The following is a 69,696-nucleotide window of genomic DNA, read 5'->3' on the forward strand; positions in this document are numbered from 1 at the left end:
ATGTCTTGAACTGATTTTAGGACTTTGCATAATCCCTCCTCGCTGCTGGAGCTACAGCCAGACTTCTGAGTGCCAAAATAGAGACTGGAAGTGTTAAGCTTCATTTTGTTTCCTGTTTGAAGGTCATTAAGGGTTATTTTCACAATTACCCAGGTTCCTGTGTTGCTGCTAGAGCGACATCATGAAACAGGAGATGCTCATTCCCATCCTACGTCATCACTTTTAAAATCCTCTTTGGAACAGAAGAAAGTTCAGGTTGGGGTTTGGCAGCCAAAGCTCTTGGCAGAGCTAGAGCAGAGTTGATTCTGGTCAGGGCTGGGACTTCCCAGCTCAGGCTCTGCTCACTGAAGCACTTGATGAAGTGCAGGGCAGGGTGGCACAGCCAGGGGCTGCTTCTAGCAGGCAGAAGCTGATGGGAGAGGTCCTGCCAAGGGCTGCCTGCAGAAAGGCTCTGCCTGAGACTTGCTCCTCTGCACACCAAGGGCACTGCCACAGCTTCTGCCACAGCTTGGGGGCAGCAAGGCAGAGGTGGCAGCTGTGGGGAGCAGCAGCCAGGACAGGGGACCCTCAAGTGCCCAACAAGGGATTGCAGCCCAGGGAGGGCATCTTCAGGAGCAAGCTGAGGGATGCCCAGGGTCAAGTCTCTTCTTCCTTGGCCAGCGTCTGAGGAGGACTCTGTCCCTTCTGCCTTCATAGCATCACAGAATGGTTTGGATTGGAAGGAACCTTAAAGTTCATCTCGTTACAACTCCCTGCTATGGGCAGGAAGACCTCTTACTAAGCCAGCTTGCTCAAAGCTTCATTCAGCCTGCCCTTTAACACTTCCAGGCTTGGAACCTCCTCAGCTTCTCAGGGCAACCTGTCCCAGTGTCTCACCATCCTGGGGAAGAATTTCCTCCTGATGTCTAATCTAAATTGAGTTTCTTCTGTGTATGTTCCTCAATCCATGTTCCAGAATCCAGCTTCTAAATCCATTTCCCATCTGCTGCTGAGTCCAGGCTGGGACTTGCCCAGTGCCTGCCCCCAGCATCAGTCATGCCAGTGGTGCCATCATTGTCACCAGGGGTTGGGTTCCATGTTGGTTTGTGTCTCTTTGTCTCTCTTCCCTGTCATTGTTCTTCTTTCCATCCCAGCTGGTTGAGTTTCTTTCCCACCCCATCAGTCTCTCTCCTTTCTTCCCTTTCCCTTCCCTTTGGGAAGGGTGAGGGGTTCATGGAGACCCTCTGGCAGTGCTCTGGTGGCCCAGCCATGACCTTTGACAATCATGAATGAACCAAGGCTTGACCAGAACTAGCAGGTCACCATTCACAGAATGGTTTGGGTTGAAGTGGACCTTAAATGTCATCTAGTCCCAAACCTCTGCCATGGGCAGGGACACCCTCCAGATCTTCTTGCTTCTCCTGTCATCTCACCAGGCAGGTTGTTTTAATCTGTTAAGGACTCACCTATGACACTGATAAGTCCCTCAGAAGAGATAACAAAGGAGCCTGCCTTCAGAAGAGGGACCTTGCCAGGCTGGGCAGATGGGCAGAGTCCAAGGGCAGGAGACTTAACACATCTAAGTGCTGGGTGCTGAACTTTGGCCACAACAACCCCATGCAGTGCTACAGGCTGGGGTCAGAGTGGCTGGAGAGCAGCCAGGCAGAAAGGGATCTGGGAGTACTGGTTGATAGTAGGCTGAACATGAGCCAGCAGAGTGCCCAGGTGGCCAAGAAGGCAAATGGCATTCTGGCCTGCATCAGGAACAGTGTGGCCAGCAGGAGCAGGGAGGTCATTCTGCCCCTGTACACTGCACTGGTTAGGCCACACTTTGAGTCCTGTGTCCAGTTCTGGGCCCCTCAGTTTAGGAAAGATGTTGAGCTGCTGGAAGGTGTCCAGAGAAGGGCAACAAAGCTGGGGAGGGGTCTGGAGCACAGCCCTGTGAGGAGAGGCTGAGGGAGCTGGGGTTGCTTAGCCTGGAGAAGAGGAGGCTCAGGGGAGACCTTCTTGCTCTCTACAACTACCTGAAGGGAGGTTGTAGCCAGGTGGGGGTTGGTCTCTTCTGCCAGGCAAGCAGCACCAGAACAAGAGGACACAGTCTCAAGCTGTGCCAGGGGAGGTTTAGGTTGGATGTTAGGAAGAAATTCTTCCCAAAAAGAGATTGGCCATTGGGATGTGCTGCCCAGGGAGGTGGTGGAGTCCCCATCCCTGGAGGTGTTTAGGAAGAGCCTGGCTGAGGCACTTGGTGCCATGGTTTAGTTGATGAGATGGTGTTGGGTGATAGGTTGGACTTGATGATCTCAGAGGTCTTTTCCAACCTGGTTTATTCTATTCTATTCTATTCTATTCTATTCTATTCTATTCTATTCTATTCTATTCTATTCTACTCTATTGTATTCTATTCTATTCTATTCTACTCTACTCTATTCTATTCTATTCTATTCTACTCTACTCTACTCTACTCTACTCTACTCTACTCTATTCTGTTCTATTCTAGTTTTGAATGGTGGCACTACATGAGGCATGGATTACCTGCTGGCCTGTGAGAAGTACAGCTGTTTCTGCCTAGCTCCTTGTGGAGGTGAAGAGATTACTCTGAGTAGATTCTAGGGGAGGGGGAAATTCAGATGTGATGGTGAGAAGTGAATGAATCTCACCTGATGCTCATGAGGGAGCCCATGCTTCCGGCACGCAGGAAACAAGGCATTTCCTCATACACAACTCTCTGACCTTCCACCTTGATAATGTTCTATGAATGCAAGTCCCACTGAGCTCCAGAGAGCTGCAGGAGGGAGGAGGGGATGGGATGTGCGAGCTTCATGTTTTATGGACCTGGTTGAAGGCTTCCCACAGCTGCTGGGGTAGTTGGGAGCGAGATTCCGATCGCGGTTGTCAGTGTGGATAATCAAGTGGTGATTCTGAGACTGAAAACACTGCTGCTGGGCTCTGTGATTACAGAAAGTGTTCAGGCAGATAACTGCTGAGAGAGGGGGGAAGTGTCTTGTGATCAGGGAATGTCAGCACGGTGGGGTGGGGACTTGTTCTCCAGACCCTTCCCCAGCTTCGTTGCCCCTCTCTGGACATGCTCCAGCCCCTCGATGTCCTTCTTGGAGTGAGGGGCCCAAAACTGAACCCAGGATTCAAGGTGTAGCCTCATCAGTGCCCAGTACAGGGGCACAATCTCTGCCCTGCTCCTGCTGGCCACATCATTGCTGATCCAAGCCAGGCTGCTGGTGGCCTTCTTGGCTGCCTGGGTGCACCCTGGCTCATCTTCAGCCACTGTCAACCAGCACCCCCAGGTCCTTTTACATCAGGCAGTTTCCAGGCACTCTGCCCCAAGCCTGGAGCATTCATGAGCTTGTTGTGAGCCAAGTGTACTGCCCAGCACATGGCCTTGTTGGACCTCTTCCCATTGCCTTGGCCCATTGATTCAGCACATCCAGGCCCCTCTGTAGACCCTTCTTATCCCCCAGCAAATCAACACTGCTGCCCAGCTTGGTGTCATCTGCACATTGAGAGAGCCCCAATCCCCTCATCCAGATCACTGGTAATGACATGAAAGAAAACTATCTCCAGCACTGAGCCCTGGGGAACATCCCTGGTGACCAAGTACCAACTGGATCTAACTCCACTCCTCCCCTCTCCCTGGGCTTGGCAAATGGGGAATTTGAAGTAAGCAAAGCAAGAATCTCTGCCCTGTAAATCAAACCCCAGACTGCGTGTGAAAAATACCACTGGGAATGTTAACCCCCACGGTGTTACCCCCCCTCCTTATCAAGATGTGGGAAAAGGCACTCAGCTGAAGAGTATGACATGAATAATGGTTTTACAGGGATTAACAGATCTGGAAACAGCTTCCCCAAGGAATGAGAACAAGCAGGAGGGTGTTGGAAGCGAGGCAGGGGTGTCTTGTAGCTTAGCGATTGTCACGGGAGCCCAAAGCACTGCAGGGCACCCCGAAAGCCCCGAGGTTTATCTGGGTGATGCTGGCTGCAAGAGCCAACAAGAGGAGGTAAACGTGGTGTGACTGGGAAATGTGGTGGTGGAAGCTCTGTGGTCATGATGAGCAAGTGTTCTCTGTGTGTGTGTGTGTGTGTGTGTGTGTGTGTGTGTTCAAGTTTCCACATTCCTGACATAACTGGATGGAAGCTTATTTCCCATGTGAGCTCTGCTAGGGAGTCATCTCCCCCAGCCCCAGCTGCCCTGGAGGACCAATTCCCAGCCCCACTTACACCCAGGAGGGCCAATTCCCAGCCTCAGTTACACCCAGGAGGACCAATTCCCATCCCCACTTGCCCAGGAGGATCAATTCCTCCTCAGAGCACCCTCACTCCTGCCCAAGCCAAGCAACCACCAAGGATGCACTTTGGTGCATCTTGCCTCCATCTGTATGGAGGTGAAGGATGAGCTGATAGGGAGCAGATGTTCATAGCCAGCTCCCATTCAGGGTTAACAAAGAGCTCTTTCAGCCCCATCTTCTCCTCCTCTTCTATTAGACAGCTATGTCTCAGGTGGCACATTGGACTCACAAAGCTGAATCTCCAGAGCTTGATCCCATCTGCACCCACCCATGAGGCTGCCACATGGTTCAGTGTGGAGTGGGGATGAAGGAACAGGATTTCTGCACTCTGGAGAAGACACAAAGAGCATTTACACCACTGTTGGATTGGGTTGGGTTGGTTTTCCCCAGACTTATCTCCTCTTCAAATAGATATAAAACGAAAGAGAGAAACCAAATTTGTTGTGAGGTCTCCTAGCTGCTTCCTCTTCTGCCATGTCCAATGTGTTGAAGCCATTTTGGTGAAGAGCAGGGAGGGAGGGATGGGTGGATGGATGGATGGATGGATGGATGGATGGATGGGTGGATAGATGGATGGATGGGTGGGTGGATGGATGAGTGGATGAATGGATGGATGGATGGATGGATGGATGGATGGATGGATGGATGGATGGATGGGTGGATGGATGGATGGATGGATGGGTGGGTGGGTGGATGGATGGATGGATGGATGGGTGGGTGGGTGGATGGATGGATGGATGGATGGGTGGGTGGATGGATGGATGGATGGATGGGTGGGTGGATGGATGGATGGATGGATGGATGGGTGGATGGGTGGGTGGGTGGATGGATAGATGGGTGGGTGGGTGGATGGATGGATGGATGGATGGATAGATGAGTGGATGGATGGGTGGATATGTGGATGGATGGATGGATGGATGGATGGGTAGATGAGTGGATGGATGGGTGGATATGTGGATGGATAGATGGATGGGTGGATGGATAGATGGATGTATGGATGGATGGATATATGTGTGTATGTCTGTATGGATGGATACATAAAGATGGCAAGACACTGGAACAGGTTGCCCAGAGAGACTGGGGATGCTCTCTCTGGAGGTGTTCAAAGCCAGGTTGGATGAGGCCTTGAGCAACCTGGGCTAGTAGAAGGGGGATTGGAACTGGATGATCTTGAAAGTCCCTTCCAATGCAAATTACTCTGTGCATCTGTGAGAAGGAAATCACCTGAGATCAGCTTTTAGGTCACCAAAAAGAGAGATGGAAAGCTGGCTGCTCCAAGTGTTCCACAAAAGCTTACAAACAATGCACATGTGGGCTGCAGATTTGAGTGCTGTGCTCATGATTTCCCAGCAGAAATCAAGGTTTCAAACCCTTTGGAAAATTCATTAGAGCTGAGTAATCTGACCCACTAAAAAATGTTGACACTTCATGACAAAAGGAAGGCTTTTGCAATGTCATGTTTGGGATTCTCTTCTCTGTGTCACTGGAGTATCTCCCTGTGGCCAAACATGCTCAAGATAGAAGGGGTTTGTTGTTGCAGGATGTTTATCAATTGCTCACATTTCAGCCCAGAGCTGACACGGAGCTAGTTCATGACCTGCATGACTCACTTGAAGGGAGCCCAAGACCCCACCTGCACGAAGGCAGCCTCGTCTTTGGCTGCCCAAGGTGAAACTGGCAGTGAGGTCTGAGCAAGGCAGAGAGGGAATGGCTCAGCTCCAGCCCTCCTGCCTGCTGGCAGCCCCTTTTCTGAGGGTGTCTGTCTGCCTGCCATGCCAAGCCATCCGGGAGAGGAGAGGAGCACTTGAGGGAGCAAAGTGTTCACAAACCATCCCTTGTTCTGTCGCTGCAGGGCCGGTGCACCCTGCGCTTGCTGCAGAGTCCCTGTTTCCCTCAGGGCGGCGTTCAGCCCTCCGGTGATCATTTCCCACCTCTGCTTGGTGTGGTGTCCAGGAAGCTAAAAGAAACCAAAGGATCATGCTAGTGGTGGGGATGCTTTTCTGAGCTCCCAACATGCTGCTTGTGACGATGTTGTGAGGGGGAAAACCCCTCTGCACACCATTGTTACCACCGCCCAGCTGAGCCAGGCCTGCAGGACGCTCAAGGCTGAAGCTGAGCTGCCTGTCCCCAGCCTTGTTGGTGGCCCTGGAGGGGGACATCTCCTTGAGGGACATCCAACCGGTGTCCCTGGAGGGGGGGCACCTCCCTGAGGTATCTTCCTTGAGGGATGCCCAGCAGGTGGCCCTGGAGGGGGGCATCTGTCTGAGGGGATATTCCTTGAGGGATGTCCAACTGGTGGCCCTGGAAGGGGGCACCTCTCTGAGGGGATATTCCTTGAGGGATGTCCAACTGGTGGCCCTGGAAGGGGGCACCTCTCTGAGGTATCTTCCTTGAGGGGGCTGCCCTGGAGGGGGGCATCTCTCTGAGGGACACTCTCTGAGGGGTCTTTGTTGAGGAATCTTTGTTGAGGGATGCCCAGCTGGTGGCCCTGGAAGGGGGCACCTCCCTGAGGGGGTATTCCTTGAGGGATGCTCAACTGGTGGCCCTGGAGGGGGGCACCTCCCTGAGGGGGGATTCCTTGAGGGATGCTCAACTGGTGGCCCTGGAGGGGGGCACCTCCCTGAGGGGGGATTCCTTGAGGGATGCTCAACTGGTGGCCCTGGAGGGGGGCACCTCTCTGAGGTACCTTCCTTGGGGGATGCTCAATGGGTGACCCTGGAGGGGGGGCACCTCTCTGAAGTATCCTTGAGGGATGCTCAATGGGTGTCCCTGGCAGGAGAGCATCTCCCTGAAGGATCCTGCCTGAGGAATCCTGGCTGCCATCAGCCACATCCTTGCCCCTCTGGAGGTCACCAAGCCCCACAGGTTCCCTTTTGTAGCACTGAGATTTACAGAACAGGTACAAAAGTCCCCCAGACACGTTGATCCTGTGGGCGCTGGCCCCACACCGGGCCTCTCTCCCTCCCTGACAGGATGGCACCACTCCGTCACCGACCCCCGGAGCCATCACCGAGCGCCCCCCCCCCCCCCAAACCTCCCTTCCCCAAATCCCCGCCGCAGCCGCCTCAGCGCAGCGCTGCCGCGCGGCTCCCATAGGGGGCGCTCTGCTCCGGCGGGCGGGCGGGCGGGCGCAGCCAGCGCGAGGGAAAGGGGGCCGGGCCCCCGCAGCGGCGGCGGGCGGTGATTGGCGGATGCGAGGCTATAAAGGAAGGAGGGCGGCGGGGGGACAAAGCAGTCTGCGCGGGACGGGCGGAGCGGAGCGGAGCGGGGCCGGCGGCGAGTCGCGGGGCTCGGCCGCTTCCACCTTTGTGTGTTTTTGATTTTTTTTTTTTTTTAAATGCTTTTGGCCTTCTAATTTTCGTGGAAGAGAAATTTCTTTTTTTTTGGGGTGGTGTGTTTTTTTTTTCCTCCCCCCCCCCCCCTCCCCTCCCCTCTCCTTTCGTCGTGGCCGCCCGAAGGAACTAAAGCCGAGATCAAATGAAGGAAAGAAGAGCCAGCCAGAAGTTATCGAGCAAGGCGGTGATGGATCCCAACCAGAACGTCAAGTGCAAGATCGTGGTGGTGGGGGACAGCCAGTGCGGGAAAACCGCGCTGCTCCACGTTTTCGCCAAGGACTGCTTCCCCGAGGTGGGCTGCGATGGGGCTGGGAGAGGGCACCGGGGAAGGCTGGGAGCGGGGACCGGGGCTTGGGACACCGGGGCTGTAGACGCGGTGGCTGACCCCCTGCGCTGTCTCCCGGCAGAGCTACGTCCCCACCGTCTTCGAGAACTACACGGCCAGCTTCGAGATCGACACGCAGCGCATCGAGCTCAGCCTCTGGGACACCTCGGGTGAGCGATCCCCCCCCGGGCTGAGGAGCTCAGGGGGCGCGGGGGGTCGTGGGGGGGAGGAGGTTGGGGTGTAAATCGGTGAGGAGGTCTGGGGTAGGGGGAGGTTGCGGTGTAAATCGGTGAGAAGCAGCAGCCCACATCGGTTTGACGGAGCCGAGGGGAGCTGGGGACCCCCTCGCATACCCCGCTGCCCTCCGCAGCCCTTCGCCGTCGCGTCGCGGCGGCGGCGGCGGCAGGGAGGGGGATGCCGGTTTCGGGAGCCGAGCGGTTGCTTCTGGAGTGTTTTGTGGATTTTTGCTTTAATTAGAGGTATTTGGTAGATGTTCTTGATTTTTTTTGGGGGGGGAGGAGGAAGAAGGGTGTGGACAAGCCTCCGTAAAGCGATTTGTCAGCATTGCAGGGGAAGGCAAGCAGGGCATGGGGGGATGTGTTCTCACCTGCCTGGTTGCGAAGAGCTTATCTGGGAAGCTTCAGGGGGTACCTTTGCTCCTCTGCTGCTGGGAAACCTGGCTTTACCTAGCAGGAGATCTGGAGAGGTGTTTATATATGCTAATGGTGAATTACATCAGCTCGGCTTTGAGTTCCATGAAGCCTCTTCAATGCCTGTTTGGTGTTTTTCTACAAAATCCAGTACTTTTTTTCCCTTCCCCTATTAAAATCCAGGGACGATTGGAGAGGTAGATATGGGATGCAGGGGGAACCGTCTTTCCTTACCTACTAAGATCAGTGCTTAAGGTCCTCCTTGTTCTTCTAGTTGTCCCTTCAGTGGCCATGTCAGAAACGCGGGTTCCCATGCCTCAAAGGTTGAGCTTCTTGGTGTCTCAGATCTCCCGTATTAAGCTTAGGAACTCCTTCAGATCCTGCTGTCATTAATAATTAGGCTGAGCTTAACAGCCAGGGTGGTGAGGCTGCACCTCTGAACTTGCCACCTGGGTGCTGGAGAGGAATGTGGACGTCCAGTGAGCTTCTGCTGCTCGGGAGGGGGTGGTGGTCAGGGGTGAATGACACCATGAACCATTGACACTGATGTGGAGCAACATCATTCTGCGGAACTGATTGGAGAAACAAACAAAAAAAGCGCTGAGTGGGGGCTGGGGGGAGAAGCTTGACAGAATATTCCATCCCTTTCTTCTCCAGGCTATCTTAGATAGCTTGTTCCGTGTTGAATTTGGAGCCGGCAGTTCCTTCTAAATATGACAGCGGCCCTGCTTTTACCAGGAGCGAAAATGTTAATCCCTCGTTTAAAAAAAGGAGTTTAGGAGGCGACTTGGCTTTCCTCTTGCTGTTGAGGAAGTCATTCCAAATTCTTGCAACACGATTACTGGGAAAAGGCAGTGTCTGTGCCCACAACCGGTATCAGCCTAGCTCTGAACTGATTTTCTTGCTGTTGGGTTTTCCCCCCCCCCCCCTTTCTTCATCTCATGCCAAGTGAGACTCGCAGACTTCCAGAGTGTGTCTGGTTTGAGCTTTCATCCTGATTACTAAGCTGGCTGGAATAGACTGTGTGGAGCAAGGGTTTATTAAAAATTAATAGTTCTTTTTGGAGGAAAAAAAAAACCACCCAACATGTTTATCTTTGAGCCGAGGTTTGGGGAAGGTTTGGAATCTGCACGTCAAAAGACTGCAGGCACCCCGCGTTAATGAAGTTACTCTGCAGCACTTCAAAAGGCAATCAGAAACAAGCAGTGGAAGAAACAACCTGCCAGCCTTCACCGGGGTCAAGCTTCTCAGACCCGGCCTGGAACTAATAGAAGCTTTGACTTGAGTCGGAAGCTTAAGATCAAGTAGGTTACTTTGTCTGCAATCTGAAACCGAAGAGGAAGCGTTTGGGTGATTCAGGCTTAAAAGTGTTCCTGAGCAGCGCTTGTGTGGGACGCTGGAGGAAGAGCTGGCCCTCCCTGCGCAGCCCTTCTCACCGACGGCAGGGGAAAACGCAACCCAAAGGCGTTCACCCGATGCGAAATCGCCAGATAAGAGACAGCAGAAGATAAGATAAGGTTTTAGCATTATCTTAAATTCCTGGTAATTTATTTTTCACAAGGCTTTGTCCCTTGGGCCTCTGTGGACTTAGAGCAAATGTCTTAATGGCATCTTTGAAGCAGGAGGGGATGGAGTTAACTTCCTCCCGAGGAAGATAATGTCCATTGCAACGGGGCGGAGGTAATGAGTCCTTTGAGGTACCTCATTGTCTCTTGGAGGAGAGGAGAAGGACATTGTTCAGCTGAGTTTGATACTTTCAAGACGACTTTCATCAGTGTTTAGTATCCATCTTTAACCTTCTTTTAACTCCTTTTCTAACTGGGAGCATGCGGCAGGGCTGCCCTGGAAACCAATCCCTAGCTGGAGTTCAAAGCGTTTGGGTTTCACATGGAATTCTTTGGGAGGTGCTGCTGAGGGGAGGAGGAGGAGGAAAGCTGGAGGGCATGGGGCTCTAAAACAATCTTGTGTTAGGGTGAAAACGGGCCCTGCTGTCACGGTTCTGAGTTTCCAACCCTTTGTGTGACAACAATAACAACAACAATGTGCTTTTTACCCCAGGACAGAGGCACACAAGACAGAACATTTGCAAGCTAGCTGGGCACTTACTGAGGAGCTTTCTGTTGTATCTGCTCATAGAAAGATGGGGCAAAAACCCACCCTTGGCCTGGAAGAGTGGAAGGAGCAGATTCATTATTCAGCTATTTGCTGGTGCAGTCTAGTTCTGCAAGTCATTAGAAAAGATTTAAATGAGCCACAGCATTAAGGGAAAGCACTTGCCAGCTTGAATTTCAATGGGGTGTTTTTTTTTTTCCCTCTTTGGACTACCAACCCTTCTTTCCAAGCAGGAATGTCTGGTTGCAATCTAGCTACACCATAAATTATTCCACTCTGTGGTAACCTAGTAGTAACAGGGCAGCCTGGAGCAGTTGGGGAGCTGCTTGCTTGTTTTGCTGGGCTTCTGTAGTAGAAGCTGTTTGTTTCAGTTCTTTTTTTGTTCTTGTTCAGGTGAAAGCTTCAGGTTGCAGTTTCATGGAGACTGTGAAAGAGTAATTGGATGCTAGGGGCCTTTGTCTACCAAGGTTTTGGCTTCTTCCATGAAAAGTGGTTTGGATTTCTGTTTCATGTTAGGACAGGAGCAGCTGTGGCACAGAAATGCCATGCTGTTAGTTAGGGATGCATACCTGTGCCTCACTAAAACATCTTTTAGGGGCCTTTTGTTGGTTGGACTGTGAAAACTACACTGGGTACCCCAGGAAAATAATTCTCAAGAGGGCCAGAAATGCTTGCAGGCTGCTGGGGCTTAGCATGGAATGGAATGGAATCCAGAAGGGTCTTAGGGCTTTAAATCAAGGGAGCTTGATTGTGATTTGAATGTGTGCAGTGCCTGTAATAACGATATTAATTATGATATTAATTATGATGTCTTGTGCTGAAAGCACAGAATCACAGAGTGGCTTGGGTTGGAAGGGACCTGTCAAGGTCAGCCAGTCCAACCCCTGTGCACTCAGCAGGGACATCTGCAACTGGAGCAGGTTGCTCAGAGCCCAAACAACCTGACCTGCAATGCTTCCAGGGATGGGGACATCTCCCACCTCTTTGGGCAGCCTGGGACAGGTTCTCACCACCCTGTGTTAAACATTTCTTCCTTCTCTCCAGCCTGAATCTTCTTTCAGTTCAAACCATCAACCCTTGTCCTGTCACATTAGGGCCTGCTCAGAAGTCTGTCCCCAGCTTTCTGATCAGCCCTTGAAGCACTGCAAGGCCACCGGGAGGTCTCCCTGCAGCCTTCTCTTCTCCAGGCTGAACAAGCCCAACTCTCCCAGCCTGGCCTCACAGCAGAGGGCTTCCAGCCCTGCCAGCATTGCTGTGGCCTCCTCTGGCCTTGCTCCTTGTCCCTGTCTGTGCAGAGGACTCCAGAGCTGGCCCCAGCCCTGCAGGTGGGGTTTCAGCAGAGGGACAGAATCCCCTCCTTGCCCCTGCTGCCCACATTGCTGGGGATCAGCCCAGGCCACAGCTGGGGCTGTGCTGGCAGCACTGGGTGCCAGCTTCTGTCCAGCTTTGCACCCAGCAGCACCCCCCAGTCCTTTTCCACAGGGATTCCTACCAAAGGCAGATGAAATACACAGGAATTAAAGTTACTTTTTGCCCAAGTTCTCTGGCAGGAAGCATTGTGAAGGAAATGTCAAATTTTCCTCTTTGCCTTCAAATTCACTTCGAAGTTGGCTCCATTGAGCTATGTGATGTTTTTTAAGGCAGGCTAACAATGACCAGTCTTTATCATGGGGTTTTTCCTCCTCATTTAGAGGGGAAATAATAACAATTGATAACTGGGAAAGCCTGGTGACCTACCAAAGTCCTGCTTGAGCTGCAGAAAGGTAACCTCAATGCTCTGGCTCTCAGGATGTTTGTGTGCTTGGAGAGGATATTTCAATGGTAGTGTACAAAATCCCCTCCATTTGCACCAAAAAGTGGATTTGGAAGGAGGGGAGGAAGAAAGAAACCATCAAGGACTTGGAGCATGCCCTGCAGCATTTGATGTGATTGGTTTTTTTTTGGTGCAGCTGATAGTTAGTGAGCCCAAGGGTTTGAGGAGTGAGAATGCTGCTGTTCATCTGTTGTTGCTTTCAGTTGACTGGAGTCCAAAAGGCTGCAAAGACTTAATGCCTGATGGCTGCTTGCTGGTGTGTGAATAGTCAAGTCTTGCCTCTGTTACTGAGCACCACTTCCCTTAAGGCCAGAGGGCAAGCAGGGGCTGAGCAATGTGGTGAGCAGGAGCTCTGCTCAGGCTCAGTTCTGGAGGTGTGGGATGGAGAGCTGAACCTACAGGTTGGAGGTGGTGCGGTGGCTTTGGGTCTTGAAAGGCAAACAGAGCTTCAGCTGTCTGTGACCTAGCCATGGAGTAAATAAAGGCTGTGAGACTGCTCATGGGATGGAATCAGAACGTTGGGTTTGGTTGGAAAAGACCTTTAGGATCATGGAGTCCAAACATCAACCCAGCACCACCATGGCCACTGAACCATGTCCCAGAGTGCCATGGCCATGGTTCCTTGAACACCTCCAGGGATGGCGACTCCACCACCTCCCTGGGCAGCCTGTTCCAGTGCCTGACCACTCTTGCAGCAAAGGAATTGTTCCTCATCTCCAACCTAAACCTCCCCTGGCACGATTTGAGGCCATTTCCTCTCATCCTATCGCTTGTTACTGGAGTGAAGAGGCCAACCCCCTCCTCACTCCAACCTCCTTTCAGGGAACTGCAGAGAGCAATGAGGTCTCTTCTCAGCCTCCTTTTCCCCAGACTAAACAACTGCTCCCTCATCTGCTCCTCACCAGTCCTGCTCTCCAGACCCTTCCCCAGCTTGGATGTCCTTCTCTGGGCCTGCTCCAGCCCCTCAGTGTTGTTCTTGGAGTGAGAAGCCCCAAACTGAACCCAGGATCAGACATGTGACCTCACCAGTGCTGAGTGCAGGGGTGCCATCACTTCCCTATACCTGCTAGCCACACTAAATAGTCAGACTTAGTGCTAAAGAATAGAATGAACCAGGTTGGAAAAGACCTCAGAGATCATCAAGTCCAATCCAGCACCCAGCACCATCTAATCATCTAAACCGTGGCACCAAGTACCTCATCCAGGCTCTTCCTAAAGACCTCCAGGGATGGTGACTCCACCACCTCCCTGGGCAGCACATCCCAATGGCCAATCTCTCTGGGAAGAATTTCTTCCTAACATCCAGCCTAAACCTCCCCTGGCACAGCTTGAGACCGTGTCCTCTTGTTCAAGAAGGCTCCTGGATGGCTGCAGGCAAGGACTCTTCTCCCCACTGGTGGATGATGCCACCCATTTTTCCAGCACCCCCCAAAATCACCCCATCTAGCTCTTCCTTGGGGAAGCTGCTGAAGGAAGAGCATGTTGGAAACCAGCAGGGGTCAACTCTGCTTCATGTGGGCCCAAGGCTCCTCTTGGAAGCCTCCCCAGCACCTGCACTTCTGAGTATCTTGGGTCCAGTGGAAAACTTGGGGAGTTTTGATTTTTAGAAGCTGGCTTTTTAGAAGCTCCCTCTTGAAAGGGTTTGAAGTCTTCAAAGCCAGGTTGGATGGGGCTTGGAGCAACCTGGACTAGCTGAAATGTCCCTGCTTGCTGTAAGGGGGTTGGAACTAGCTGATCTTTCAGGGTTCTTCCACCCCAAATCAGTCTGTGATCAAAAAGAAGTATGCTTTGAGCTTTTCATGATGGTATTTATTAAGCTTAGCAGCATTTCAGTCTAAGGCCTCCTCCCTGGAGTTGGTCAAGGGTAGGTTGGATGAGGGTTTGAGCAAAGCCTGGTCTAGTGGGGGGCTGTCCCTGCCCATTGGCATGGGGAAGCTGGGGTTTGGTCATCTTCAAGGTTCCTTGAAGGCCACTCTGTGACTCTATGAACCTCCTGGAGCCCAAAGCCAAGCCTATTGCTGAGGAGGGGATTTTTATTGCAGCTTGAAACCTAAGGATTGGAAAGGAAAAGCATTCTTAGCATTCAAATAGCTGTGGGTTGAAGTTATTGAAGATGTCAAAGTGATTAAACCCCCCTCCCCCCCCAAAAAAAAGGAGGGTTTTGCAGCTGGAACATAGCCAAAGTTCAGCTGAGCTAGAGTGTTATCAGCAGTTCCTTGATAAACCAGCCAAACCAGCCTTGTTGTCCTTCAGAGCAACCATTTGAGTTTGAAGGAGCAGAGTCACAAACAGGCTGATTTTTAATACAGTTTTATTTCTGTTTTAGTTTTACTTGATTTTATTCTTTTATATTTTCTTTTTTTCTCTATTTTCTTTTTTTCTCTATTTTCTTTTTTTCTCTATTTTCTTTTTTTCTCTATTTTCTTTTTTTCTCTATTTTCTTTTTTTCTCTATTTTCTTTTTTTCTCTATTTTCTTTTTTATTTTCTTTTTTCTCTATTTTCTTTTTTCTCTATTTTCTTTTTTTCTCTATTTTCTTTTTTTCTCTATTTTCTTTTTTTTCTCTATTTTCTTTTTTTCTCTATTTTCTTTTTTCTCTATTTTCTTTTTTTCTCTATTTTCTTTTTTCTCTATTTTCTTTTTTTCTCTATTTTCTTTTTTTCTCTATTTTCTTTTTTTCTCTATTTTCTTTTTTTCTCTATTTTCTTTTTTTCTCTATTTTCTTTTTTTCTCTATTTTCTTTTTTTCTCTATTTTCTTTTTTTCTCTATTTTCTTTTTTTCTCTATTTTCTTTTTTTCTCTATTTTCTTTTTTCTCTATTTTCTTTTTTCTCTATTTTCTTTTTTCTCTATTTTCTTTTTTCTCTATTTTCTTTTTTCTCTATTTTCTTTTTTTCTCTATTTTCTTTTTTCTCTATTTTCTTTTTTTCTCTATTTTCTTTTTTTCTCTATTTTCTTTTTTCTCTATTTTCTTTTTTCTCTATTTTCTTTTTTCTCTATTTTCTTTTTTCTCTATTTTCTTTTTTCTCTATTCTTTTTTTCTCTATTTTCTTTTTTCTCTATTTTCTTTTTTCTCTATTTTCTTTTTTCTCTATTTTCTTTTTTCTCTATTTTCTTTTTTCTCTATTTTCTTTTTTTCTCTATTTTCTTTTTTTCTCTATTTTCTTTTTTTCTCTATTTTCTTTTTTTCTCTATTTTCTTTTTTTCTCTATTTTCTTTTTTTCTCTATTTTCTTTTTTTCTCTATTTTCTTTTTTCTCTATTTTCTTTTTTTCTCTATTTTCTTTTTTTCTCTATTTTCTTTTTTTCTCTATTTTCTTTTTTCTCTATTTTCTTTTTTCTCTATTTTCTTTTTTTCTCTATTTTCTTTTTTTCTCTATTTTCTTTTTTTCTCTATTTTCTTTTTTTCTCTATTTTCTTTTTTTCTCTATTTTCTTTTTTCTCTATTTTCTTTTTTCTCTATTTTCTTTTTTCTCTATTTTCTTTTTTTCTCTATTTTCTTTTTTTCTCTATTTTCTTTTTTTCTCTATTTTCTTTTTTCTCTATTTTCTTTTTTCTCTATTTTCTTTTTTCTCTATTTTCTTTTTTCTCTATTTTCTTTTTTCTCTATTCTTTTTTTCTCTATTTTCTTTTTTTCTCTATTTTCTTTTTTTCTCTATTTTCTCTTTTTCTCTATTTTCTCTTTTTCTCTATTTTCTCTTTTTCTCTATTTTCTCTTTTTCTCTATTTTCTCTCTTTCTCTATTTTCTCTTTTTCTCTATTTTCTCTCTTTCTCTATTTTCTCTCTTTCTCTATTTTCTCTCTTTCTCTATTTTCTCTCTTTCTCTATTTTCTCTCTTTCTCTATTTTCTCTCTTTCTCTATTTTCTCTCTTTCTCTATTTTCTCTCTTTCTCTATTTTCTCTCTTTCTCTATTTTCTCTCTTTCTCTATTTTCTCTCTTTCTCTATTTTCTCTTTTTCTCTATTTTCTCTCTTTCTCTATTTTCTCTCTTTCTCTATTTTCTCTCTTTCTCTATTTTCTCTCTTTCTCTATTTTCTCTCTTTCTCTATTTTCTCTCTTTCTCTATTTTCTCTCTTTCTCTATTTTCTCTCTTTCTCTATTTTCTCTCTTTCTCTATTTTCTCTCTTTCTCTATTTTCTCTCTTTCTCTATTTTCTCTCTTTCTCTATTTTCTCTCTTTCTCTATTTTCTCTCTTTCTCTATTTTCTCTCTTTCTCTATTTTCTCTCTTTCTCTATTTTCTCTCTTTCTCTATTTTCTCTCTTTCTCTATTTTCTCTCTTTCTCTATTTTCTCTCTTTCTCTATTTTCTCTCTTTCTCTATTTTCTCTCTTTCTCTATTTTCTCTCTTTCTCTATTTTCTCTCTTTCTCTATTTTCTCTCTTTCTCTATTTTCTCTCTTTCTCTATTTTCTCTCTTTCTCTATTTTCTCTCTTTCTCTATTTTCTCTCTTTCTCTATTTTCTCTCTTTCTCTATTTTCTCTCTTTCTCTATTTTCTCTCTTTCTCTATTTTCTCTCTTTCTCTATTTTCTCTCTTTCTCTATTTTCTCTCTTTCTCTATTTATTTTCTCTCTTTCTCTATTTTCTCTCTTTCTCTATTTTCTTATTAATTTTTATTTTATATATTTTCATGGGTTTTCAATTTTATTTTCTATTTTCCCCCCCCCCAAATTATTATTTTTATTTGCCCCCTCCTTTCCCCCCAAACACCACACAGCTCTTGCCTTCCCCTTTTGTTTTCTAGGCTTGGCACAGCTTCAAATCTCCAGGCTCTTGCTTGAAAAGGAGCGGAGCTGCCTGGCTGGGCTGTGCTCAAGTTGTGTCTGTTCAGACTTGAGCTTCATTCCTGAGATTCCTGCCTTCTGAGGGTTTCTCTGGGCAAAAGGATGAAATGCCAGCTTGAATAGGCTCGCTCAGGGAGGGCTGTGGGAGCCCCTCTTTTATTTGCACAGTCAGAAAGGTTCAGTTCTTGGCTGTTGAATGGGAGCAGGAAATTTCCTTTGTCCAAGCTGCGGCCCCGGGAGTTTCAATGGTGCCCATTTGTTCTGCCATGCATTACCCTCCCCCCAAAGAATAGGAGGTGTCAGATATTTCCCTCAGCACCCCCCTGAGGAGATGGGTTGTGCCTGTGAAAATTCACTTGGGAGTCATAGAATTGTCAGGGTTGGAAGGGACCCCAAGGATCAGCCAGTTCCAACCCCCCCTGCCTTGGGCAGGGAAACCTCACACTGCAGCACGCTGCTCATAGCCACATCCAGCCTGGCCTGAAAAACCTCCAGGCATGAGGCTTCCACCACCTCCCTGGGCAACCTGTGCCAGTGTCTCACCACCCCCATGGGGAAGAACTTCCTAACATCCAATCTCAATCTACTCATTTCTAGTTTTGTTCCCTTCCCCCCAGTCCTATCACTCCCTGACACCCTCAAAAGTCCCTCCCCAGCTTTCTTGGAGCCCCCTTCTTCTAGCTCAGCATCTTGAGGTTTTCCTTCTGAACTGACATTAAAAATAATAATAATGATTTTAAAAAAGCCTCAAAACAAACATTGTTACAGCTGACCCAAGTAGAAAGGAGTCTCTGGGCTGGAGGTGGTGGCTGGATGTATACATCAATACATGCTCATGGACATATATGGTGTGTTGTAGCCCTGCAGACTGCTGAGTGAGGAGATAGGTATGTGTTGAAGGAATTAGTTTCTGGGTGAGGCTTTTTTTTTGGAGACTCCTTTCTAGCCAGCAACCATTTGGCCAGGCATTAATGATCTCCAAGCCTGCCCTTACTTGCTAGAGCTTGGCAGGGAGGTGTGCTAGCCGGGTAGTGACTCTCGCTGGGCTGTGCTTTGGCCACTTCAATGCTGCAGAGCAGTGCAGGTGGCTAGTTGGCAGCTAGTTAACAACACAGTGCTCTGCAGTTTGTCTGTCCAGGGTGGGCAGCTTGGCCCTGAGGCTGAAGGATGGCAAATATGGCTGTGGGGCTCCAGGTTAATTTGGACAGAGGGCTGCAGGATGGCAAACTTGGTTGTGGGGCTCCAGGTTAACTTGAGCAAGGGTGTGAAGGATGGATAATGTGACCCTGGGGCTGCAGGATGGCAAACTTGGTTGTGGGGCTCCAGGTTAACTCAGCCCTGGGGCTGCAGGATGGCAAACTTGGTTGTGGAGCTCCAGGTTAACTTGAGCAAGGGTGTGAAAAATGGATAATGTGACCCTGGGCATCCAGGATGGCAAAAGTGGTTGTGGGGCTCCAGGTTAACTCAGCCCTGGGGCTGCAGGATGGCAAGCTTGGTTGTGGGGCTTCAGGTTAATTTGGGCAAGGGTCTGAAGGATGGTGACCATGGTTGTGGGGCTCCAGGTTAACTTGGGCAAGGGTCTGAAGGATGGTGACCATGGTTGTGGGGCTCCAGGTTAACTTGGGCAAGGGTCTGAAGGATGGTGACCATGGTTGTGGAGCTCCAGGTTAACTTGGGCAAGGGTCTGAAGGATGGTGACCATGGTTGTGGGGCTCCAGGTTAACTTGGGCAAGGGTCTGAAGGATGGTGACCATGGTTGTGGAGCTCCAGGTTAACTTGGGCAAGGGATTTCAGGATAAATAACTTGGCCAAGGGGCTCTGGGAGGGCAAACCTGACCTTGGGGCTCCAGGATGAATAACTTGGCTGAGGGGTTCTGGGTCTGCAAATCTGGCCTTAGGTCTCCAGGATAACTTAGCCTTGGGGCTCCAGGCTGGCTAACTTGGTCCTAGGGCTGCAGGATGGCCTTGAGATTCCTGGATAACCTAGTCTTGGAGCTCCAGGAAGGATAACTTGACCTTGGGGTTCCAGCATACCTTGACCTTGGAGCCTCAGGATGAATAAATTGACTCTAGGGCTCCAGGATAACTTGGCCTTGGGGACATCATGATGGCTGACTTGGCCTTTGGGCTTCAGGATGATTTGAACCTGGGGCACCAGGATGGATAACTTGACCTTGGGGCTCCAGGATGGCACACTTGGCTGTGGGATTCCAGCATACCCTGACCCTGGGGCTTCAGGATAACTTGGCCTTGGGGATGTCATGATGGCTGACTTGGCATTTGGGCTCCAGGATAATTTAACCCTGGGGCTCCAAGACAAATACCTTGGCCTTGGGATTCCAGCATAACTTGACTGTGGGGCTCCAGGATGGATAACTTGACCCTGGGGCTGCAGGATGGCAAACTTGGCCTTGGGATTCCAGCATAAGTTGGCCATGGGGCTCCAGGATGGATGACTTGACCCTGGGGCTGCAGGATAACTTAGCCTTGGGGATGTCATGATGGCTGATTTGGCCTTTGGGCTCCAGGATAATTTAACCCTGAGGCTCCAAGATAAATACCTTGGCCTTGTGATTCCAGCATAACTTGGCTGTGGGGCTCCAGGATGGATAACTTGACCCTGGGGCTCCAGGATAACGTGGCCTTGGGGCCGCAGGATAATTTGCCCCTGGGGCTTCAGGACAAATAACTTGGCAGTGTCTGAGATGGCAAGGGAATAATTGCTAGTGGAAAATGCCTATTGAGAGTCACTGCTCAGAGGAGTGGTTAACTGCTGGTCAGCTCAGCTCCCTCAGCTTTCCTCCCAGCCTGTCATTTCCCAGTGAAGGCAGCTGGTTGGCTTTTGTGACAAGCAGCCTTTGACAGCTGCCTCTTCGTTAGCCTCGCCGCGGCCTGGGAAGATGAGCATTTGAGCAGAGCAGCCTTCATTCAACACAATTACCTTCTGCTGCCTAGTTTGGTAATGCTTCATTCCCCCCCATGTGTTACTCCTCATCTTCAAAAACCAACATTCCTGGCATTCCTGGCTCCTTCCCTTCCCCTAGGAGCCGTCCAGCTGAAGTCCTCTGCGCTCCCTTTCCCCCCTGCTCCGCTTGCCGCACCAGCAGGAGCTGTCTGTCAGTTAAAAACTCCAGGAATTTCCTCTAATCCACTTAATAACCTGCTCAAGCCTCTCAGAACTTTTACAACCAATTAGTTCTAGATAGCTGAAGGTGGAAAAAAACAAACCCCACCAAAACCCCAGGCTGATAGAAGTAGCTGATAACCTCCCCGGGTCCTGCAAGCTGCCTGCTTGGCGCAGAGGTTTTCCCTCCTGCCTTGGAGGGTCGTGAGAGAAAAATGGGGAAAGAGGATTCTTTGACTAAGGAAGGGGTGGGGAAAAACAGTGGGCTTAAGTTGCAGGGCATGTGCTTTAAATGCCAAGTCTTTGTCCTGTTGGACCCTTCTAAATGAGAACCGTGGAAGTATTTGGGTTGGAAAAGAACTTTCAGGTCAAGGCCAACCATTCTCTAGCAAGTTTGAGGCTAAGCCATAGCATCACTTGGGAAGGACCTTTCAGATCATCCAGTCCAACCATTCTCTAGCAAGTCTGGGGCTAAGCCATAGCATCACTTGGGAAGGACCTTTCAGATCATCCAGTCCAACCATTCTCTAGCAAGTTTGGGGCTAAGCCATAGCATCACTTGGGAAGGACCTTTCAGATCATCCAGTCCAACCATTCTCTAGCAAGTCTGGGGCTAAGCCATAGCATCACTTGGGAAGGTTGGCAAGGACCTTTCAGGTCACCAAGGCCAACCATTCTCTAGCAAGTTTGAGGCTAAACCATAGAATCACTGTGGTTGGAAAAGACCTTTCAGGTCATCCAGTCCAACCATTCTCTAACTCTAGCAAGTTTGGGGCTAAACCATAGCATCACTTGGGAAGGTTGGAAAGGACCTTTCAGATCATCCAGTCCAACCATTCTCTAACTCTAGCAAGTTTGGGGCTAAACCATAGCATCACTTGGGAAGGTTGGGAAGGACCTTTCAGATCATCCAGTCCAACCATTCTCTAGTAAGTTTGGGGCTAAGCCATAGCATCACTTGGGAAGGTTGGCAAGGACCTTTCAGGTCACCAAGGCCAACCATTCTCTAGCAAGTTTGAGGCTGAACCACAGAATCACTGTGGTTGGAAAAGACCTTTCAGGTCATCCAGTCCAACCATTCTCTAACTCTAGCAAGTTTGGGGCTAAACCATAGCATCACTTGGGAAGGTTGGGAAGGACCTTTCAGGTCATCCAGTCCAACCATTCTCTAACTCTACCAAGTCTGGGACTAAACCATAGAGTCACTTTGATTGGAAAGAACCTTTCAGGTCACCAAGTCCAACCATTCTCTACCTCTACCAAGTCTGGGACTAAACCATAGAGTCACTTTGATTGGAAAGAACCTTTCAGATCATCCAGTCCAACCATTCTCTAACTCTACCAAGTTTGGGACTAAACCATAGAGCCATTTTGGTTGGGAAGGGCCTTTCAGGTCACCAAGTCCAACCATTCTCTAGCAAGTTTGGGGCTAAACCATAGGATCACTGTGGTTGGAAAAGACCTTTCAGGTCACCAAGTCCAACCATTCTCTAGCAAGTTTGGGGCTAAACCATAGGATCACTGTGGTTGGAAAAGACCTTTCAGGTCACCAAGTCCAACCTTTCTCTAGCAAGTTTGGGGCTAAACCATAGAATCACTGTGGTTGGAAAAGACCTTTCAGATCATCCAGTCCAACCATTCTCTATCTCTACCAAGTCTGGGGCTAAGCCATAGAGCCACTGTGGTTGGGAAGGACCTTTCAGGTCACCAAGTCCAACCATTCTCTAACTCTAGCAAGTCTGGGACTAAACCATAGAGTCACTTTGGTTGGACTGGATGATCTGAAATGTTCTTTCCAACCATTCTCTAACTCTACCATGTTTGGGACTAAACCATAGAGCCACTTTGGTTGGGAAGGGCCTTTCAGGTCACCAAGTCCAACCATTCTCTAGCAAGTTTGGGGCTAAACCATAGAATCACTGTGGTTGGAAAAGACCTTTCAGGTCACCAAGTCCAACCATTCTCTAACTCTAGCTAGTTTGGGGCTAAGCCATGGAGTCAGTGTAGTTGGAAAGGACCTTTCAGATCATCCAGTCCAACCATTCTCTAGCAAGTCTAGGGCTAAACCACAGCATCACTTTGGTTGGGAAGGACCTTTCAGATCCCCAAGTCCAACCATTCTCTAACTCAACCAAGTCTAGGGCTAAGCCATGCCCCTCAGCATCACATCTCTGCAGCTCTGAAAGACCTTCAGGGATGGATATTCAACCCCCTTCCCTAGGGAGCCTGTTCCAGTGTCTGAGGGCCCTTTAATTCACAAAGTTTCTTCTAATCTCTGAGCTAAACCTGTGTGTGCTCAGCCAGTGAAGCTTCAGTAGAGTTAAGGCCAAACCAAAGGGTAGCTGAGTGGAATTTCCTCTGAAAGAGGAAGATTTGTGTCCCCAAACCTGCTATGAGATGATAAAAAAATGGGATTTCTGACTCTGGAGATACTGCCCTTTATGAGGAGCAGCTGAGGGAACTGAGATTGCTCAGCCTGGAGAAAAGGAGGCTTGGGGGAGACCTTCTGACTCTCTACACCTCCCTGAAAGGAGGCTGGAGCCAGGTGGGGGTTGGTCTCTTCTTCCTAGGATGAGAGGAAATGACCTCAAGTTGCACCAGGGGAGTTTAGGTTGGACACTGGAAGAAACTTCTGCACTGAAAGGATTAATCAGACATTGGAAGAGGCTGCTCAGGGAGGTGGCTGAATCCCCACCCTTGCAGGTATTTAAGGGATGCAGAGATGTGGTGCTGAGGGCCAGGGTTTAGCCCCAGCCTTGGCAGAGTTAGAGAATGGTAGGACTTGATGAGGAGACCTCATTGTGGCCTTCCAGGATCTGAAGGAGGCTACAAGAAAGCTGGGGAGGGACTTTTGAGGGTGTCAGGGAGTGATAGGACTGAGGGGGATGGAACAAAACTAGAAATGGGTAGATTGAGATTGGATGTGAGGAAGAAGTTGTTCCCCATGAGGGTGGTGAGAGACTGGCACAGGTTGCCCAGGGAGGTGGTGGAAGCCTCATCCCTGGAGGTGTTTGCAGCCAGGCTGGATGTGGCTGTGAGCAACCTGCTGTAGTGTGAGGTGTCCCTGCCCATGGCAGGGGGGTTGGAACTGGCTGAGCCTTGAGGTCCCTTCCCACTCTGACAATTCTATGATTCTATGATCCTGAAGGCTTGTTTCTTGATGATCCTGAAGGCCTTTTCCTGCTGATCCTAAAGGCCTTTTCTCAACCCAAGCAGTTCTGTGGTGATGGTTAAAGAAAGCTCTGCAAGTGGAACCTGCACAGAGGGCAGTCTTGGACCTGTTCCTCTTCCATCAGATCACTGATTAGCTTTGATCTTGTTGATAAACATTTGTTTTCTGAGCTAAACATAAACACTTGTTGCAAGGGCACGTTGGTTCCAGCTTGGTGAGGCTGGGGTTGGGGTTTTTTTTGTGCCAGTTAACTTTTGTGCCTGCTTGCCTACAGGCCTGGGATTCTTTCCTGCTGGAGTAATTGAATTTCAAGCAAGAGCTGCTTTAATTTGCTAATATCCATGGCAGCTAAAGATGCTTTATGCACTTGGAACTATTTGCTTGCAATTCAGGAAGGAGAAAGTTCTTCCCTGTGAAGGGGGGCACTGGAAAGGGGAGGTTTAGGTTGGGTATTGTCATAGTATCAGTCAGGGTTGGAAGGGACCACAAGGGTGATCTAGTTCCAACCCCCCTGCCATGGGCAGGGACACCCCACACTAGATCAGGCTGCCCAGAGCCTCATCCAGCCTGGGCTTAAACACCTCCAGGGACAGGGCCTCAACCACCTCCCTGGACAACCCATTCCAGGGCTTCACCACTCTCATGGGGAAGAACTTCCTCCTCACCTCCAGCCTGAATCTCCCCACCTCCAGCTTCATTCCATTCCCCCTAGTCCTATCACTGCCTGAGATACTGAGCAGTCCCTCCCCAGCCTTCTTGTAGCCCCCTTCAGATCCTGGAAGTCCACAATGAGGTCACCTGGGAGCCTTCTCTTCTCCAGACTGAACAGCCCCAACTCCCTCAGTCTGTCCTCAGAGCAGAGCAGCTCCAGCCCTCTGCTCATCCTCGTGGCCCTTCTCTGGACACATTCTAGCACCTCCAGATCCCTCTTGTGCTTAGGGGCTCCAGAACTGGAGGCAGTACTCCAGGTGGGGTCTCACCAGAGCTGAGCAGAGGGGGAGAATCCCCTCCCTTGCCCTGCTGGCCACACTTCTCTTGCTGCAGCCCAGGATCTGGTGGCTTTCTGGGCTACAAGTGCTCACTTGAGAGCTCCTGTTGAGCCTCTTGTCCACCAGCACCCCCAAGTCTCTCTCCTCAGGGCTGCTTTCCAGCCAGTCCCTGCCCAGCCTGGATTTGTGCCTGGGATTGCCTCCACCCAGCTGCAGGACCCTGCACTTGGTCTTGTTGAACCTCATGAGGTTGTCATGGGCTCACCTCTCCAGCCTGTCCAGGTCCGTCTGGATGGATCCCTTCCCTCCAGCTGTCTGCTGCATCACACAGCTTGGTGTCAGCAGCAAACTTGCAGAGGGTGCACTCAGTGCCACTGTCCATGGCACCCACAAAGATGCTGAACAAGCCTGCTCCCAGGACTGATCCTTGAGGGACTCTGCTTGTCCCTGGCCTCCACTGGGACATGGGGCCAGTGACAGCCACTCTTTGGGTGCAGCCATCAAGCCAGTTCTGTATCCATCTAGTGGTATTAGGAGAAACTTCTTCACTGAAAGGGTTCTCAAAGACTGGAAGAAGCTGCCCATGGAGGTGGTTGAATCCCCATCCAAGCTGGAGAAACAGTGCTGATGGAGGAGCAGCTGAGGGCCCTGGGGTGGTTCAGCCTGGAGAAAAGGAGGCTAGATCACCTAGTCCAACCCACCTGCTCAAGCAGGGCTGAGGGAACTGAGGTGCTTTAGCCTGGGGAAGAGGAGGCTGAGGGGAGACCTCATTGCTCTCTGCAACTCCCTGAAAGGGGGCTGGGAGTGAGGTTGGTCTCCTCTCCCTAGTAACAAGTGGCAGGACAAGAGGAAATGGCCTCAGGTTACTCCAGGGGAGGTTTAGGTAGGAGATTAGAAGACAATTCTTCAATGAAGAGCCTGGAAGGGGCTGCACAGGAAGGGGGAGGTGTTTGCAGATGTGGTGCTGAGGGGACATGGTTTAGCTCCAGAGTTTGAGAATGGTTGGACTCCATGGTCTTCAAGGTCTTCTCCAGCCTAAATGGTTTAACCTCCCAGAGGTCTTTTCTGCCCCTCAGCCTGCTGGGGGTTCTGTGAAATGTTAGACTCCCCACTGATTTGTTTCACAGCTCTCTGCATTTTCATTTTCTTCCCATGGCATTGCCCCAGATCTGCTTTGAAGAAGTCTTTCAGAGGTTAAAGCTTTGTTCTCCAAGTGAAATCCCTGCAGGTTAATGCTGGATCTTGACCTGGGACAGACCCCATTTCCATTTCCTTGTTCCTGGGAGCATGAGGAGCTGTTGGTGGGAGATGGAGCTCTGGGGTCCCATCTCTTTTCATTACTTGGGAAAGCTGCTGCTTCTGGAGGGGAGAAGCAAAAGCAGAGTGGGGAAATGAGCAACTGCAAGGAGTGCTTGGGGAATGCAGGGTGCTTGAAGGGAATGTGGCAGCTGGGTACTGTCAAAGAGCTTCACTGAAAACCTTTCTGAGTAAGCTTGAAAGAGCTGCAGAAAGTCCAGAGCTCAAGGATGCTGAGGGGCCTGGAGCAGCTCTGTGAGGAAGGAAAGGCTGAGAGCCCTGGGGCTGTGGAGCCTGGAGAAGAGCAGCCCCAGAGGGGATCTGAGCAATGCTCAGCAAGAGCTAAAGGACCTGTGGGGGGCAAGAGGCTGGGGCCAGACTCTTATCAGTGGGCAAGGGGCACAAACTGAAAGCCAGGAGGTTCCATCTGAAGAGGAGGAGAAAGTTGTTTGGTGTTATCCTCCATGAATCAGTTTGGAGGATTAGGGATGAGAAGCCACCTGAGGCAGAGGAAGATCTCATCCAGTGTTAAGATGGCCCTGTGCAAAAGGAGGCTTTACCTGGCAAAGGGGAACTGGTTTTGTGGCCCACAGCCTCACAGGTTTCACAGCAGCACTAATCCTGCCACATTGGTGTCCAGTTCAAGAGACTGGGAGCTGCTGGAGAGAGTCCAGTGGGGACTCCAAAGATGCTGAGGGGCCTGAAGCATCTCTGTGAGGAGGAAAGGCTGAGAGCCCTGGGGCTGTGGAGCCTGGAGGAGAGCAGCCCCAGAGGGGATCTGAGCAATGCTCAGCAAGGGCTAAAGGACCTGTGGGGGGCAAGAGGCTGGGGCCAGACTCTTATCAGTGGGCAAGGGGCACAAACTGGAAGCCAGGAGGTTCCATCAGAAGGTGACGGAGCAAATTGTTTGGTGTGAGGGTGCTGGAGGCCTGGAGCAGGCTGCCCAGAGAGGCTGTGGAGTCTCCTCCTCTGGAGAGCTTCCAGCCCCAGCTGGGCATTGTGCTGCTGGGCAAGCTGCTGTGGGTGCCCCTGCTTTAGCAGTGGCCTGGGTGATGTGCAGAGGGCCCTTCCTGGGATTCAAGTGAAAAACCTGAGCTAATAAGAGTGCCTTTCTCCCTGCAGGGTCTCCTTATTATGACAACGTCCGCCCCCTCTCCTACCCAGACTCCGACGCTGTCCTGATTTGCTTTGACATCAGCCGGCCAGAAACCCTTGACAGCGTGCTAAAAAAGGCAAGTGTTGAGGGGAGGGGGTGAAACATTTGAGTCAGAGACTTGTTTGAGCAGCATGTCTGTACCAAAAAAAATCCAACCCATAATCTGGAGAGTGGTGCTGGAAGCTCCCCTGTGTCTCACCTGCTGGTGAGGTGGCAGCACCGCGCTCTGCGCCGGGAGAGTTCGGAGATCCTTGTGTTTGAAAGGGTTGGATGTGTGAAGAGCAAACAATGGAGCACCTCAGGGATGAGGTAAATGCTCATTCCTCAGCCCTTAGACAGCAGTGAGGTATTTAGGGTGGTGTGAGGTGCAGGGCTGGGTGCAGCAAGAAGGGGTGGGGGGGGAAAAAAGCCACACCAAAGTCTCTCGGGGTGATGTTCACGTAACAGCGTTGAGAAACTTTGCTGCCTCGCAAAGAGGGTTACAAACGTGCCTGAGGAGGAATGTGGGGCTTTGCCATGGCTTTACATAATCTCTCAGCCTGAAGTGCCAAGAAGGCAGTGAGAAATACCCCTGGAAGCCAGCAGAAGCCCTTAGCAGTGGCAGAGACTTGTGGTCCTACACCAAACCTCAGGACTGTTCTGAAGTGCAGTGAGCTGAGGCTCGGTGCCAGCCTTGCCAACTGAGTTTAAAACATTGGATTATGAGAAGTCAGAGCACTGGTGCTGAGGTCATCCTGGTCATCTCCTTGGTCAGTGGGCATGACTCAATTTGGCAGGGCTGTGTTTTAAGGCCTGAAGTTCTTCCTTTCTCTTCCCTTTCCTTCCTGTGGCTGGGGCCAGTGACCCTTGTGTCGCTGGGAGTCAAGTGGCTCTGAAGAGGCTGCAGAAATCCTTCAGCCACTGACTGTGCCAAGAAGCCTCTGGAATTCCCTTTCTTCTCCATCCCTGATACAGTTGGTTGCTTAATCCTGCCAGAAATGTTTCTCAATATGCTTTTAAACTCGTGGATTGCATTGGGTTGGGAAGAGATCCTCTGAGGTCATCTTGTCCAACCCCCCTGCAGTCAGCAGGGACACCTCTAACCTCCAGAATTCTTTCTTCTCCATCCTGATATAGTTGGTTGCTTAATCCTGCCAAAAATTCTTCTCACTATGCCTTTAAACTCACAGATTGCATTGGGATGGAAGAGACCCTCTGAGGTCATCTTGTCTAAGCCCCCTGCAGTCAGCAGGGACCTCTCCAACTGAATCACCTCCAACCTCTAGAATTCTTTCTTCTCCATCCCTGATAAAAGTTGGTTGCTTAATCCTGCCAGAAATGTTTCTCAATATGCTTTTAAACTCACAAATTGCATTGGGTTGGGACAAGATCCTCTGAGGTCATCTTGTCCAACCCCCCTTGCAGTCAGCAGGGACACCTCCAACTGGATCTGGCTGCCCAAGGGTCACATCAAGTCACGAAAGAGATCCTTTAGGGATTGTGTGATCTGTTCAAGGTCATGCTGTGAATCATAGAATCACAGAATTGTTAGGGAGGGAAGAGACCTTAAGGAGCAGCCAGTTCCAACCCCCCTGCCATGGCCAGGGACACCTCACACTACAGCAGGCTGGCCAGAGCCACATCCAGCCTGGCCTTCAAACACCTCCAGGCATGAGGCTTCCACCACCTCCCTGGGCAGTCTGTGCCAGGCTCTCACCACCCTCATGGGGAACAACTTCTTCCTCACATCCAATCTCAATCTACCCATTGCTAGTTTTGTTCCATTCCCCCCAGTCTTATCACTCCCTGACACCCTCAAAAGTCCCTCCCCAGCTTTCTTGGAGCCCCCTTCAGATCCTGGAAGGCCACAATAAGATCTGTTTGGGAGCCTTCTCTTCTCCAGACTGAACAGCCCCAACTCCCTCAGTCTGTCCTCATAGCAGAGCAGCTCCAGCCCTCTGCTCATCCTCATGGCCCTTCTCTGGACACCTTCCAGCACCTCCAGATCCTTCCTGTGCTAGGGGCTCCAGAACTGGACACAGTGCTCCAGGTGGGGTCTCAGCAGAGTGGAGCAGATGGAGAGGATCACCTCCTTGACCTGCTGGCTCTGCTTCTCTTGCTGCAGCCCAGGCTCTGGTTGGCTTTCTGGGCTGCAAGTGCTCACTGCTGGCTCCTGTTGAGCTTCTCATCCACCAGCACCCTCCAAGTCCTTTTCTTCAGGGCTGCTCTCAAGCCAGTCCCTGCCCAGCCTGTATCAGGGCTTGGGATTGCCCTGACCCAGATGCAGGACCTTGTGCTTGGTCTGTTGAACCTCATGAGGTTGTCACGGCCCCACCTCTCCAGCCTGTCAAGGTCCCTCTGGATGGTCTCCTTTTCCTCCAGCAGCCTCCTTCTCTTCTCAAAATAACCACCTAGAGGGAGAAGCAACCCAAGGAGTACCTCAGAAGCTCTGCTTGAGGAGCCTCTTACTGCTTCACAACAGCTGAAGCCTCTGCAGGTCTGTGCAGTTTTAGCCATGAGGATGTAGCCACGAGGCCAGTAACACAGCAACATTTCTTTTGTGGTCACACAAGGCCTGCCTCTGCAGCTCCATCTTGAGGGCCCACTGAATGTGGTGACCCCAGCAGGCTTCCTCAGCTCCTGTCTGCAGATGCCTGGAGCTGGGTGTTCACCCAGCCCCGGGGGAGGAGCGCCAGGGCTGCAAACCTTTACTCATGTGGATAAACAAACTCCATTCATTCCCTCCTGATTAGCAAGGCAGTGGAATTAATGAGTGTGTGAGACTCTCTCTAAGATTTCATCCTTGACCAGCTCCTGCTGGAACTGCTGATGCCTTCAGCAATTAGCTTGCAGGTAGCCGGGGCTCTTATGCAAGAGGATTGCCTCGGGAGGTGTCACGGCTCATTACATTTCAGCTTGTATCTCTTGCTTCTTTGGGATTTAAACCATTCAGCTCTGTATCTCTGTGTTCACCAGACACCCCCCTCCTTTTCTTCCCACAGTGGAAAGGTGAAATCCAGGAGTTCTGCCCCAACACCAAAATGCTTTTGGTCGGCTGCAAGTCGGATCTGCGCACGGATGTCAGCACCCTGGTGGAGCTCTCCAACCACCGGCAGACACCCGTGTCCTATGACCAGGTATGTGCCATGTCCTCCTCTGGGGTGGAAGGCAGGCTGCTTTGGGGTGGAAGGGACCTTCAAGATCATACAATCATAGAATTGTTTAGGGTTGGAAGGGACCTCAAGGAGCAGGCAGTTCCAACCCCCCCTGCCGTGGCCAGGGACACCTCACACTACAGCAGGTTGCTCACAGCCACATGCAGCCTGGCTGCAAACACCTCCAGGCATGAGGCTTCCACCACCTCCCTGGGCAACCTGTGCCAGTCTTTCACCACCTTTATGGAGAGGAACTTCTTCCTAACATCCAGTCTGAATCTACTCACTTCTCTTTTGCTCCATCCCCCCCAGTCCTATCACTCCCTGACACCCTCAAAAGTCCCTCCCCAGCTTTCTTGGAGCCCCCTTCAGATCCTGGAAGGCCACAATGAGGTCTCCTGGGAGAGGCTTTCTGTGAAAATAGGAGGTGGGATGCTGTGGTTTATGCTGCTTAATGGCACATTCCTACACTTCCCTCAGTAAACATCCCTTCCAATCATTTTCTATCAAACTAAACCCCAGGTTTCCCCTTAGTGTTCAAAAACCAAACCAAACCCACCAAGACAACCAAAAACCAGCCCCCTGAAACACCCAACCAAACCCAACCCCCACCCAAATAAAAACTATGCCAAAAAACCCCCCCCACAACCCTGAAGCCCAACACAAAACCCCCCAAATCCAAACTGCAAAACCAGTTCAGAAGTGTCCTCAACTCCTGCTTGCTGTGGAAGATCACAGAATCAATAAGGTTGGAAAAGACCTCAGAGGTTATCAAGTCCAACCTCTCACTCAACACCTCATGGCTTAACTAAACCATGGCTCCAAGTGCCACATCCATGCCTTTTTTAAACACCTCCAGGGATGGTGACTCCACCACCTCCCTGGGCAGCACATTCCAATGGCCAATCTCTCTTGCTGGGAAGAACTTTCTCCTCACCTCCAGCCTAAACATCCCCTGGCACAGCTTGAGACTGTGTCCTCTTGTTCTGATGTTGCTTGCCTGGGAAAAGAGACCAACCCCCACCTGGCTACAACCTCCCTTCAGGGTGTTGGAGAGAGCAAGAAGGTCTCCCCTGAGCCTCCTCTTCTCCAGGCTAAGCAACCCCAGCTCCCTCAGCCTCTCCTCACAGGGCTGTGCTCCAGACCCCTCCCCAGCTTTGCTGCCCTTCTCTGGACACCTTCCAGCACCTCAGCATCTTTCCTAAACTGAGGAGCCCAGAGCTGGACACAGGACTCAAGGTGTGGCCTAACCAGTGCTGAGCACAGGGCAGAATGACCTCCCTGCTCCTGCTGGCCACACTGTTCCTGATGCAGGCCAGGATGCCATTGGCCTTCTTGGCTGCCTGGGCACACTGCAGGCTCATGTTCAGCCTACTATCAACCAGTACCCCCAGGTCCCTTTCTGCCTGGCTGCTCTCAGCCACTCTGACCCCAGCCTGTAGCACTGCCTGGGGTTGTTGTGACCAATGTGCAGCACCCAGCGCTTGGACTTGTTGAATGTCTTCCTATTGGACTCTGCCCATCTGTCCAGCCTGTCAGGGTCCCTCTGCAGAGCCTCTCTACCCTCTAACAGATCAACTCCTGCCCCCAGCTTGGTGTCATCTGCACATTTACTGGTGACTGACTCAATCCCCTCACCCAGATCATCAGTAAAGATGTCAGCCAAGCTGCCACCTAGCCCTGGTGCCTGTCTTGTGTGCTGATGGAGTTCCACCTCAGAGCTGGAATTTTCCATGCTGCTCCCCTCTGAATATTTCACCCAGAAGGGAATGCTGCCTGCCAACAATTCCATGCAGCAGCAGCTCATGTGTTACAGGGTTTCTGGGGTTTTTAATAGTACTTCAGTCAAATTCAGCAAGTTTCACACCTTTCTCTAGACACTGATCAAAAAATAGACAGCCAGAGGGATCTGTCCCTTGGAGTTGGAAGCTTCATAGAAACAGAGAATTGGGTTAGGTGGAAAAGACCTCCCAAGGTCATGGAGTCCAGCTGTTCTCTAAGGTCTCCTGAGGCTGCTGCTAACCCATGGTCCTCAGCACCACGTCTCTGCCTCTTTGAAGCACCTCCAGGGATGTGGATTCAACCACCCCCCTGGGCAACCTGTTCCAGCATTTGAGAGCACTGCCAATGAAGAATTTTCTTCTCATGTCCAACCTTAATCTCCCCTGGAGCAACTTGAAGCCATTTCCTCTTGTCCTGTCTCATGTTCCTTGGGAGAAGAGAGCAAGCCCTGCTTCACTCCAGCCTCCTTTCAGGGAGCTGTAGAGAGCAAGGAGGTCTCCCCTCAGCCTCCTTTTCTCCAGGTTAAACAACTCCAGCCACAAGATTAGTTTTTTTTTTCCCTCCAGACCCTTCCCCAGCTTTGTTGCCCTTCTCTGGACCCACTCCACCCCCTCCATGTCCTTCTTGGAGTGAGGAGCCCAAAACTGAATGCAGAACTCAAGGTGTGGCCTCACCAGTGCTGAGTACTGGGTGATCTCATGTCTCCTCTGATGTCACTGCTTAAGTTCTGCTCCTTAGGAAAAGGAATCAGCTGAGGACAAAGGGCTAGGCCAGAAGCTGTTACTTGACAGCCAAAGGGAGCATTGTACCTGTTCCAGGGAAGTCCATGCTTCAGCAAGCTCCCAGAACTTCCTCTGCAAGCAAAAGCTTGTTGGATCTCTCATGGTTGAATAGAATAGAATGAACCAGGCTGGAAAAGACCTCAGAGATCATCCAGTCCAACCTATCACCCAGCACCATCTGTTCAACTAAACCATGGCACCAAGTGCCTCAGCCAGGCTCTTCCTAAACACCTCCAGGGATGGGGACTCCACCACCTCCTTGGGCAGCACATTCCAAAGGCCAATCTCTCTTGCTGGGAGGAATTTCTTCCTAACATCCAGCCTAAACCTCCCCTGGCACAGCTTGAGACTGTGTCCTCTTGTTCTGGTGCTGGTTGTCTGGCAGAAGAGACCAACCCCCACCTGGCTACAACCTCCCTTCAGGGAGTTGGAGAGAGCAAGAAGGTCTCCCCTGAGCCTCCTCTTCTCCAGGCTAAGCAACCCCAGCTCCCTCAGCCTCTCCTCCCAGGGCTGTGCTCCAGACCCCTCCCCAGCTTTGTTGCCCTTCTCTGAACACATTCAAGAGTCTCAATGTCCTTCTTAAACTGAGGAGCCCAGAACTGGACACAGGACTCAAGGTGTGGCCTCCCCAGTGCTGAGCACAGGGCACAATGACCTCCCTGCTCCTGCTGGTTGCCCAATCCCTGATGGCATGAAGCAACCCAGTGCTGTGCCCCTCTAGTTCTAGAGTCCTCTGGGGTCAAGGTCCACAGTTAGTTGAGTTTAAAATTCATTTGCTTGCAAAGTCTGCTTGGGGTTCATAGAGGCAGAGAATGGTTTGGGTTGGAAGGGACTTCATGCATTATCCAGTTCCAGCCCCCCTGCCATGGCCAGGGACACCTCACACTACAGCAGGTTGCTCACAGCCACATCCAGCCTGGCTGCAAACACCTCCAGGCATGAGGCTTCCACCACCTCCCTGGGCAACCTGTGCCAGGCTCTCAGCAGCCTCATGGGGAAGAGCTTCTTCCTAACATCCCATCTAGTTCCAGCTCCTCCCTCCTGCCATGGGTTTTCCCAGTCCTCTTAACGTCTCCAGGAAGCACAGGGAGGATGAAAGCAGCTGATGGTGACACCCTGTCTCCAGGGTGCCAGTTTCCAGTCAGCTACACCTGAGCAAACATGTCTGAGGCTCTTAAGGTGTAGGCAAGGCTTGGTTGGTAGCAGCTGAGGTGTTTAACTGTGGGGAGGGCTGGTCCCACAAAGCAATACTCCTTTATCAGCCACTCCCCATTGTGATTGATAAGAAGATGGCTGCATCACTGCAGTGTAAACAGGTCCACACTGACAACAGAGGGCTGCATAGATTAGTGCCATCAGCCTGGCACTGGAGCAGAGAGGGAGGGTTGGGCTGCTTTGTGCCTCTGGCTCAGGCCTGTGAACGTGTGAGGAGTGGCACAGCAAGGCCCTGGGTGGATTTTTGTCATGCCCTAAAAAGAGACATCCCTCAGAAGTCAAATTCCATGGGCAGGACTTCCCATCTGTTCACACAATGCTCTATTGTCTTCCAGCAGCAACATCCACAACAGGATTCTGGGCCATAGCCCTCTGCCAGAGCCCCATGGTGGTGTTTCCCTTGGGCTGCTGGAACAAACCAGCCCTGGTTTGACTTCTCAAACTCCAAGCAGGAGGATCCAGACAACCACCAGTGTCCTTTTCTTCTTGTTTTTATTGCCCCTTCCTTAAGGCCCAGGTTGAATGAGCAATCCCTCACCCAGAAACCCACAGCCCATGTCCTCTCAAGTTTCTCCCATTCCTGAAGGGGTAGCATAGAATCAATAAGGTTGGAAAAGACCTCAGAGATCATCAAGTCCAACCTAGCACCCAAGACCCCCTGACTAACTAAACCATGGCTTCAAGTGCCACACTCCCTCCCTGGTGGTGTTCCAAGGCCAGGTTGGATGAGGGCCTTGAGCAAGCTGATCTAGGGGAAGGTGTCCCTGCCCATGGCAGAGGGGTGGAACTAGGTGATCTACTAAGGTCCCTTGCAACAAAATCCATTCTATGAAGCTGTAGGCTCTGCTCCAGCTCAGGGGCATGCTGATAGCCAGCCCTTAAGACAGGTTGAAGGTATTTTCTCTGTGGAGATACACACAGAGGATGCTATTGGCCTTCTTGGCCACCTGGGTGCTATCAGCAAGAGTGTGGCCAGCAGGCATGGGGAAGGGATTGTCCTCCTGCACTCAGCACTGCTGAAGCCACAACTTCACTCCAAGGGCTCCTCACTCCAAGGACATTGAGGGGCTGGAGTGTGTCCAGAGAAGGGCAACAAAGCTGCTGCAGGGTCTGGAGAACAGGGCTGGTGAGGAGCAGATAAGGGAACTGGAGAAGAGGAGGCTGAGGGGAGACCTCGTTGCTCTCTACAATGAATCCCTGAAAGGAGGTTGGAGCCAGGTGGGGGTTGGTCTCCTCTCCCTAGTATCAGGTGATAGGAGGAGAAGAAATGGCCTGAAACTGCCCCAGGGGAGGATTAGGTTGAACATGAGGAACAATTTCATTGCTGCAAGAGTGGTCAGGCACTGAGCAGGCTGCCCAGGGAGGTGGTGGAGTCACCATCCCTGGAGGTGTTTAAAAGAGGCAGAGACATGGTGCTGAGGGATGTGCTTTAGGGCCAGCCTTGCTAGAAGTAGAGACTGGTTGGACTTGATCTTGAAGGTGTCTTCCAACCTGAATGATTCTGTGACAGCAGGCATGAATCTGGGAGCTGCCAGGTCTGCACCTTTCCCAGGGGATTCACAGAATCCCAGGACTTTGGGGATTGGAAGGCACCTCTGGAGATCATCCAGTCCAACCCCTGCTAAAGCAGGGCACCCCCAGCAGCTTGCCCAGCAGCACAATGCCCAGCTGGGGTTGGAAGCTCTCCAGGGAAGGAGACTCCACAACCTCTCTGGGCAGCCTGCTCCAGGCCTCCAGCACCAAACAACTTCCTCCTCAGCTTCAGATGGAACCTCCTGGCTTGCAGCTTGTGCTTATTGCTCCTTGTCCTGTCCCTGGGCATCACTGACAAGAGTCTGGCCCCAGCCTCTTGCTCCCCACAGGTCCTTTAGCTCTTGCTGAGCACTGATCAGATCCCCTCTGGGGCTGCTCTTCTGCAGGCTCCACAGCCCCAGGGCTCTCAGCCTTTCCTCCTCACAGAGCTGCTCCAGGCCCCTCAGCATCTCTGCAGCCTCTGCTGGACTCTCTCCAGTGCTTCCCTGTCTCACCACAAGTCAAGGTGTAAGGATGAAGTCCCTATAATAAGTCCAGCTAAAGCTCTTCTGCATTTCTGCAGTGGTTTGCAGGTCACTGACCTTACCTCCTCTGTTCCACTTGGGCTTTTTCAGCAGAGGATGTAACACTTGGAGGATACTTGAGTTGCATCTTGGAACTCAGGCTGTGTTTGTTTAGCAGAATTAGCTCTGCTGGCTGCAGAGCCTGGAGCTTGTCCCAGAATGTTGTGTGTGCCTGGAGAAGGAGCAGGGAGATGGAATGCTGTGGTTTCCTTTGGCTCTCTGCAAAAGCTCTTGGGGCTGTTCAGTCTGGAGAAGAGAAGGCTATGAGGAGACCTCATTGTGGCCTTCCAGGATCTGAAGGGGGCTCCAAGAAAGCTGGGGAGGGACTTTTGAGGGTGTCAGGGAGTGATAGGAGTGGGGGGAATGGAGCAAACCTAGAAATGGGTAGATTGAGATTGGATGTGAGGAAGAAGTTGTTCCCCATGAGGGTGGTGAGAGCCTGGCACAGGTTGCCCAGGGAGGTGGTGGAAGCCTCCTGCCTGGAGGTGTTTGCAGCCAGGCTGGATGTGGCTGTGAGCAACCTGCTGTAGTGTGAGGTGTCCCTGGCCATGGCAGGGGGGTTGGGACTGGCTGAGCCTTGAGGTCCCTTCCAACCCTGACAATTCTGTGATTCTTGGGAACTGAGGGAGCTGGGGCTGGTTAGTTTGGAGAAGAGGAAGCTGAGGGGAGACCCCTACTGAAGGAGCTGGGGATGGTTAGTGTGAAACAGAGGAGGCTGAGGGGAGACCTCATTGCTGTCTACAACTAACTGAAAGGAAGTTGTGGAGAGAATGGAATAGAATAGAATGGACCAGGTTGGAAAAGACCTTTGAGATCAAGCCCAACCTATTACCCAACACCATCTCATCAACTAAACCATGGCACTAAGTGCCTCAGCCAGGCTCTTCCTAAACACCTCCAGGGATGGTGACTCCACCACCTCCCTGGGCAGCACATCCCAATGGTGAACGACTCTCTCTGGGAAGAACTTTCTCCTCACCTCAAGCCTGAACCTCCCCTGGCACAGCTTGAGACTGTGTCCTCTTGTTCTGGTGCTGGTTGCTTGAGAGAGGAGGCCAACCCCCACCTGGCTACAGCCACCCTTCAGGCAGTTGTAGAGAGCAAGAAGGTCTCCCCTGAGCCTCCTCTTCTCCAGGCTAAACAATCCCAGCTCCCTCAGCCTCTCCTCGTAGGGCTTGTGCTCGAGGCCTCTCACCAGCCTCAGACACTGGAAGGCCACAATAAGGTCACCTTAGAGCCTTCTTTTCTCCAGACTGAACAGCCCCAACTCCCTCAGTCTGTCCTCACAGGAGAGGTGCTCCAGCCCTCTGCTCATCCTCGTGGCCCTTCTCTGGACACACTCCAGCACATCCCTCATGTAATAGGGGCTCCCGAACTGGATGCGGTACTCCAGGTGGGGTGACCCTTGTAGAGAAGTGTTCTGGGTTGGACTTGGTGATCCTGAGCGTCTTTTCCAGCCTGAGTGGTTCTGTTACTGATCCTGTGTTGGGTTGGTGCTTTGCTGTTCCCCTCAGGGTGCCAACATGGCCAAGCAGATCGGCGCGGCGACCTACATCGAGTGCTCGGCTTTGCAGTCGGAGAACAGCGTCAGGGACATTTTTCACGTCGCCACCTTGGCCTGTGTGAACAAAACAAACAAAAACGTGAAAAGGAACAAATCCCAGAGGGCCACAAAGAGAATTTCACACATGCCTGGCAGGCCAGAACTGTCCACAGTGGCCACAGACTTGAGAAAGGACAAAGCAAAGAGCTGCACGGTGATGTGAGCGAGGACCTCGGGCTTGCCTGCGGAGGAGAAAGGGTGGAAGGAAGAACGCTCCTGGGGGAGGGGGGGGAAGGTGGTGTTGGTTTGGGTTTGGTTTTGTTTGTTTCTTGGTTGTTTGGGGTTTTTTTTGGGGGAGGCTCAATGAAGTACCCACAGCCACCACATGGTGTTGAATGAGTGCTTTGAAAGGCCTGGAGGCTTCCACCCCTTGTTTGTGAGACTGTGCTTAAAAGGGAACTTGAGCCCAGCGAGGAGGTGGCGCCGGGGAGCGACCACGGTGAAGGACATGCCAAAACAAAGACACAGAGAGAGAGAGAGAGAGAGAAAGGAATAAAGGGAAAAGAAGAGGAAAACAAAACCAGACAAGAAAATGTTTGAATGTGTGGAGAAAAGAGAGTGAGTGGGAAAAGAACACTGCAGAAGGAGAGAGATGTCATGGACAGTGCTTGGTTTCTTTTCTTCCCGCTCTTCTCCTGGATGCTGCCGCTTTGATTTCATTCCCATGCTTTCATTTTGGGTTGGTTTGGGCTGCCTGTTGGTTTGGTTGGCTTTCTTTTTCTCTTAAGGAGATGTTCTTCTTAATGTGCCCTCTTCATCAAGGACCTCCCTGCAAAGCTTGGGGCTTCATTTCCCAGAGGATGTGATCTCGGTGGGGTTGGTGGTTGCCGGTAGCTCACCGTTCACACGGAGGGGCTGTCCCTCTGTGTGGCGCCAAGAAGTGTGCCCTGTGTGTGCCACCAAGAGGAGGACCATCCATGAGAGGTCTGGGAGTGGTTTGAGCAGCCTGCCTTTGGGCAGGGTGGTGGTGGTGGAGCCACAACCACCTCGAGGTTTTCCCCCCTGTTCCAAGCTGGAAATTCGATGGATGCAGTTTTGGGGTGGGGGGGAGGAGGGGGGTGGTGTTTTGGAGGGGCAACCAACCTGCTTGTTTGCTGGAGGACTCTTTGACTTTCTGCTGTGTTCCTCTTAGTGGTTGTGATGATTCTTTGTTATTAGAGTGGAAATGAGCTCCAGCTCTGGTGTGCTGTTCTGGGTATGTCGCTGTAGGTTCAAGTGAAAGGTGCTGCAAAGAGCTATGATCCTGAAGGTTGACAAGCAGGATAACTCATTAAGCCTTACTGCCTGCCTGGGGACCTCCCCCCAAGACTCCCTCTGGAGGAGTTGGTGGATCCCAGGACCTTAGCCCTCTGGGAAGGGTTAGTTTGTGATGTGGTTTCACTGCAAGGATCTTGACAAAGAAGCCAAGAATCTGCAAATGAGCCAGCAGAGCCAGGTTTAGCTTTTGTGATTCTCTCATTTGTTTTCTTTCTGGGGGTGGGGGGGTGGGGAGAAGGTAGTTGCAGCCTGCATTTGCTCATGGTGAGTCACAAATGGGGTCTGGAGAACTGTTGACACCTTAAGGGGTCCCCAGTAGAAACTGGATACTGCCTTCCAGTGCCTGGAGATAGGGATCCAGACCACAACCAAGCAACGCCGGGGAACCAGTCGAGTCGAATTCCTTTCTGCTTACTTTTCAAGTCCCATGGGTAACATTGCAACAAGCCCAGCCTTCAAACTGCCCTCCCACCTTGCTCACTGAGCAACTTGACTTGATAGCTCCTCTCCAAAAAAACAAACACAAACCAAAAGAAGGATAGAATAGAGTAGAATAGAATGAACCAGGTTGGGAAAGACCTTCGAGAGCATTGAGTCCAACCTGTCAGCCAACAACATCCAACTAAACCGTGGCACCAAGTGCCTCAGCCAGGCCCCTCTTAAACACCCCCAGGGATGGGGACTCCACCACCTCCCTGGGCAGCACATTCCCATGGCCAATCTCTCTTGCTGGGAAGAACTACTTCCTAACATCCAGCCTAAACCTCCCCTGGTGCAGTTTGAGACTGTGTCCTCTTGTTCTGGTGCTGCTTGCCTGGGAGAAGAGATCAACCCCCTGCTGGCTGCAACCTCCCTTCAGGGAGTTGGAGAGAGCAAGGAGATCTCCCCTGAGCCTCCTCTTCTCCAGGCTAAGCAACCCCAGCTCCCTCAGCCTCTCCTCCCAGGGCTGTGCTCCAGACCCCTGCCCAGCTCCGTTGCCCTTCTCTGACCGGCGTGGTGTTGTCGCTTGTCGGAGGACAAGCGTTTTCCTTCCCTAGGGTGATGCTTCCTTTTGGAAGTCTTTAAAGATGGCTGTCCAACCACAACCCCTTGTCCAAAAGCCACAAGGAAAACTCATTGTTTTGCTTCTGTGTGTGTTTCTCCCCAACCCTTTGTTTCATAGATTCAGAGAATGATTGGATTTGGAAGGGACCTTCAAGGTCCTCTCGTTCCGATCCAGGGGCGGGGGACACCTTCCTCTTAGCCCAGGCTGCTCAAGGCTTCATCCAACCTGGATGTCCAAGACCTCCCTGGCTGGAGAGTGAAAGAAGGGTCTAAAGAGCCCTCAACCCAACTCCCATAACTATAAAACATTAAAAAAAAGACATCATAGTATCACAGTATCAGTCAGGGTTGGAAGGGACCACAAGGATCATCTAGTTCCAACCCCCCTGCCACGGGCAGGGACACCCCACACTAGATCAGCCTGGCCAGAGCCTCATCCAGCCTGGGCTTAAACACCTCCAGGGACAGGGCCTCAACCACCTCCCTGGACAACCCATTCCAGGGCTTCACCACTCTCATGGGGAAGATCTTCCTCCTCACCTCCAGCCTGAATCTCCCCACCTCCAGCTTCATTCCATTCCCCCTAGTCCTATCACTACCTGAGATCCTGAGAAGTCCTTCCCCAGCCTTCTTGTATCCCCCTTCAGATACTGGAAGGCCACAATGAGGTCACCTGGGAGCCTTCTCTTCTCCAGACTGAGCAGCCCCAACTCCTTCAGCCTGGCCTCAGAGGAGAGGTGCTCCAGCCCTCTGGCACACATCCCTCTGGACGCGTTTCTGTCCACCCACAACTGAGCTTTTTGTTTGACTGATGCAAGCAGTGCTCTTGGGGCAGTATTACAAAGCAACACAAAAAATACCCCCAACCCCCCAAGGAAATAAAAGAGCTGGTGAAGTGCTTTCTGTATTTAAATAGTGTGGAAGAAAGAAGTTATCTCTGCTCTCCAACAGGCCACTCCTTGCCTGGGTTGGGTTGGGTTGAGTTGGTTGGTTGGGGGTTTATTTTTGAGTTGTTGAAGTCACTTTGTATGTTTGGGTCATGTTTCTGCAGTATTTATTAAAAAATGCCATTTTATTTTATATTTCATTGTCATTTGTTTTTCTTCTTCCCCCTCCCCCCCTCCCCCCTTCCCCTTGCCCTTTGAATTAAGGACTCGGAGCAAAAGCAGCGGCAGCAGAGTTGGGGTGGAAATGGCTTCTGGGGGGTGGGTTGAGGGAATCATAGAGTCAAGCAGGTTGGAAAAGATCTCAGAGATCATCAAGTCCAACCTGTCACACAACACCTCCTGGCAACTAAACCATGGCTCCAAGTGCCACATCCCAGCCTTTTTTGAGCACCTCCAGGGATGGGGACTCCACCACCTCCCTGGGCAGCACATCCCAATGGCCAATCTCTCCTTCTAGGATGAACTTTCTCCTCACCTCAAGCCTAAGCTTCCCCTGGCACAGCTTGAGACTGTGTCCTCTTGTTCTGGTGCTGCTTGCCTGGCAGAAGAGACCAACCTCCACCTGGCTACAACCTCCCTTCAGGGAGTTGTAGAGAGCAAGAAGGTCTCCCCTGAGCCTCCTCTTCTGCAGGCTAAGCAACCCCAGCTCCCTCAGCCTCTCCTCACAGGGCTGTGCTCCAGACCCCTCCCCAGCTTTGTTGCCCTTCTCTGGACACCTTCCAGCATCTCAACATCTTTCCTAACCTGAGGGGCCCAGAACTGGACACAGGACTCCAGCTGTGGCCTAACCAGTGCTGAGCCCAGGGCAGAATGACTTCCCTGCTCCTGCTGGCCACACTGTTACTGATCCAGGCCAGGATGCTGGTGGCCTTCTTGGCCACCTGGACACACTCCTGGATCATATTCAGCCTACTATCAACCAGTACCCCCAGGTCCCTTCCTGCCTGACTGCTCTCCAGCCACTCTGACCCCAGCCTGTAGCACTGCATGGGGTTGGTGTGACCAAAGTGCGGTGGTCAGAGGAGAACAAAAGCAATTCCTGGGGCTGCAGGACATATAATCATAGAAGTGTTAGGGTTGGCTTCAAGGAGCATCCAGTTCCAACACCCCTGCCATGGGCAGGGACACCTCACAGTACAGCAGGTTGCTCACAGCCACTTCCAGCCTGGCTGCAAACACCTCCAGGCAGGAGGCTTCTACCACCTCCCTGGGCAACCTGTGCCAGGCTCTCACCACCCTCATGGGGAACAACTTCTTCCTCACATCCAACCTCAATCTACCCATTGCTAGTTTTGTTCCATTCCCCCCAGTCCTGTCACTCCCTGACACCCTCAGAAGTCCCTCCCCAGCTTTCTTGGAGGTCCCTTCAGATCCTGGAAGGCCACAAGTAGGTCTCCTCAGAGCCTTCTCTTCTCCAGACTGAACAGCCCCAACTCCCTCAGTCTGTCCTCAGAGCAGAGCAGCTCCAGCCCTCTGCTCACCCTTGTGGCCCTTCTCTGGACACCTTCCAGCACCTCCAGACCCTTCCTGTGCTAGGGGCTCCAGAACTGGACACAGAGCTCCAGGTGGGGTCTCATCTGAGCTGAGTGGAAGAATCACCTCCTTGACCTGCTGGCTCTGCCTGCTATCTTCTGCTCCCCTTCTCCCCCTCTTCCTGAATGGACCTTCCAAAGTCAGGGGTGGACTTTTGGTTGTAGGTCACTTTGCTACTTCTGAGTTAGTCTGAGCAGAGTCATTAACCTCCTCCTGAGTGTAAGAGCTGCAAATTAGATCCCAGGCTTTCCTCCAAGCAGACAGTGAGTCATTTCTTCTAGAGCATGTCTGGTGGGAAGAGAAATCTCTTCCCTTGGCTGCTGGCTCCTGTGACTGGTGCTGGTTGAAAGCAGAGCACCAGGCATTGACCTTAGCCACAGCAGTGCTGTGATCTCACCTTCTCCTTGCCACCACAGCACTGTGCTGCCTTGGGTTTGTCTGCTTTGGAGGTGTTTCACTGCCCTTCATCTTGCTCTTCAGTGGTGATTCATGGTGGGGAGCTGTGGGACAGCGGGCTGAGGTGGATGGGCAGTGTTGCATGGGGAATAGCACCTGGGAGAGTCACAGAATGCTTTGGGTTGGAAGGCACCTTCAAAATTATCCAGTTCCAACCCCCCCCCCCCCCAGCCATAGCCAGGGACACCTCCCCCCAGCCCAGGTTGCTCAAGGCCTCATCCAGCCTGGCCTGGGACACCTCCAGGGAGAGAGCATCCACAGCCTCCCTGGGCTCTTCCAGAGTCTCACCACCCTCACTGGGAAGAATTTCTTCCTAATCTTCAGTCTCAGTCTTCCCACTTCCAGCTCAAGGCCACTGCCCTCAGCCTATCACTACAAGCCTGTGTCAGAAGTCCCTCTCCAGCTCTCCTGTAGTCCCCTTCAGATACTGGAAGGCTGCTCTAAGCTCTCCCTGGAGCCTTCTCTTCTGCAGGCTGATCAACCTCAGCTGGCTCAGCCTGCAGGTGTTCCAGCCCTGTGATCATCTTTGTGGCCTCTTCTGGGCCCACTGGATAGGCAGAAGAGAAAAACAGCTGCCCAGACTGTGGTGCACAGAATACACCTGAGGAGGTCCCATGAATGACTTACTCTGCTGCTGAGGGCTCAGAGAATCAACCAGGCTGGAAAAGACCTCAGAGATCATTGACTCCAACCTATCACCCAACACCATCTCATCAACTAAACCATGGCACCAAGTGCCTCAGCCAGTCTCTTCCTAAACACCTCCAGGGATGGGGACTCCACCACCTCCCTGGGCAGCACATTCCAATGGCCAATCTCTCTTGCTGGGAGGAATTTCTTCCTAACCTCCAGCCTAAACCTCCCCTGGCACAGCTTGAGACTGTGTCCTCTTGTTCTGATGCTGGGTGCCTGGGAGAAGAGACCAACCCCCACCTGGCTACAACCTCCCTTCAGGGAGTTGTAGAGAGCAAGAAGGTCTCCCCTGAGCCTCCTCTTCTGCAGGCTAAGCAGTGACCAGGTCCAACCAGTAACCCAGCACTGGGGGAAGGGGGAGCAGAGGGGGCTTTGGTGCCTTTCCAACCCGAGGAGGGCTTTGTGTGGCTGCAGGAGGGCACTGGGCTCTGTGTGTGTGTGTGTGTGTGTGTGCAGCTCACTCTGCTCCCTGGTGATGAAAAGGCTGGGAGGGGGTGATGGAGAAGCTGGCAGAGGGGAAGCCAGAAGGCTCAGCTGGTGTCAGCAGCATTCATGTGCAAAGCAGGGACCCAGGACAGCGCTGGAATCGCTCTGGCAAGGCTATCCCAGTCTTCCTATTTTTTTTTTCACCCAGGGATGCTGCAGACTGGAAGGTTTGGGTTTATTAGTTCCAAATGCTGCAGGAGGAGCATCTGCTCTCAACTAGCTCGAAATCATGTTTAATAACAAGGGAGGCAAAAAAAAAACCCACCCCACAACCAACAACCATCTACGGCAGCCAACTCCCTGTTGGGAGGGCTTTAGCCCAAACAAAAGGCCCCCAGTCCCACTGATTTCCATAACAGATGTAGCATGTGATGCATGACAGCTCAGCCCAGTGGAGCTCCTTTATTCCCCACATCTCCATCTGCAAGGAGCTGGGGCTTTCATTTTATTAATTACTCTGGTGTGCTCCACGCAGCTTTTTGTGTGGCTCCGGGAGGAAGGTTTTGTGTTTCATGCTACAATGACCATGGTAATGGGTTGGGTTGGTTTCTTTGGCTGCTTTTCCCCCCCTTCTTCTTCTCCCCACCTTCCCCCTCCCTTTTGTGGTGGTGGTGGTGTAATCTGAGTGTTAAAGGTCATTATCCCTCCCTTTCCCCCCCCCCCTTTTCCTGCATATGGCACAGGCAGGGAAAAATACCAGCCACTCCCTGTGGTGCCCAACATCTCCCTTCCAGACCCAAATGGCTCCCTTCCACACCTGAACTGCACCCTCCTGCACCTGACTTTTGCCCTTCCAGACCCAAATCTCTCCTTTCCAGACCCAAATATCTCCAGTCCACCCCCAAACTTCTCCCTTCCAGATCAAAATCTCTCCCTTCCACACCTGAATTTCTCCTTGCCAGAGCCAGATTTCTCCCTCCCAGCCCCCAATTTCTCCCTTCCACCACAAATATCTCCCTTCCACACCTGAATTTCTCCCTTCCAGACCCATACTTCTCCCTTCCATCCCTGAATGGCTCCCTTCCACACCTGAATTGCAGCCTCCTGCACCTGACTTTTGCCCTTCCAGACCCAAATCTCTCCTTTCCAGACCCAAATATCTCCAGTCCACCCCCAAACTTCTCCCTTCCAGATCCAAATCTCTCCCTTCCACACCTGAATTTCTCCCTTCTTGATCCAATTTCTACCATTCCACCACAAATCTCTCCCTTCCACACCTGAATGTCTCACTCCCAGACCCATAATTCTTCCTTCCATATCTTAATTTCTCCCTTCTACACCCAAATTTCTCCTTTCTACCCCCAAATCTCTCCCTTCCACACCCAAATTTCTCCTTGCCAGAGCCAGATTTCTCCCTCCCAGACCCAAATTTCTCCCTTCCACACCTGAATTTCTCCCTTCCAGACCCATACTTCTCCCTTCCATCCCTGAATGGCTCCCTTCCACACCTGAATTGCACCCTCCTGCACCTGACTTTTGCCCTTCCAGACCCAAATCTCTCCTTTCCAGACCCAAATATCTCCAGTCCACCCCCAAATTTCTCCCTTCCAGATCCAAATCTCTCCCTTCCACACCTGAATTTCTCCCTTCCTGATCCAATTTCTACCATTCCACCACAAATTTCTCCCTTCCACACCTGAACTTCTCCCTCCCTGACCCAAATTTCACCCTTCCACACCTGAATGTCTCACTCCCAGACCCATAATTCTTCCTTCCATATCTTAATTTCTCCCTTCCATCCCCAAATTTCTCCTTGCCAGAGCCAGATTTCTCCCTCCCAGACCAAATTTTCTCCCTTCCTGACCAAAATATCTCCCTTCCACACCTGAATTGCAGCCTCCTGCACCTGACTTTTGCCCTTCCAGACCCAAATCTCTCCTTTCCAGACCCAAATATCTCCAGTCCACCCCCAAACTTCTCCCTTCCAGATCCAAATCTCTCCCTTCCACACCTGAATTTCTCCCTTCTTGATCCAATTTCCACCATTCCACCACAAAAGTCTCCCTTCCACATCTGAATTTCACCCTTCTGCACCTGACTTTTGCCCTTCCAGACTCAAATTTCTTCTTTCCACCCCCAAATTTCTCCCTTCCAGACCCAAATTTCTCCCTTCCACACCTGAATTTCTCCCTTCCAGACCCATACTTCTCCCTTCCACACCTGAATTTCTCCCTTCCAGACCCATACTTCTCCCTTCCACACCTGAATTTCTCCCTTCCACACCTGAATTTCTCCTTTCTGCACCTGACTTTTGCCCTTCCAGACTCAAATTTCTTCTTTCCACCCCCAAATTTCTCCCTTCCAGACCCAAATTTCTCCCTTCCACACCTGAATTTCTCCCTTCCAGACCCATACTTCTCCCTTCCACACCTGAATTTCTCCCTTCCAGACCCATACTTCTCCCTTCCACACCTGAATTTCTCCTTTCTGCACCTGAATTTCTCCCTTCTGCACCTGACTTTTGCCCTTCCAGACCCAAATCCCTATTCCAGACCCAAATATTTCCATTCCAGACTCAAATCTCTCCATTCCAGACCCAAGTATCTCCATTCCACCCCTAAATTTCTCCCTTCCAGATCCAATTTTCCCCATTCCACACCCAAATTTCTCCCTTCCAGATCCAAATTTCTCCCTTCCAGGCCCAATTTTCTCCTTCCACACCCGGATTTCTCCCTTCCAGATCAAATTTTCTCCTTCCACACCCGGATTTCTCCCTTCCAGATCCAAATTTCCCCATTCCACCCCCAAATTTTCTCCCTCCACCCTCAAATTTTCTCCTTCCACAACTGAATTTCTCTATTCCAGACCCAAATTTCTCCCTTCCAGACCTGCATTTCTCCCTTCCACACAGAAATTTCTCCCTTCCAGGCAAGAGCTAGCTGTTGGCAGAGGGCACCTGCAGAAGCTGATGAGCATCTTCTCCATGCCAACCTAAGGATGATGCTCTGCCAGCAGCCTCAGGACATCCTTTTCTGGTCCAACCCCAAAATCCCTCTAGCTCCCAATTCACAGTTTTCAACCCCTGACAAGCTCTGGGTATTTTTAATCCTCTTCAGAGAATGTTGTGGCTTGGAAAGGATCTTAGAGATCATCCAGTTCCAAAGCCCTGCAAGGGGAGGGACACCTTCCACTAGACCAGGTTGCTCAAAGCCTCACCCAGCCTGGTCTTAAACACTTCAAGGAATGAAGCATCTATAACTTCTCTGAGCAACCCATTCTTGCTGTCTCACCACCCTCATAGTAAAGAACTTCTTCCTGACCTCCAATCTAAGCCTACCCTGCTCTGGTTTCAAACCATTCAAGCCCTTATGAGCAGTCCCTCCACAGCTTTCCTGAGTGCCACTTCAGGTACTGGAATTCTTAACTGAGCCTGGACCACTTGGCCATGGAAAATAGCTATGTGGCATCTCTGTGAGGAGGAAAGGCTGAGAGCCCTGGGGCTGTGGAGCCTGGAGAAGAGCAGCCCCAGAGGGGATCTGAGCAGTGCTCAGCAAGAGCTGAAGGAGCTGTGGGGGGCAAGAGGCTGGGGCCAGACTCTTGTCAGTGGTGCCCAGGGACAGGACAAGGAGCAATAAGCACAAGCTGCAAGCCAGGAGGTTCCATCTGAAGCTGAGGAGGAAGTTGTTTGGTGCTGGAGGCCTGGAGCAGGCTGCCCAGAGAGGTTGTGGAGTCTCCTTCCCTGGAGAGCTTCCAACCCCAGCTGGGCATTGTGCTGCTGGGCAAGCTGCTGTGGGTGCCCCTGCTGTAGCAGGGAGGTTGGAGTGGATGATGTGCAGAGGTGCCTTCCAACTCTTACCATGCTGGGATTGTGTGAAAGTTTTGGGCAGTGGCCCTCAGCTGCCTTCCCCCTCTCATCCCTCAGTGCTTCCCAGGACCATATCATAGAATTACAGAATTGTTTGGGTTGGAAAAGACCTCTGAGATCATCAAGTCCAGCTGCCAACCCAACCATGGCCATCAAACCATGTCCCAAAGTGCCATGGCCTCAGGTTCCCTGAACACCTCCAGGCATGGTGACTCCACCACCTCCCTGGGCAGCCTGTTCCAGTGCCTGAGCACTCCTGCAGCAAAGAAACTGTTCCTCATCTCCAACTTAAACCACCCCTGGTGCAACCTGAGGCCAATTCCTCCCAGCTCTCCCTTCCTCACCCCCACACAGAGCACATTCCCACATCATTCATTTCCTCCTCTTTCAGCTCCTCAGGTCACTCACACACTGTCTTTCCATCATCCTCCGTGCTGGTGACTTGTCCCCACTGCCAGATTTCCACAGCAGCCTCCCCCCATTCCCACTGAGCTGCCCATAATCCCTTCTCCCCCCCCCCGCCCCCCCCCACTTTCTGGAGTGTTTTTCCTCCCTCCCTCCCATATATTTTGGTTTATCAAACCACTCACCATGGCTACAGCTCTGAGCTGTGGCTCTGTGAAACCCTCGGTGCAGGTCCGAGCGTGAGATTTCTCTGCTCCCCGGCTGGATCCTTTCCAACCTTTTCAAGGCATTTTCAAGATGTTCACATTCCCAGCACTTGAGGATATTAAAAGTAGATTTCCCCCCCACACACACACACACCCCTTCCCCAACTATATCTACAGAATACAGAATGAACCAGGTTGGAAAAGACCTCAGAGATCACCGAGTCCAACCTATCACCCAACACCATCTCATCAACTAAACCATGGCACCAAGTGCCTCAGCCAGGCTCTTCCTAAACACCTCCAGGGATGGGGACTCCACCACCTCCCTGGGCAGCACATCCCAATGGCCAATCTCTCTTGCTGGGAAGAACTTCTTCCTAACCTCCAGCCTAAACCTCCCCTGGCACAGCTTGAGACTGTGTCCTCTTGTTCTGGTGCTGGTTGCCTGGGAGAAGAGACCAACCCCCACCTGGCTACAACCTCCCTTCAGGGAGTTGTAGACAGCAAGAAGGTCTCCCCTGAGCCTCCTCTTCTGCAGGCTAAGCAACCCCAGCTCCCTCAGCCTCTCCTCCCAGGGCTTGTAAGGGCTTTCAGTAGCAGAAATGGAAGAGAAAGGACTGAGAATAAATTTGCCTGCTTCATTAGGTATTTTGGAGCATTGAAAGGATAAGCCACATAAACCCACATAACTCTGGGTTAATGGAATCAGAGCCTGGTATGGGTTGGCAGAGGGATATAAATGTCATCCAGTCCAACTTCCCTGCACTCAGTAGAGACATCCCCAAGCAGCCTGAAGAAGAGGAGGCTCAGGGGAGACCTTGCTCTCTACAACTCCCTGAAGGGAGGTTGTAGCCAGGTGGGGGTTGGTCTCTTCTCCCAGGCAAGCAGCACCACAACAAGAGGACACAGTCTCAAGCTGTGCCAGGGGAGGTTTAGGCTGGATGTTAGGAAGAAGTTGGAATATGCATTGGAATATGCTGCCCAGGGAGGTGGTGGAGTCCCCATCCCTGGAGGTGTTTAGGAAGAGCCTGGCTGAGGCACTTGGTGCCATGGCTTAGCTGATGAGATGGTGTTGGGTGATAGGTTGGACTTGATGATCTCTGAGGTCTTTTCCAACTTGGTTCATTCTGTGTTCTGTATTCAGTTCTGCCAGGGGTGTTGGACTGAATGAACTCTGGAGGTCCTCAACGTCCTATGAGGCTGTGAAGCTAAGTGGGGGCCAAAAAGGCTTAACTAGGCTAAAGCTCAAGGCTGTCAAAAAGCCATGATGAGTCCTCAGAGCTACTTGGGTGTTTTGCTTTTTTTTCCCCCAAGTGGTGGGATGGGCAAGCCATGGAGTGCTGGGAAGTTTCCAGGTGGACCACCCAGGAGGGCTGAGGAGTTGCCCCTCCACCACCTGATGATCCTACCAGGCCCACAGCAGCTCTGGTGAGCACTTGAGCAGAGACTTTTGATGGCAGGGAGTGAGCTAATTGTGCTAAACTCTCAGAAGCAGCGAAATGAAGGCCATCCCTCGCAGCTCTGGCACAGATGGGAAGAGCTGCGTGGTGCTTTGGAAGCCTTTCATGCTTTTAAGCATCATCTCCGTTTCATTTTGATCCCACAGACTGCTGAGTGGCCCTGGAGCCACCAGCTGAGTGACCACAGGGCAAAAGCAGCAGCTGACAGTGACTCAGGCCTGTGGGAGGAATTAAGCCACAGAAAATCCTGGGATTCTAGGGAGAAATGGAGAGGAAAAGAGGAATTAATCTCCTCCTCCCCCCCCCAAAAGATCAACTTCAGCAACTGAACTCAGGATGCTTTTTCCAGCCCCTTTGCCTGGGAGAGGAGACACTGAATTCACAGCAGCAGCTCAGCTTCAGCCAGTGATGCCCCAGGGGTATCTCTTCTGCTCTCCAGCAGGCACCTCCTCTATGGAGGCAGAAGGGGACAGTCAAGCATGGTCCTCCCCACACCTCCACAGAATCATGGAATCAGGGTGGGAAGGGACCTCAAGGATCACCCAATTCCCCCCCATGGCAGGGGGGTTGGAACTGGCTGATCCTTGAGTTCCTGTCCACCCCTGACAGTTCTATGATTCTATGATCTTCCCCAGAGCAGTTTGCTCAGGGGGATCACAGTCTCACAGAATCACCAAGGTTGGAAGAGACCTCAAAGACCATCAAGTCCAACCTGTCACCACAGACCTCATGCCTAGACCATGGCACCAAGTGCCACATTCAACCCCCTCTTGAACACCTCCAGGGATGGTGACTCCACCACCTCCCTGGGCAGCACATTCCAATGGCTAACAACTCTCTCTGGGAAGAACTTTCTCCTCACCTCCAGCCTAAACAGCTGGTGCAGCTTGAGACTGTGTCCTCTTGTTCTGGTGCAAGAGGCTCAGCCAGCACATCCCATCTCACCAAAACTGGGGGCAGCTACTGCATCCCTTCATAAACATGGCCTCAGCCTCTCCTCCCTGATGTTTCTGAGAACTAATTACCATTTCCCCCCTTCCCCCCCCAAATGTTGTTATTTGAAGGATGAAGTCATTGATGAGTTCCTGCTAGGCATGTGGCTGTGATGAGTGGATCAAAGGTGGCTGGTGTCACTGCTGAGTGGCTCGGGCTGCCCTCCTCCATCCAATGGCCACTTCATGGATGAGGAAGGGTGCAAGGGAGAGGGACCAGCCCCAGCAGAAAGTGAGGTGTCCTGAACAATCCCTTCCCTGTGCACAGAAAGCAGGAGCATGTGGTGCTTGCTCAGCACTGGTGAGGTCACTCCTTGGATGCTGAACTGAGTTTTGGCCCTCTCGCTCCAAGAAGGACATTGAGGGGTCTGGAGCAGGTCCAGAGAAAGGCAACAAAGCTGGGGAAGGGGCTGGTGAGCAGCAGCTGAGGGAACTGGGGTTGCTCAGCCTGGAGAAGAGGAGGCTGAGGGGAGACCTTCTGGCTCTCTACAACTCCCTGAAAGGAGGTTGGAGCCAGGTGGGGGTCAGTCTCTTCTCCCAAGGAGCAAGTGACAGGACAAGAGGAAATGGCCTCAAGTTACACCAGGGGAGGTTTAGGTTGGATATGGAGAGCAATTTCTTCGCAGGGAGGGTAAGCAGGCACTGGTCCAGGCTGGCCAGGGGGGTGCTGGAGTCCCCATGCCAGGAGAGAGTGAAAAGCTGTGTAGGTAGGTGAGGTGCTGAGGGCTGTGGTTTCAGAGTGGCTCAGCAGCAGTGGTGGGATTCTGAGCTCCAGCTGAGCTCTTGGACTTGCTGACCTTCAAGCTCTCTCTCCACCTCGACACTTCCATGGCTCAGTGGTTTGAGTGAGCACTGAGCTCAACCAGAGCCAGTCCTCCTCCTCTCCACAATTTGTTTTCAGGAGCTGCTGAGGTGGCCCTTTTCCTCAGACCCTAATTTCAAGCAGTCAGATAAAAGCTGATGTTGTGCAACAGCAGTTCCCCCATTAATCATCTGCAGGTTTCCAGCAGCAATCCCCAGTTCACATTTCTGCTGCAGGAGCAGGACAAAAAAAGGGGAAAGCTGCACCCAGCTTTAGCCCAGGAAGCTTTGTGAGCATCAGGAGAGTGACTTCAGCCCTCCTCCTGCTGTAGCAAATCCTCACCCTGCCCCAGTGGTGAGCAGATCTCCACCAGAGCTGGGATGGAGGGAGTGCTGCCCTTCAGTGGAACCTGGACAGGCTGAAATGTTGCGTGGAGGGCAACCTCAGGAAGCTCAACAAGGGCAAGAGTAGGGCCCTGCCCCTGGGGAGGAACAGCCCCCTGCACCAGTACAGGTGAGGGGTGACCTGCTGGGAAGCAGCTCCATGGAGAAGGATCTGGGAGTGCTGGTGGACAACAGCTTCCCCAGGAGCCAGCAATGTGCCCTTGTGGCCAAGAAGACCAACACTGTCCTGGGGTGCCTGAGGAAGAGTGTAACCAGCAGGTCAAGGAAGAGTCTTCTGTCCATCTACTCTGCCCTGATGAGGCCACATCTGGAGTACTGGGTCCAGGTCTGGGCTCCCCAGTTCAAGAGGGACAGGAAATTACTGGAAAGAGTCAAGAGCTAAAGGAGCTGTGGGGGGCAAGAGGCTGGGGCCAGACTCTTGTCAGTGGTGCCCAGGGACAGGACAAGGGGCACTGGGCACAAAGTGGAAGCCAGAAGGTTGCATCTGAAGATGAGGAGAAAGTTGTTTGGTGTGAGGGTGCTGGAGGCCTGGAGCAGGCCTGGAGCCCAGAGAGGTTGTGGAGTCTCCTTCTCTGGAGAGCTTCCAACCCCAGCTGGCCATTGTGCTGCTGGGCAAGCTGCTGTGGGTGCCCCTGCTTTAGCAGTGGGCTTGGGCTGGATGATCTCCAGAGGCCCCTTCCAACTCCCACCCAATTGTGTTTCTGTGATTCTATGTGAAAGCCACAAAACTCCCCCTTGGACAACCCCAAACAGCATCCTTGTCACGAAGGTCTGTTGCAAGAGAACCCTCACAGGGGTGCCAGCAAGTCCCCCAGCAGACAGAATCATAGAATTGTCAGGGTTGGAAGGGACCTCAAGGCTCAGCCAGTCCCAACCCCCCTGCCATGGCCAGGGACACCTCACACTGCAGCAGGTTGCTCACAGCCACATCCAGCCTGGCTGCAAACACCTCCAGGGATGAGGCTTCCACCACCTCCCTGGGCAACCTGTGCCAGGCTCTCACCACCCTCATGGAGAACAACTTCTTCCTCACAGCCAATCTCAATCTACCCATTGCTAGTTTGGTTCCATTCCCCCCAGTCCTATCCCTCCCTGACACCCTCAAAAGTCCCTCCCCAGCTTTCTTGGAGCCCCCTTCAGATCCTGGAAGGCCACAACGAGGTCTCCTCAGAGCCTTCTCTTCTCCAGACTGAACAGCCCCAACTCCCTCAGCCTGTCCTCAGAGGTGCTCCAGCTCTCGGCTCACTTCCACGCTCTCCTGGTGGTTTAATCCCCTCTCCATTCCCGGCCGTGCTTTGTTAAGGGGATATTGTCACGGCAAGCTGTGCCATCAGCAGGCAGCCAGCCGGAGCCCGAGTGGCTTTGGTGGCCGAAAGGAGGTGAAGCAGATTGGATGGGCAAGCCCCAGCCCCCTGGCACGGCTCTGCCTGCCTCCCTCTGTCCCTTCTCCGGCAGAAAGAGAAGCAAACAGCACGTTCCCGCTGCAGACAGATGGTTGCTTTCTTCAATTCCTTCTCTCCCTTTTTTCCCCCCCCCCCCCCCCCCCTCTCTCTCCCTTTTCTTTGTTTTAAAGAAGGCTCTGTTTAAAATTCCTGGCGGATGAGGCTGGCATTTCCCCATGAGTCATCCTCCCAAGGATTAAACACCAGCCGCCGGCACGGGAGGGAGGCTGCAGCGCCAGCAGCCGCGGGTGGGCTGCTGCTGGTCCCCCTGCAGGGACGGAGAGAAGCGAAAGGCAGGAGGGTGGCTGCCTGCTGCTGCCGCTGCTGCCTCTTAGCAGGGATGCCCAGGGCAGCAGGGGCTGGAGGGGAAGCCTCTCTGGATTTATCACAGTGCATTAGAGGTTGGAAGGGACCTCCAGAGATCATCCAGTCCAACCTATCACCCAACACCTCATGGCTTCAAAGTGCCACATCCAGTCCTTTCTTGAACACCTCCAGGGATGGGTCACAAAGTCTGGCTGACCTGAGGCTTCAGAAGAAAGGAGATTTGGCCTTTATTTGTTCTTCTTGTTGTTGTTTGATTTGCTTAACTGTGAAGCCAAGCTGCCAGCAGCCCAGGCAGAATAGAATAGAATGAGCCAGGTTGAAAAATACCTCAGAGATCACCAAGTCCAACCTGTCACCCAACACCTCATGACTGACTAAACCATGGCTTCAAGTGCCATGTCCAGTGCCCTCTTGAACACCTCCAGGGATGGGTCACAAAGTCTAGCTGACCTGAGGCTACAGAAGAAAGGAGATTTGGCCTTTAGTTGTTGTTGTTGTTTGATTTGCTTAACTGTGAAGCAAAGCTGCCACCAGCCCAGGCAGAACACAATAGAATGAACCAGGTTGGAAAAGACCTTCAAGATCATCAAGGGACCTGGGGGTGCTGGTTGATAGTAGGCTGAACATGAGCCAGCAGTGTGCCCAGGTGGCCAAGAAGGCCAATGGCATCCTGGCCTGCATCAGGAACAGTGTGGCCAGCAGGAGCAGGGAAGTCATTGTGCCCTGTGCTCAGCACAGGTTAGGCCACACCTTGAGTCCTGTGTCCAGCTCTGGGCTCCTCAATTTAAGAAGAACATTGAGACTCTTGAATATGTCCAGAGAAGGGCAACAAAGCTGGGGAGGGGTCTGGAGCACAGCCCTGGGAGGAGAGGCTGAGGGAGCTGGGGTTGCTTAGCCTGGAGAAGAGGAGGCTCAGGGGAGACCTTCTTGCTGTCTACACCTCCCTTGAAGGGAGGTTGTAGCCAGGTGGGGGTTGGTCTCTTCTCCCAGACAACCAGCACCAGAACAAGAGGACACAGTCTCAAGCTGTGCCAGGGGAGGTTTAGGCTGGAGGTGAGGAGAAAGTTCTTCCCAGCAAGAGAGATTGGCCATTGGGATGTGCTGCCCAGGGAGGTGGTGGAGTCACCATCCCTGGAGGTGTTCAAGAGGGGATTGGACGTGGCACTTGAAGCCATGGTTTAGTAGCCATGAGGTGTTGGGTGACAGGTTGGACTTGCTGATCTTTGAGGTCTTTTCCAACCTTATTGATTCTATGATCAAGTCCAACCTATCACCCAACATCTCATGACTAACTAAAGCATGTCTCCAAGTGCCACATCCAATCCCTTTTTGAGCACCTCCAGGGGTGGGTCACAAAGTGTGGCTGACCTGAGGCTACAGGAGAAGAAAGGAGATTTGGCCTTCATTTGTTGTTTGATTTGCTTCAATGTGAAGCCAAGCTGCCACCAGCCCAGGCAGAATAGAATAGAATGAACCAGGTTGGAAAAGACCTTTGAGGTCATCAAGTCCAACCTGTCACCCAACACCATCTAATCAACTAAGGTAGACTTAATCTTTCCAGTGAATACAATAGAATAGAATAAACCAGGTTGGAAGAGACCTTCAAGATCATCGTGTCCAACCTATCATCCAACACCACCTAATCAGCTAGACCATGCAACCAAGCACCCTATCAAGGTGAAATGGATCTTTACTGGGAAGAGCAGCCCTGAGCCAGGCTTAGCCTCTGGACCAGTGTCCCCTCACTCCCTAATTGCTTTCCATCAGAACAGACCTTTGCTGGGAAAAGCAGCCCTAAAGTAGACTTAACCTTTCCAGTGAAATAGATCTTTACTGGGAAGAGCAGCCCTGAGCCAGGCTTAACCTCTGCACCAATGTCCCCTCGCTCCCTAATTGCTTTCCATCAGAATAGGTCTTTGCTGGGAAGAGCAGCCCTGAGCCAAGCTTAACCTCTGCACCAATGTCCTGGGAAGAGCAGCCCTGAGCCAGGCTTAACCTCTGCACCAATGTCCTGAGAAGAGCAGCCCTGAGCCAGGCTTAACCTCTGCACCAATGTCCTGGGAAGAGCAGCCCTGAGCCAGGCTTAACCTCTGCACCAATGTCCTGGGAAGAGCAGCCCTGAGCCAAGCTTAACCTCTGCACCAATGTCCTGGGAAGAGCAGCCCTGAGCCAAGCTTAACCTCTGCACCAATGTCCCCTCACTCCCTAATTGCTTTCCATCAGAATAGGTCTTTGCTGGGAAGAGCAGCCCTGAGCCAGGCTTAACCTCTGCACCAATGTCCCCTCACTCCCCAGTGGCTGTCCAGCAGAACAGGTCTTCACTGGGAAGAGCAGCCCTAAAGTAGACTGAGCCTCTGGACCAGCATCTCCTCACTCCCTCCTTGCTTTGAGGGCTTTTCTTCTTCAACCATCTGACATCACAGAGGAGCCTCTGAGGGGCTGGTGTTGGTTTTTCCTTTTGGGTTGTGTGCCTTCATAAATTAGCCACGTGGCTTAAACTGCCTGGCTGCTGCTAAGTCAGTTGTTAAATGAGAGGTTTAAATGAGAACTCAGCTGCATAATTACCTCTGCAGGGCAGCATCCCTGCACCAGTTTGAACAGGCAGATGTCAGGCAGGGGAAGGGCTGGTGCATGGCCATGGCCAGGATGCAGCTGGCTCTGGGGGCTGCAAAATGAACTCTACAGAATGGAATGGAATGGAATGGAATGGAATGGAATGGAATGGAATGGAATGGAATGGGATAGGATAGGCTGGGATAGAACACAACAGAAGAGAACACAACAGGATAGGATAGGATAGGATAGGATAGGATAGGATAGGATAGGATAGGATAGGATAGGATAGGATAGGATAGGATAGGATAGGATAGACACAACAGAATAGAATAGAGTAGAATAGAATAGAATAGAATAGAATAGAATAGAATAGAATAGAATAGAATAGAATAGAATAGAATAGAATAGAATTAACCAGCTTGGAAAAGATCTTTGAGATCATCCAGTCCAACCTATCACCCAACACCATCTTATCAACTAAACCATGGCACCAAGTGCCTCAGCCAGGCTTTTCCTAAACACCTCCAGGGACAGGGACTCCACCACCTCCCTGGGCAGCACATCCCAATGGCCAATCTCTCCTTCTATGAAGAACTTACCTGAGTGGTACAGCAAGGCAACAGCATGCCCCTCACTGCTGCAAGAGGTGATGCCCACATGAGTCTGGAGTAAGCTTTGCTAAGCTGAGCAGCACAGCCTCTTAGCAGGGACATCCATTTACACCTGCATGGTGGTGAGGAGTGAGCAGATGCAACCAATGAACTAACAAAGGAACTAAGAGACTGTGGAGTCTCCTTCTCTGGAGACATTCAAGCCCCATCTGGATGTGTTCTTGTGTGACCTGTGCTGGATTCCATGCTCCTGCTCTGGCAGGGGGGTTGGACTCAATGACCTCCAGAGGTCCCTTCCAACCCCTAACATCCTGTGAGCCTGTAATAAAGGAACTAGTGAACTACCAATACACCTGAACTTAACAACTGATCAATGCTTCTCTGTCTGGCAGTGTGACTTTTGCCTTTGCAAAGGATCTGCAGCTGATCTGTGGCCAGCAGGTCAAGGGAGGGGATTCTGTCCCTCTGCTGTGCTCTGCTGAGACCCCACCTGCAGGGCTGGGGCCAGCTCTGGAGTCCTCAGCACAGCACAGACAGGGAGCTGCTGGAGCAGGGCCAGAGGAGGCCACAGCAATGCTGGCAGGGCTGGAAGCCCTCTGCTGTGAGGTCAGGCTGAGAGAGTTGGGCTTGTTCAGCCTGAAGAAGAGAAGGCTGCAGGGAGACCTTCTGGTGGCCTTGCAGTGCTTCAGGGGGCTGAGAATAAAGCAGGAGACAGACTTTTGAGCAGGACCTGTTGTGCCAGGACAAGAGGTGATGAACTAAAAGAGAGAGATTCAGACTGGGGAGAAGGAAGGCATTTTTCCCCTTAAGGGTGGTGAGAGCCTGTCCCAGGCTGCCCAGAGAGGTGGGAGATGCTCCATCCCTGGAAGCATTGCAGGTCAGGTTGTTTGGGGCTCTGAGCAACCTGCTTCCGTTGCAGATGTCCCTGCTGGCTGCAGGGGGGTTGGGCTGGATCACTTTTAATGATCCCCTCCCACTCAACCCATTCTATGAACCTGTGCCTGTATGAAACTGGCAATCTCTGGGCAGCACGAAGCTGTCAGCAGGAGGTCCTGGGGCCGGCCCGACCCCCACCAGACGCCCTCCAAAAGCCTGCTCCGTCTGCACGGACAGGCTCTGCCCTGGGCCAGCACCAATGTTTATGTGTCTGAGTGGCTCAGGAAATTCCACTGGGATGTTTTAAAAGCCTTTCTTTGGAAACAGACCTTATCTTGGAGATTCCCACCCTGCCTGTGCTCTGCAGAGCACTGACACGGGGAAGGGAACACACGCACCTCCCAGCAGCCCTCCCCTTACTCTCCCCATCCCCTGCTCTCCCCATCCCCTGCTCTCCCCATCCCCTGCTCTCCCCATCCCTTGCTCTCCCCATCCCCTGCTCTCCCCCTCCCTTGCTCTCCCCCTCCCTTGCTCTCCCCCTCCCCTGCTCTCCCCCTCCCCTACTCTTCCCCTCCCCTGCTCTCCCCCTCCCCTGCTCTCCCCCTCCCCTGCTCTCCCTATCCCTTGCTCTCCCCATCCCCTGCTCTCCCCATCCCTTGCTCTCCCCATCCCCTGCTCTCCCCATTCCTTGCTCTCCCCATCCCCTGCTCTCCCCATCCCTTGCTCTCCCCATCCCCTGCTCTCCCCATCCCCTGCTCTCCCCATCCCTTGCTCTCCCCATCCCCTGCTCTCCCCATCCCTTGCTCTCCCCATCCCCTGCTCTCCCCATTCCTTGCTCTCCCCATCCCCTGCTCTCCCCATCCCTTGCTCTCCCCATCCCCTGCTCTCCCCATTCCTTGCTCTCCCCATCCCCTGCTCTCCCCATCCCCTGCTCTCCCCATCCCTTGCTCTCCCCATCCCTTGCTCTCCCCATCCCCTGCTCTCCCCATTCCTTGCTCTCCCCATCCCCTGCTCTCCCCATCCCTTGCTCTCCCCATCCCTTGCTCTCCCCATCCCCTGCTCTCCCCATCCCCTGCTCTCCCCATCCCCTGCTCTCCCCATCCCTTGCTCTCCCCATCCCCTGCTTTCCCCATCCCTTACTCTTCCCACCCCTTACTCTTCCCACCCCTTACTCTCCCCATGCCTTACCCTTCCCACCCCTCACTGTCCCCACCCCTTACATCCCCAGACCTGGGGGCAGTGGTTGACAGCAGCTGAACATGAGCCAGCAGTGTGCCCAGGTGGCCAAGAAGGCCAATGGCATCCTGGCCTGCATCAGGAACAGTGTGGCCAGCAGGAGCAGGGAGGTCATTCTGCCCTGTGCTCAGCACTGGTTAGGCCACATCTGGAGTCCTGTGTCCAGTTCTGGGCTCCTCAGTTTAGGAAAGATGTTGAGTTGCTGGAAGGTGTCCAGAGAAGGGCAACAAAGCTGGGGAGGGGTCTGGAGCACAGCCCTGGGAGGAGAGGCTGAGGGAGCTGGGGTTGCTTAGCCTGGAGAAGAGGAGGCTCAGGGGAGACCTTCTTGCTCTCTACAACTCCCTGAAGGGAGGCTGTAGCCAGATGGGGGTTGGTCTCTTCTCCCAGACAACCAGCACCAGAACAAGAGGACACAGTCTCAAGCTGTGCCAGGGGAGGTTTAGGCTGGATGTTAGGAAGAAATTCTTCCCAGCAAGAGAGATTGGCCATTGGAATGTGCTGCCCAGGGAGGTGGTGGAGTCACCATCTCTGAAGGTGTTTAGGAAGAGCCTGGCTGAGGCACTTGGTGCCGTGGTTTAGTTGATCAGATGGTGTTGGGTGATAGGTTGGACTTGATGATCTGAAAGGTCTCTTCCAACCTGGTTCATTCTACTCTACTCTACTCTACTCTACTCTACTCTACTCTACTCTACTCTACTCTACTCTATCCTATCCTATCCTGAGCCTGAGCCCTCTCTGCAGCAGACTGCAGGACCTGCTGCAAGCCATCAAAAGACATGAAATACAACTGGATGGGGATGTTGGAAGCTTGTCTAGCTCTGAACCGGTGACCTAGAGGTGTGGGGCGCTGCACAGCCCCCTCAGTCACGCTCCCTACCCTGTACAAGGCCAAGGAGGGGCTGGGCTTTATGAAGTGCTGCTAACATGTCCCACATTTCCCCAGCTGAAGGGCAGGTTGTGGGGTTGCTTCAGCCTCTCCCAGCCCTGTTGGAGTGGGGTTGGTGGGTGGCTGGTCTGTGAAAGGGCTGAGGCTCGGGGGATGCCCTAGGTGGGGCTTTCTCCACCAGGGAACATAAATCTGCCCTGTCAGGCAATGTGACACGTGAGGAATCACACAGTCACAGCAAATGTATGGCTCTGGAAGGAAGCAATAAAGCATGGGCTGGAGAGCAGAGGGGCAGTGCTGCCAGAGGAGCTTTGGAAGGGGGGTCTGGGAATCCTTCTCCAACCAGCCAGCCCGTGGGAGATTCTCCTTCCCCTCTACTCCAACCCGGTGAGGCTACAGCTGGAATATTGGGTCCAGTTCTGGGATCCTCAGTTCAAGTGAGACAGGGAACTTCTGGAGAGAGTCCAGCAGAGGCTGCAAGGATGCTGAGGGGCCTGGAGCATCTCTGGGAGGAGGAAAGGCTGAGGGACCTGGGGCTGTTGAGCCTGGAGAAGAGCAGCCCCAGAGGGGATCTGATCAGTGCTCAGCAAGAGCTGAAGGACCTGTGGGGGGCAACAGCCTGGGGCCAGACTCTGCTCAGTGACAGGACAAGGGGCACTGGGCACAAACTGAAACCCAGGAGCTTGTCTAAAGATGAGGAGAAAGTTGTTTGGTGTGAGGGTGCTGGAGGCCTGGAGCAGGCTGCCCAGAGAGGTTGTGGAGTCTCCTTCCCTGGAGAGCTTCCAAAGCCACCTGGCCATTGTGCTGCTGGGCAAGCTGCTGTGGCTGCCCTGCTTTAGCAGGGGGGTGATCTCCAGAGGTGCTTTCCAACCCCCTACCATGCTGGGAGTCTGTGATCTCCAGAGGTCCCTTCCAGCCCCCATCATACTCAATATTTGTCTATGCTCTAGAATCAGGGAATCAGAATTACAGGACCAGAGAATCATTTCAGCTGGAAAAGACCTCTCAGATCATCAAGTCCAAGCATTATCTAACACTGCAACCATGGTAAATGCAATCATGTCCAGCCTCCCTCTCCCAGCCTGCACTGTAAACACCAATTTAGCCCCAGACAGTTAGCTCCTGGCCCTTGCAGGCTGTTGCATCATTTCCAAATGACTTTATGGCTTCCTAAATTGCAAAGGTGATCATCCCCCGAAGATTTACATGCTGCAGAGTCTATGCTGCATCACCTTTGGAGGCTCCCTGGGCTGAAGGTCGTCATCAATGGCTGTTTAATCAGCCAAGTCATGCAGGCAGGCAAAGGTTAACTGAGAGTGGGCTCATCCCCCTGCCTGTGTCAGAGCCAGACAATTTGTAGCCTAATAAAGCTGCTCTGATTGCCTTTAACACCTGCTCTAACACCCAGCCTCATTAATACCGTGCTAATGAAGCAGAAATCACCCAGCAAGGGCAGAGGCAAAGGCAAGAAGGGTTTGCCTTCCATCAGATCACAGAGCCACAGAAGCACTCATGTTGGAAAAGCCCCTCAGGATCACCAAGTCCCACCCAGAACCCTGCTCTGCAAGGGTCACCCTTAAACCATAGCCCCAAGCACCACAGCCAAAGCACCTTCAAACACATCCAGGCTTGGGGACTCCACCACCTCCCTGGGCAGCACATTCCAATCCCTGACAACTCTTGCCATGAAAAAATGTTTCCTACTGTCCAGTCTAAACCTACCCAGTGCAGCTTGAGGCCATTCCCTCTTGTCCTGTCCCTAATTACCTGTGAGAAGAGACCAGCAGCAGCCCCTCCACAACCTCCTTTCAGGTAGTTGTAGAGAGCCAGGAGGTCTCCCCTCAGCCTCCTCCTTTCCACACTAACCATCCCCAGCTCCTTCAGTCACTCTTCATCAGATTTATTCTCCAGGCCCTTCCCAGCTTCCTTGCCCTCCTCTGCCCTGGCTCCAGCACCTCCACATCTCTCCTGTACTGAGCTGCCCAAAGCTGGACACAAGACTCCAGGTGTGGCCTTCCCAGAGCTGAGTGCCAGGGGACAATCCCCTGCCTGCTCCTGCTGGACACAGCCTTGCTGATCCCAGCCAGGATGCCTTTGGCTTCCTTGGCCACCTGGGCACACTGCTGGCTCCTATTCAGCTGCTTGTCCCTTAGAGCCCCCAGGTCCCTTTCAGCCAGAAGCTTTCCAGCCACACTGCCCCAAGCCTGGAGCACTGCTCTGGGTTGTTGTGCCCCAAGTGCAGGACCTGGCCCTTGGCCTTGTTGAAGCTCATCCTGTTAACCTTGGCCATGGACCCAATCAATCCAAGTCCCTCTGTAGAGCCTCCCCACACTCATGAAGATCAATACTGCTACCCAGCTTGGTGTCATCTGCAAACTCACTGCAGACACACTCTGTGTCTTCATCAAGGTCACCAATGAAGATGTTAAACAGAAGTGGCCCCAACACTGAGCCCTGAAGAACACCACTTGTGACTGGCCAGCAGCTGACCTAAGTGGCATTCCCCCCACCCCAGTCAGATGTTTGAGAAGCTTTTCCAAAGAGAACAGTTGGGAATTTTTGCCCCCAAATGGCTTAATTCCATTTAACTGTGCAAGCAAATGAGCAAACAGCTCATGCTCAGCTGGGATGGTGGAGGGGGTTGGTGGCATCTGATGTGTTTGCCATAGAATCATTTAAGGTTGGAAAAGACCTCCAAGATCAACCTGCCCAACCTTCTACCCAGCACAGGAAGATGTTGAGATGCTGGAAGGTGTCCAGAGAAGGGCAACAAGGCTGGGGAGGGGTCTGGAGCACAGCCCTGGGAGGAGAGGCTGAGGGAGCTGGGGTTGCTTAGCCTGGAGAAGAGGAGGCTCAGGGGAGACCTTACTGCTCTCTACAGCTCCCTGAAGGGAGGTTGTAGCCAGGTGGGGGTTGGTCTCTTCTCCCAGGCAACCAGTGACAGAACAAGAGGACACAGTCTCAAGCTGTGCCAGGGGAGGTTTAGGCTGGATGTTAGGAAGAAATTCTACAGAATAGAACCATAGATTTGTCAGGGTTGGAAGGGACCTCAAGGCTCAGCCAGTTCCAACCCCCCTGCCATGGCCAGGGACACCTCACACTGCTGCAGGTTGCTCACAGCCACATCCAGCCTGGCTGCAAACACCTCCAGGGATGAGGCTTCCACCACCTCCCTGGGCAACCTGCTCCAGTGTCTGATGGGGAGGAACTTCATCCTCACATCCAATCTGAATTTACCCATTTCTAGGTTTTTTTTTCCATTCCCCCCAGTCCTATCACCATCTGACACCCCAAAAGTCCCTCACCCATCCCTTTTTCCCCTCAAACCCAGAGCACCTGGGCTCTCTTGGAGTCTCCTCCCACCCCAGGTGTGGACACTTGGCCCTCCCCACCCACTCCCCTATTTAATCCCCCCCAGTCAGGGCAGCAGCCCCAAGCTGAGCCCATCTGGGCTGAGGATCCTCCTCTCATCCCTGGTGAGTGCCCATGGAGCACACTGGGTGATGGTGGTGGTGACAACAAAGGCCGGGGGGCCTGGTGGCCCCCCGGTTGTTAGGGCCAACATTGATTGCTGCTCCAATCTTGATTGCTGCTCCAATCTCACCCACGGGTGCTGGCTGGGGCTGAGCTCCTCTGGGTGCTGTCTTGGCTGGCTGAGGGTCTTGCCCCTGGCTCTGGGATGGGTGCAAAAATGATGCCTAGAGGGAGCAGGAGCTGTTTAGTCTTTTGATTATTATGCTGCTGATGCTATTTTTACCTGGGGGCCCCTGGAGTCTGCTCTCATCATTCAACAAATGGACTCAATGATCTTGAAGGTAAGGTCTATTCTAGTCTATTCTTGAAGCAAATGACCTTGCAGTTATCCTTTCCCTTTCAAATGGCTGCCTCAGGATGCTTCTGCAGATGGAAGGAGTTCTCAGCCTTTCTTTGCTGAGTGCATATTTTGGGTGCTCCTGAGTGAGAGTTATTCCCTGTATGAGTGAGGGCACACACATCATGGTTCATAATTCTTCCCAGCAAGAGAGATTGGCCATTGGGATGTGCTGCCCAGGGAGGTGGTGGAGTCACCATCCCTGGAGGTGTTTAGGAAGAGACCCTTCCAACCTCCACCATTATACAGAATGAAGCAGCTTGGAAAAGTCCTCTGAGATCATCCAGTCCAACCTATCACCCAACACCATCTCATCAACTAAACCATGGCACCAAGTGCCTCAGCCAGGCTCTTCCTAAACACCTCCAGGGATGGGGACTCCACCACCTCCCTGGGCAGCACATCCCAATGGCCAATCTCTCTTGTTGGGAAGACCTTCTTCCTAACCCCCAGCACAAACCCCATCCCAAGGGACCACACAACACAAACTAGAACCATAGAATCTTGGGGTCTTTTTTGGTTGGAAGAGACCTCTGAGATCATCAGTCCAAGGGCAACAAAGCTGGGGAGAGGTCTGGAGCACAGCCCTGTGAGGAGAGGCTGAGGGAGCTGGGGTTGCTTAGCCTGGAGAAGAGGAGGCTCAGGGGAGACCTTCTTGCTGTCTACAACTCCCTGAAGGGAGGTTGTAGCCAGGAGGGTGTTGGACTCTTCTCCCAGCCCCAGAACAAGAGGACACAGTCTCAAGCTGTGCCAGGGGAGGTTTAGGCTGGATGTTAGGAAGAAGCTCTTCATAGAAAGAGAGATTGGATTCGATGATCTCAAAGGTCTTTTCCCCAACCTGGTTAATTCTATTCTGTTCTGCAGAACCTCCAAGCACTGGGCTCCCAGGGAGGCATGACCCCAGTGTGGCTCACATCACCTCTGGGTCCCACCAAAACCTGTCTCACTTGGAGCAAGAAGAGAGCAAAGAGCTGTTGTGTCTTCTCCCCACTCTGGCTGTAGATGATTTGTCTTCATTCCTTACTTCCCTTCTGCCTTAACTCTAATAATCCCCTCACAGAGATGGAGATTGAAGCCACCTTGGCAAGGAGGCTGCAACATAAACCAGAGAGGCAAGTGAGCAATGCCAGACCTCGAGAAAATCCTCTCCACTTCAGACTTTGCAAACTAGACTAGACAAAAAACATTGGTGGAAACATTACAGGGGGGAATCCTGCACTATCTCAGGGCTAAGGACTACCAGGTGATCCATTAGGTCTTGAGACTCACTCCTTGGAGGGGAAAAAAACACCTTCCTTTCTCCTCCTCTTTTTAAACACTCTCCTTCCAGCAAAGGATGTGACCATCTCGCATCCAGAGCCATCACAATCCAAGATTCCAGCATTCCCACCCTGGATTTGGACACTGATGCCCTGGTGGCCAAAAGCTCACAGCATCTATAGCTTCCCATGGCATGGAGGGTTGGAACTGGATGATCCTTGAGGTCCCTTCCACCCATAACCATGCTATCATTCTGTGTGCACAGGGTGGCAGGAGCTGTGTGTGGCTCACTGGGGACTTTGGCTGTTTGCATGGACAAATCAGCCCTGACCCCAGCTGAATCAGGAGCAGTGTGGCCAGCAGGAGCAGGGAGGTCATTGTGCCCTGTGCTCAGCACTGGTTAGGCCACACCTTGAGTCCTGTGTCCAGTTCTGGGCCCCTCAGTTTAAGAAGGACATTGAGAGACTTGAAGGTGTCCAGAGAAGGGCAATGAGGCTGGGGAAGGGTCTGGAGCACAGCCCTGTGAGGAGAGGCTGAGGGAGCTGGGGTTGCTTAGCCTGGAGAAGAGGAGGCTCAGGGGAGACCTTCTTGCTCTCTGCAACTCCCTGAAGGGAGGTTGTAGCCAGGTGGGGGTTGGGCTCTTCTGCCAGAGAAGCAGCACCAGAACAAGAGGACACAGTCTCAAGCTGTGCCAAGGGAGGCTCAAGGCTGGATGTTAGGAAGAAGGTCTTCATAGCAAGAGAGATTGGCCATGGGAATGTGCTGCCCAGGGAGGTGGTGGAGTCACCATCCCTAGAGGTGCTCAAGAAAGGCTTGGATGTGGCACTTAGAGCCATGGTTTAGTTAGTCATGAGGTATAAGGTATTAGGTAATAGGTTGGACTTGATGATCTCTGAGGTGTTTTTCCCACCTGGTTGTTTCTATGGTCCTTGAGGTCCCTTCCAACCAACCATGCTATGATTCTGTGTGCACAGGGTGGGAGGAGCTGTGTGTGACTCACCAGGGACTTTGGCTGTTTGCATGGAGAAATCAGCCCTGACCCCAGCTGAATCACCTCATTTCCACTGGGCTCTCTCTGTGGCCACCCTGAGGACAGCCCAGGGTGTGCCTTGCTGGGACCAAGGGAGCAAAACCAGTCTGGATCTTGCAGGGAATCTTCTGGGGTGTTGGAGATGAGGTTATTGAAATGCTTAGAGGGGGTTTGTGGGGAGGAGAACCCAAAACATTGAGATGTGAAATGGCATGGAGCTACTGGAGAGGGTCCAGAGGACACACAATGGCTTGACAGGGCTCTTGTTGAAAGAGAAGGGCCACGAGGATGAGCAGAGGGCTGGAGCTGCTCTGCTATGAGCACAGACTGAGGGAGTTGGGGCTGTTCAGTCTGGAGAAGAGAAGGCTCCCAGAAGCCCTCATTGTGGCCTTCCAGTATCTGCAGGGGGCTCCAAGAAAGCTGGGGAGGGACTTCTGAGGGTGTGATAGGACTGGGGGGAATGGAGCAAAACTAGAAATGGATGTGAGGAAGAAGTTGTTCCCCATGAGGGTGGTGAGAGCCTGGCACAGGTTGCCCAGGGAGGTGGTGGAAGCCTCCTGCCTGGAGGTGTTTGCAGCCAGGCTGGATGTGGCTGTGAGCAACCTGCTGTAGTGTGAGGTGTCCCTGGCCATGGCAGGGGGGTTGGAACTGGCTGAGCCTTGAGGTCTCTTCCAACCCTGACACAGTGCTCCAGGTGGGGTCTCAGCAGAGTGGAGCAGAGGGGGAGAATCACCTCCCTGGCCCTGCTGGCTCTGCTTCTCTTGCTGCAGCCCAGGCTCTGGTTGGCTTTCTGGGCTGCAAGTGCTCACTGCTGGCTCCTGTTGAGCTTCTCATCCCCCAGCACCCCCAAGTCCTTTTCTTCAGGGCTGCTCTCAAGCCAGTCCCTGCCCAGCCTTATGGGTGCTTGGGATTGGCCTGACCCAGCTGCAGGACCTTGCACTTGGTCAGAGGATCAGCACAGAAGATGAGCAGATGCAAATTGGGGCTGATCCTCTGGCAGCTCATGAAATGGGCTGGTGGGAGGCAGTATGTTTCATGCCAGGAGGGTTCCTCACTCTTTGGGCAGACAGCATGCTCTGAGGTGTCACAGACTGCCTTCATCCCCTCACCTTACCCCAAAAGCAACCTGGAGTGGTTGAGCTGTGACTCATGGGTGACTCAGACCTTGAGAGGTGGATTGGTGTGGTTTTTTTACAGCTCTCTCAGGAGGCAAAGAGAGAAGGAGGACTTTGAATGCTTAATGAGAGCTGTCAGACTGCTGAGTGTCTCAGCTGAGCTCCCTTAAAAGGCATTTATGCAAAGTGCATCCAGCACTCTGTGTCTGCAGCAACCTCTGGGAGGAGGTCGGTGAAGCACCTCAAGGGATGAGAGGCTTTAGATGACTTTTCTGTAAGCCTGGAATGTGCTCCTTCAGGTCTTCTTCTTGCTTTTCAGTAAGACTTGGAAAAATAAACCATCTTTGAGGAGAATCAAGCATTTGGCTATGGTATTTTTTTTTTCCCCCACCACAAAGTGACCTAAAAGCTTCTGCTGAAATTTTCAAGGGCAACTCAGCCCCCCAAAAATCCCAGCATGAGGGTTGGAAGGGTCCTCTGCACATCATCCAGCCTGCCCTGCTGCTAGAGCAGGGGCACCCACAGCAGCTTGCCCAGCATCATAATGGCCGGGGGGGTTGGAAGCTCTCCAGAGAAGGAGACTCCACAACCTCTCTGGGCAGCCTGCTCCAGGCCTCCAGCACCCTCACACCAAACAACTTTCTCCTCACCTTCTGATGGAACCTCCTGGCTTCCACTTTGTGCCCATTGCCCCTTGTCCTGTCCCTGGGCACCACTGACAAGAGTCTGGCCCCAGCTTCCTGCCCCTCACAGGTCCTTTATTTCTTGCTCAGATGCCCTCTGGGGCTGCTCTTCTGCAGGCTCCACAGCCCCAGGGCTCTCAGCCTTTCCTCCTCAATGGCATGCTGGAAATCCCTCCTCCAAAGCCATGCAGAGCTCGGAGCTTTCCTCTGCAGAGTCCTGGGACTCTGTGAATGGTTTGGGCAGTGGCTCTTCGGTGCCCCTCAGCTGGCCTCCCCACTTACTCCTTCCCAGGAGCATAGCATGGGATTATAGAACTGTTTCAGTTGGAAAGGACCTCTAAGTTCATCAAGTCCAACTGCCCACCCAGCACCACCATGGCCATTAAACCATGGCCCCAAAGTGCCATGGCCACAGGTTTCTTGACCACCTCCAGGGCTGGGGACTCCACCACCTCCCTGGGCAGCCTGGTTCCAATGCCTCTACATGAAGTTTTACTGGTGGAGAATCCCAGGATGTTATTGAGGCACATTTATCCCTGCAGACAGGCTGGAATTATGTTTCTCAGATTGTTTCAACCTCTTCATTACCTTTTAGTGACTGTTCAGGGCTGTTTATGCCGCTGCTGAGCAGAGCTGTGGCAGCTCTTGGTTTCTCCACCCAAGAACGCTATGGGAAGCAATAAAAGCAATTGCAAGCTGCTGCTGCTGCTGCTTTTGTTAAGCAGGGGTCTGTTATTTCTGTGAAATGCCTCTGTTTTCACCTTCAGATGGAAATGTTTGTTTGCCATGTGATGTTCCCCTCCCATCTCATTTCAGCTCGTTCTGATGTTTGAGGCATGCAGGCCTGGCTGCCGCTGGGGTCCCTGCCCTCAGCAAGGTCTTTGCTGGACTTCCCCTCTCAGGTGTTCCACTCTAGGTGATCCTGCTCTGCCAGGGGGGTTGGGCTTGATGATCTATTGAGGTAACCTTCCACATGATCAGGGGTTGGAAGGGACCCAAAAAGATCATTGAGTGTAACCCCCACCTGCCAGAGCAGGAGCATAGAATCCAGCACAGGTCACACAGGAACACATCCAGATGGGGCTGGAAAGGCTCCAGAGAAGGAGACTCCACAGCCCCTCTGGGCAGCCTGCTCCAGTGCTCTGTGACCCTCCCAGTGAAGAAGTTCCCCCTTGTGTTGAGCTGGAACCTTCTGTGCTGCAGCTCACATCCATTGCTGTCACAGGGAGCAAGTGAGCAGAGCCTGGCCCCTCCCTCCTGACCCCCAGCCCTCAGATATTGATAAACATTGATTAAATCCCCTCTAAGTCTTCTCTTAGGCTAAAAAGCCCCAGGTCCCTCAGCCTCTCCTCACCAGGCAGTGCTTCAGTCCCTTAATCATCCTCATAGCCCTCCACTGGACCCTCTCCAGCAGATCCCTGTCCCTCTTGAACCGGGGAGCCCCAAACTGAACATACTTCTCCAGATGAGGCCTCACTGGGGCAGAGTAGAGGGGGAGGAGAACCTCCCTGGATCTGCTGGACACACTCTTAATGCACCCCAGGATCAGAGCCCCAGGTTTCCCAGACCACTGGATGCAATATTCCAGCTGTGGCCTCCCCAGGGCAGAGTAGAAAGGGAGGAGAACTTCCCTGGCTCTGCTGGACACACTCCTCTTGATGCACCCCAGG

The 69,696-nt window shown here is 51.9% G+C and overlaps 1 protein-coding gene across 2 annotated transcripts; it reads left to right on the top strand.

Moving 5' to 3' along the window:
• Window positions 1-7,561: 7,561 nt before the first annotated feature.
• Window positions 7,562-37,854, top strand: RND3 (Rho family GTPase 3). 2 transcript variants are annotated; one of them, XM_054168903.1, is made up of 6 exons: window positions 7,562-7,587; window positions 7,738-7,906; window positions 8,022-8,109; window positions 26,998-27,107; window positions 30,013-30,147; window positions 37,555-37,854. In XM_054168903.1, exons 2-6 carry the CDS (start codon window positions 7,757-7,759, stop codon window positions 37,804-37,806), a joined length of 735 nt encoding a protein of 244 aa, XP_054024878.1. In that variant the 5' UTR covers window positions 7,562-7,587; window positions 7,738-7,756; the 3' UTR covers window positions 37,807-37,854. The 2 variants fall into 2 exon arrangements, with proteins under 2 accessions (XP_054024878.1, XP_009907736.2); XM_009909434.2 differs by lacking the exon at window positions 7,562-7,587 and having other exon boundaries at window positions 7,714-7,906.
• The last annotated feature ends 31,842 nt before the right edge of the window (window positions 37,855-69,696 follow it).

Source organism: Dryobates pubescens, chromosome 2, assembly GCF_014839835.1.
Source record: "Dryobates pubescens isolate bDryPub1 chromosome 2, bDryPub1.pri, whole genome shotgun sequence".
Taxonomy (NCBI): domain Eukaryota; kingdom Metazoa; phylum Chordata; class Aves; order Piciformes; family Picidae; genus Dryobates; species Dryobates pubescens.

Bases quoted from the DNA above. Each gene is read 5' to 3' on its own strand.
- RND3 (XM_054168903.1), top strand. From the start codon at position 7,757: ATGAAGGAAAGAAGAGCCAGCCAGAAGTTATCGAGCAAGGCGGTGATG. The intron at 7,907-8,021 runs GTGGGCTGCGAT...GTCTCCCGGCAG, and splicing joins CCAAGGACTGCTTCCCCGAG to AGCTACGTCCCCACCGTCTT. The intron at 8,110-26,997 runs GTGAGCGATCCC...TTCTCCCTGCAG, and splicing joins CAGCCTCTGGGACACCTCGG to GGTCTCCTTATTATGACAAC.